Genomic DNA, 72,089 nt, shown 5'->3' with positions numbered 1-72,089 from the left:
AATTTTCATTTGAAAATCATGCTGCTCCCTCATGATTTACTGGGATCTCCACAAATCATCACCAAACGGTGCCTGTTCTGCTGGCAGATGTTGCTCCGGAGGACGGTTTGATCCCGCTTTATTTATTCGTGGCAGTGTTGTTCATGGGCAGAATTGTTAGAAAGCTCACTCCCCTCCATGAGAGACAACCACTCATAAATTGTATTAGAATGCGTCACTGCTAGAGCGACGCAAGACCAGTGATTTATCTCTCAACGTTTCTCAAAATGAAAGAAATATTCTCCAGAGAAAATAACGTTTCACCAGTCCGTCTGCCGTCCTGCAGAACTTCGGTTTGTCCGTGAGGTTCCCCTTCTTGTCCTGGAGTCTTAACCCTGCCTTCTTCACTTGTACATTAATTTTAACGAATGGTCTACACATTTCTGTAGACCTGCTCAGTCTGCTAATTAATTCAAAATCTCAAAAGTGTGGCATGTGTCTGAATTTAGCCCGATTGTGTGAACTCTGTGTAAAACTGGGGTTTTTTGCGTTACACTTGAAGATCTTCTAAGGTACGTCTCTACCGCATCTAATAACCGAAACATCAGATTAGATGGAGAATGTCTGGAAACAGTTTTTTTTATTTGTTTTTTTTTTATTCTTGCCACAAATTCTCAGATCAGGACTTTACTGGACTTTACCAAAACATTAACATGCTTTGATTGAAAACATTGTCACGCTTCTTTGAGCTTTACATGATGTCATAAAGTTATTCCCTCATCAAAAAACATATGTGGAGTGTTGCCTGGATTCTTTCATGCGTATTTGAGAAATCGTTTAATCTCCCGTGGCAACCATTCAGCCGTGTGAAACACCTGGGGGGGTGGGGGGGGACCAAGTGCAGCCATTGAGACAAAGCTCCTCCTTGGAGCTGCACCTCCTCCATGACTCCTCCATTCAGCTCCTTCAGACTAGCCAGCAGCAATTAGTGGAACTGCACTTAGTGGAAACACTTAGTGGAACTGCACATCCGCTGAGCTCACTATTCAAGCTACTTATCAGTGAAACGCTGGTAAAAATATTCTTAAAGGGTTAATATCAGAGCGATATTGTGATTTCTTTTAATTCGCATTTGATATGTACAGGACTTTTATAACAACTGAAGGTAACAAAGTTACTTGATTGTGCTACAAAATAGCACTAGGGGGTTGGAAAACACATAATACTGCCTGTTTAAACCATTGATTTAATTGTTGATTTTGTCTAGGTAACATGCTGCATTTTGTGAGCAAGCAGGCAGAAATAATTTTGTTGTGGGCAACTAAAGCAGTAAAGTATTCCTCTATTCTTCACAGCTAATTTAATGATCCTCTGTCCATATAGTGGCAGCCTTCAACAGCTATTGAGGGCCTGCTTTCAATATGGTTTAGAGTTTGACTTTCTTTATGAAGCAAAAAAAAAGAAAAAAGAAGAAACATTTTGATTGCCAGAAATAGTGGAAGACTGGAATTTAGTACTTCCTGACTTCTCTCTGTCTGGTACAGCTCTTAAACTTTATACCGTGGTTAAATACTTACAACGTTATATGTTTGATGACCAGTCTGATGACATGGACATTTAAAGACAATGCTGCGCAACAAGTTAATATGCCAAGATTTAAAGTTGGCGTGTGCTCTGTTCCAGTAAAGATTAGACTCTTTAAAGCTCCTGGTGCTCTTATGTATGCTGCTCATTTGTGGAGGACCTGCAGACAAGCCAGCATGTGGAAACTCACCATAACCTTTAATGATAGGATGAGGTTGCTGCTTCAGATGCCAGGACGGCAGTGCAAGCCAAATGTTCATTAGTGCTGATGTCCCCACTTGTTATGCTATGTTGCAGAATCTCATGATTGTGTGAGCAAGTTAATGGGCAATTAGTACAGGCTACCTTTAGTACAGCTGACAGTATGTAATTACCCAACAAGATAAAATTGAATACTCTGTAGTATTTCTGAAAAGGAAATAAGTAACAGCTTGTTGTCTTTAAAGGGGCAATATTGTGTTTTTTAGGCACATAGTGCCATTTTATAGCACAATCAAGTAACTATGTTACCTTCAGTTGTTATAAAAATGCTATATATATATATATATATATATATATATATATATATATATATATATATGACTTAAAAGGAATTTTACTTTTTAATTTAGTGCGTTGAAATTGGGCCTCTGTGTTTTTAAAAACTCCTGCTCTTTCTGAAACTCTGTCTTCAGGACGTCTTCACGACATGACTCCTCTATCAGTCCGTTAACGGCGTTTTTACCAGCTTTTCAATGAGAAGTAGCTCATATAATGAGCTCAGCTGATGTGCTGTTCCAATAAGTGTTTGCTAATTGCTGCTGGCTAGTCTGAAGGAGCTGAGCGGATGAGTCGCTGGGGAGGCATTCTCAGTGAGGCAGAAGTTTGGTAGCTTGGGAAATGCAACTCCGAGGAGGAGCTTCATCTTGAAGGCTGGGCTTGGTCCACCCAGGTGTTTTGTACAGCTGAATGGTTGCCATAGGAGATTAAAGGCTTTCTCAAGCATGCATGAAAGAATCAAAGAAACACTCCAGGTATGCTTTTGACGAGGGAATAACATTAACATGATGTAAAATAAAAAGCTAAAAAAAAATTATTCTATAAAATGCTGCCTCTTTTCATATTAAATTTTGTATCACTTCACAATGACACAAAATCTGGGATTCCTATCATTTCAGTTTTCAAAAGGAACCATTTATTGTGCTCTAAAAATGGGTACAAGCAAAACTGTTAAAAATATTTTTTTGTAACTGAATTAACTTGTTAAAACCACCAAATAGTTAAAAAAGAAAAACATACAGGACTTAGGATGAAGTCTTTGACTATTACTCAAACATTAGTTGAATTTGGGAGCTTGGCCGCCTCCATCAGCCTCTAGAACTACTCCACTTTGCACTTAGCAGAAACCTGTCCGCTTGAGGACATTTTTTTCACAGTTATTAATTTCTAATCCCTGATGTACAGACCTTGGTTCAGATGGTTAGCACTGATAACCTGATCCCAAACATAAAATTCAATGTGATTTCATCAAGTCTTTAACTGTCCTGAAGTTCTTAAACTTATTCTTAGATTTTCTGAGGGGAACAGGAATCAATTTATGAAACAAAAACCAAATTATGAAGTCTAAATCGGACATGCATTGAACACTAATGTCTATTAGTAGTTGTGTCAGTTTGTCTCAACCACATCAACAGCATACCTTAATTATACCTGAAAGCTGTCATCACTCAATAATACCTGTTGCTACATATGTGGTCCTCTGCTTTGACTGGGCATAAATGAACAGGGGAAAAAAATTAGTCACTGTCCACAATTAAAATTTGTACATCAAAAATGAGGAGTGTTGTTTTATGGCGCTCCTTTTTGTTTTATACTGTGACGCTGCATTTAAGTGCAGTATAATTCACCAGCAGGGGAACAGCTCTGCACACACAACACTGGAATTTCCTCTTTTTCTAGTAATATATATTATAATTGACCTTTGCTTTATTGCCAGAGACAGTTTCCTGGAAGTCTTCAGAAACACATCAACCTTGTGGAGAAGTGGGTTCAGTTGTCAAGATGAGATAAACCTCTTCCTACGTCATTGCCATCAACAATGAGCCAAATGATGGGAGTAGTTACACAGAAAGACAGTAAATTTAGTCTAATGAGTGTTCCATAGCAATCCTTATTCCTCAAGCCGGTTATGACTATGCTAAATTCTGATATGTAGTTATTTTTTATGGGACTCCAAGTGTATAACCTTACCATTTCCAAAAAAGAAAGAAACAAAAAAAAAAAAACATCTTGGAGAGCACCGATGTCTGGAAGACTTCTTTGCTTCTTATGTAAAAGGGAGATCCAAGTTGTGTGTCTGACTTTATTAAATCAAGAGTGTATCTGGTATTAAAATATACAGGTCACATCAAGGAAATAAGTACTTCTATTTGAATCATACTCATCCATTTGGATGGTGTGTGAAGTGGCTGTATGTGAGAATTTGTCACCTGGAGGTTGAAACTTTACAACACTCGGTACCTTAGAGTAGCACCTGGGAGGCTTTCTTGTCCCATGAAGGCCTCTGTAGTCTCAGGTTCAGGATTTAGTGAGCTTAATAATGAATGGTTAGTATAATAATAATAATAATTATTATACCTCTCACCGCAATGCATGGCTCTGGTTCTGGAACCAGTCTCCTTGAGAGGGGCTGGCTGTACTTCCACTCTCTAGTTGCCCACGGTGAGAGGTGCTGAGCCAGAGTGGGCATACTTGTTGCCCCCCGTCTCGGTGCCTGTACGTTGGGGTTTACTTGGTGAATGAGAGGGTAGCCTCCCTCCACTTATGGGTGGGGAGACGGGTTCTGACTGTTGTTTGTGCTTATGCGCCAAACAGCAGTTTGGATTACGCACCTTTCTTGGAGTCCTTAGAGGGGGTACTGGAGAGTGCCCCTCCTGGGGACTCCCTTGTTCTACTGGGGGGCTTCAACGCTCACGTGGGCAATGACAGTGATATCTAGAGGGGCGTGGTAGGGAGGAACTGCCCCCTCGATCTGAACTCGAGCAGTGTTCTGTTGTTGGACTTCTGTGCTCGTCACGGATTGTCCATCACGAACACCATGTTCAGGCATAAGGGTGTCCATATGTGGACACCGTAGGCCGCAGTTCGATGATCGACTTAGTCATTGTTTTGTCGAATTTGTGGCCATGTGCCTTGGACACTCGGGTGAAGAGAGGTGCGGAGCTGTCCACTGACAGCTCCGCATGGCTCTGGTTCTGAGTTGACTCCGGTGGCTGTTAGTAATTGTTGTATAACCTCTGCTGCCTCTTGGCCGGGACTCAATGGGACTTTCCTGGTTAAATACAGCTAATTTTACTATATTGGTGTATGTATTCTATTAATTAATTTTAGCCAGCCATGTTTACTGTTAGGTGATGTTTTCCCCACCGTTCGTTACATACTGCAGCTTTAATTTCACTTATGAGGGGACAGGCCAGGAAGGACGTAGGAATAGATGTCTGTAGTTTAAATGCGAGCGGGGAGAATCGACTTTTTGGGGGCGCAAAATGAGACACCTGTAGCTGAACATAGACAACATCAGTAGCCTACAGGCTACTTGTTAAGCTTAAGGTGATGTATTGATATTAGCTAGTCATCTTTGAGCTAACATCACCTGCATCCTTCAACTTTACTCAACTCAGTCGGTTAGTTTGGGGGAAAAACTGTGAAAAGTTCTTTGTGTTTTGCTGGTTTGCTGCCATGATTCTAACACACACCTGTGAAGTTTCGCACAGCAGCAGCAGCAGCAGCAGGTCTCCTTCACGGCGCACAGGTGTAAACCCAGCGCGAGCGTTGTAGCGCTCAGGTTGCGTTTAAAGGCGGCTCGAAAAAACAGGTTACCACATGTTAACAACGGATTAAAAAGTTTTAACTGCTGATAAAAGAGATAGAGGAGACAGATAGGGGAAGTGTGGAAACCCCTACTGTATCAAATTGACATAGGAATAACAAAGAGTTGGCCATTCTAAGGTAAAAACCCAGCGCATACAGTGTTCAGGTGTTTTTTTTTTTCATCCAGACGGTCCTCCTCCCCCCCCCGCCCCCCCCCCTGCAATGGCACGGCGCCCCCCTAGGGGGCGCGCCCCACAGTTTGGGAACCTCTGGTCTAAACCATTGTTTACTCACTATGAGCTAAATTTCATCATTCCACCATCTACATGAAGCAGATATTTTAGTAAATGCAAATAAATACATTTACAGTTTTACATTCATATTATATAACTCATATTTTAACCTCACATCTTAGCATCATAATAAAAACACCAGAAATTCATCATCCTTTCTTAACCCATGTCTTCTCCTGAAACTCCTAAATAAATGGATTTCAGCCACTTGTCAATTAAAGAATGAGTCTCCTGAACAGCGTAGATCCTAAAATCAGTTAAAAAAACAAAAAGAGAACGATGGTCCCGACCCAATTTAAAGCTCAGACATAAAACCTCATGGGTTTTCCCATCTTCAGAGCTGTCTGCTGGACCAGAATGAAACCAAGACTCCAAAACTTGCCCTTTTGTGCCAAAGACGTTGATTACATAAAGTGAGCTCTATTGGACAAGGCGATGTTTCACTCTGGTGGAGAGTCGTTGTGCTGCCACAAGAGCTCAAAGGTTTTCTTTTTCTCTCTCTCATGTGCCATGTTCCAACTCTCCTCGGATCTCTGTCACGATGTATTTACTGCTGGGTTCTGGTGACAATGCTTGTGTCTTTTTATTCCTGTACTGGAATCAATGATTTACAGTTTTGCTGTGTAAAGGCGTCTGATTTTGTTTTGAATGCACCGAAGCTTTTCATCTGACAGTAACTCGATGATGTACAAATGTGTTGACTGCTTAGTTTCTGTCTTTTGTATCAATATTTCTGATTTTCAGCGTGGAATGATTAGCTGTTTTTGCAAAGTCAGACTACACTTATTTGTGTCCAAGTGTCACTAGCTACAAAACTTAAATATTCTGCTAATGTCGAAATAACATAATTTCGCACTTGCGGTGTTTCCGTTAAATAGCAAATGGAATTAAAATCACGAAATGAAAACTTTTGTTGATGTGATGTCATCAAAAAACACGCTCTGCCATCATATTCCTGCCAATTCCTGTCGTCTTGATCACAAGACTTGTGTGATGCAAAAAAACGTGCTTCCATTGCAGCTTTGCGGAATACGGTCATTTTGATACGCCCGAAAAACCACCTCCTGCTAGCGATATGGCTGAAGCATGTGTTAAATATCTGAAATACCGCCAAACTGATATTACGACCTTTCCTCTTTAACCCATGTTTTCGTTTTCTCCGTTCACTCCACACTGTTTTCTTTCTTAAAATTATTTTGAAGCAGTTATGAGACAAAACAGTAAAACCTGAAACTGCTGCTGCGCAGGTTGCTCAACAAGTTGTTGCCAGATAACCAAAGAGCAAGTGAGTTAGTTGATGCCACCAACCATGCTTAGCTGGCCATGAGAGGCTGAGTCTTTCATCTGCCTACATCCCCCAGAATGCTGTGCAGTTCTGATCTAAGTTCAGTGAAATTACTGAATATTTCATCAGTCGTATTATCTTCTGATATTGATCACGTCTCTATCACGATATATATTATTGATTTATTGTCCTGCCCTATGTGAATATCAATATTTTGACTGTATTTAGTAGAAGTGCAGTTTGAACTCTGCCAGTGTGGATAAAGTTTGCACTAAACCTAAAGCTCCAGCTCCGGCCTAAAGAACAGCTTTGCTCTGCGTTTCTCTCCTGCCGGGCCGACCCTGAAACCACCGTGACAAGCTACGCTTGGAGCAGCACCTCAAACTCATGCTGGGCCTTACTGTTTACTCAGCGAAGACACACGAAGCTGGCTCACTGCAGAGGGTATGCTAGGAACCCCCCCAAACCCACCAAAAAAAATAAGCAAACTGAGATTCAAGAATATTTGAGCTTCTCTGGAAGTTTTAACACAGTACAGAATTTTTCGTTCAAGCTTAATTCTTAACTACACTTTGGAAAAATTTCTTTAAAACTTTTTTTGTTGCCAGTGACAGTCCAGCACTTTATTATGCAGAGTGTCGAGGCGTAAACGGGTCCTTTGAGCGCTCCACGGGCATTCTTCTGTCTGCCTGGCCGTGTTAGTGGTGACACATACGTGGCAAGGCGAGCTTTATTGAGCTTCAAAGGACCTGACCTGCGCCGCCCCCCGCCATCCCCACACACACACACACACAACAAGATTAACACCGCTGGAGGACGACCTTTCAGGAACTCCAATTTCCTCCACGCATTAGCTCGGAGGTCAGTTCCCGCTGCTGTTTCTTGTTAAGACCCCCTGGGGGGTGGAGAGGAGGAGTGAGTGATTGCGTTCTGGTTGGGAGGCTGCGCTCACATGTTCACTGAGCTAGACCCTCTGGTATTCTGGATGTTGCTCCTTCCTCATTCAGCCTGTTATGTACTCTATCCAAAGATAAGCGTAGGTGTCGGTCAGAAGTAATGAGGTGTGATGACTCCTAGGAGGATTTAGTTGCAAAATAACGAAAGCTGAAATTGAGAGAGCATTTTCGCTAATTGACTGAAACTATGTCATGCGTTTATAGAACTAGCTAAAACATACATGTGAAATTTATATTTTTTTCCCCACACAAGCTGTTTACATCAGCTGCCGGCTAATCACGATACTCCATATTCCTCCTTTCGGCGCTCACGCTAGTCCGCAAAATGGCGACTGCAAAAGTTTATGAGCGGGTCAACAATAGTTGAATCAATTTTTTGAAACTGGTATCTTCTGTTGAGTATTCATTATCCAATCGATGCATACATAATCACAATACAACCCTTTGACCTTTTTGAATTCTGCATCCAAAAATTCATCAAAGGACAAAAAACTAAAACTGCTAAAACTAATGCAAACTAAAGTAATACTCACAAATAATAACTAATAAAAACTAGCAGACACACTCTAAAAACTAATTAGCTGAATTAGACAAATAAAAACTCCCAACGAAAAAAAGCTAAACTATAGTAAAATCCCCCAAACTATTACAAACCTGTTACATCATTTTTTTCAGTTTTTTTCACACATTAAAATGTGCTCCTTAATTTATTTTATTTTATTTAATATTTATTAAACCAGGTAAGTTGATTGAGAGCAAATTCTCGTTTTTGACCATGACCTGTTCAGAAAACATTAAAGCATCGTACAAATATTAATGAGTAAGTGAAGGGATGGAGGGGTTTTTGCCACTGATATAGTCTTATAGTTGAATTTGTAATTTATTAATTTGTTAGTGATTTTGTCTTTTATTGCAATAAAAAGCTACATTTTCCACATTTTTCTTTCAGTTTGCCGAGGTGTTCACTGAAACAGTCTAAAATACGAGCTTGTAGTTTCCACCACGTGTACAGGTTTTTATTTTGAGAAAAAATTAAAGTGTGGCCATTAAAGTGGATTTAAAAAAACACTGATTGACAGATTTGTTAATTCATGTAATGAATTTGCTGTTTTTCCTTTGCAGCACCTCTGCGGTTACAACAGCACGGCTCTCTAAAACTAAACAAGTTGAGAATGTGATGCATTTAAAAAGACGACACACGGTTAATAGTGACCCGTACTTTTGTCAAGAATTGTGATTCTTTAAGTTTTGCTCAGTTACTTTGGTGCATTTTAGTTTATTATATTCACAGTTCACTCTTTTTTGTAGTTCTTTTAGGTTTAGTGTTTGTCTTTAGATTTTGTTGCACTGACAGTCATTCTACTGATTGTTCTCATCTGTTTCTCACTGATCACCTCCAATAGACTCAAAAGACAGCTTCTAGATTCTTTATGTCTTTGTCTGATCCTTCCACTCAACAACAGTCACTGCTCCCAACAGTAAGTGTTTACATCCCTGCTGGTATCTCTCCAATTTTAGTGCTGTACAATTTTTTTTATTGTCACTAATTGTAAATAGTCTGTATTTTAATGCTCAGTGAGACTGTTCTATTTTAATTTAACCAACCCAGCGCAACATTTCTCTGGACTTTTGTATTTTTTTTTATAATTACACTTTATTTATTTTTTAAATCTTCCCCGTGTTTTATTCTTTATTCTGCTTTTATTTACATTTTCTATTCTGTCTTTGTGTAAATTTATTCGCTGGTATCACCTGCCACTTTGCTGCTGCACTGACATTTTCCAACTGTGGGACATTAAAGGTCATTTCTTGTTAAAAGTAATCAAATTAAGTCAATATATTAAGTTTAAGTTGTCATGTTGAACATAAATAAATTAAGTTTGTCAAATTTGATCACTTAAAAAAATTAACTCACCTTTTTATTCTTTTTTTTAAGTTGGAGCTCCGTTCTCTAGCCAGAGTAGAGAAGAGTAGTTTAAATTGTGCAAAGTCAAAGTCCAGTCAAAGTCCAGATCTAAATAATAATAATTAAAAAAAATCTATGGTAAGATTTGAAAAGAAGAATAAGCAAAGCCTCTAGAGAAACTTGAAAAGGCAAAAAGGCAGGTGTCAAACGTTTCACGTTTTTATTTGTAAAAACCTTGAAACCATTTATAATTTCTCTTCTACTTCACATTTGTTCGGTGCATTGTTTTGGTTATTCACATAAAATCCCAGTAAAATAAATATATGATTAGCTATATAGTTAAAATTTTAAAATTCAAGCATTCATATAAATATTTTAGACAGCACTTTATAAAGTGTGGTCATGCTAAAAAGGTCATGCTAACTGACTTTAATTATCAACTAAACCCAGGTAATGGCAGCCGGCACAGCAGAGCCTTTTTCCTCTTTCACACTGCAGTTATCTATTTCTCGCTGTCATGTTGCTGCGGTTTTCCCCGTGTCCCTGATGATACCGAGTCCACACTGATGTTTCTTGACCGACTAGACTGCTGCCGGGTGGAGGAGGTGGAGGAGACATCTGGCTCTGATTAGAGGATCTTTTAACCTCCTCCTGTCAGCATGCCCAGAATCAGTAGACTGATTGAATTTGCAGAGGGCCTTAGCTGGTACAAAATATTTTGAATGCTGTCTAGCAATTATTTCTGCGCCTCTTGCAAAGTCTGGCAGGCGAGTGTGTGCGTGAGTTTGCATGCGTGTGTGTGTGTGAGCAGCTTGTTTATACCCAGACCCTTCTCAGAGTCCATAATCACTTTGGCTGACAGACACCTTTTCCCTCCAGCTGGTGGCACCGTTACAAAAAGCCTTAACTTATTAACTTTAATGGAGAAAAATAGGCTTAGTTGTGGGCCTGAAGGGAACCATGAAACTACCGCGGAGATGAGGGGGTGGGAACGATGCTTTGGCTCAAGGAAAGGCGTTCAGCCTCTTTACAATAATCTCTGACACAACGACGTGACTCGCAAAAGTATTCGCACCTTTTGTGACAATCGGCGGGTTAGGATTGGGGTTTTTGACGTTATGGAAGAGAAAGCAGCGTACGATTCTCGAAAGAAACCGATGCGCATAGTTTTCGCAGGTTTTTGCAAATAAAAGCCTGAAGGTGCGAAATGTGTTTGTGCTCAAGACCTTTGAGTGGAAACGTTGCAGAGCTACATTTATCTGTGGCTACAGCTGCAAGTGTTTTGGGGGTTTTGTCTCTACCAGTTCACAGTTTTGCCTGTCCTTTGTGAGCGCAGTCAGGTCGAACACAGAGCATCGTGATTTTGAACCCTTCCCTCAGATTCTCTATTTTTGATTCCGCTCTGGACTTTAACTAGGCCAATCTGGCACATGAATATGCCTTTGATCTAAACCATTCATCATAGCTCTTTTCAAATTGTATTAGTAAAAACAAATTTTAAACAATTTGATATTTTCCTTTTGCTTCGCAGTGATATTGTGTTGGTCTACATCCCATAGATTCTAAAGCTGCGGCACTCGTGTTGGCAGCATGTTGGAGTGACTCAGTTAGTTAGTTTGCTTTGATTTGCTCTTTTTGTAGACTTTTTTTTCAGCATTATTATTTTTATGCTTCAAGTATTGCATGTTTGGACGCTTTTACTTTTTGACTTTCAGCCAGTTATTACGACACATAACAAAGGCAGTAAGGTTTTGTTTGTTTCGTTTTTTCACAACTGAAAGCATGATTAGTGTCTCAAAGGCTCCAATAATATCTGAACCACAAACTAAACGCAGAGGGTGAAAGATGGTCAAACCAGCTCTTCCGTTCATCAAAATGAGCAGGAATCTCATCCTCAACTCCAAAATCTTTCTAACCTTACAGCCAGACAGAGATTTATAGGGGAGCGGCAAAAGCAAATAAGGTGGATTAGAAGCGTTTGGCAACAGCTGACGGTGTCACCTGGAACGTTAATGTGGTATTTCATGTCTGCAGCCCAGATATCATGAGACTGAGATAGCTCAACAGTCTTCAGTCAGAGGCCTCTTCAGATTCGTTGCAAGGCTGACTGCTACTGGAGATCCGTTATTCCCGCAGCATCACCAACCACAATGAATCGTCGAAGTTACTTGGATGATATGAGTTATGACAACATTTAATTTTCCTTTTGGGATAAATAAAATATTTTGAAGTGAATTAAAATACCAATCAAACAGATGAAAGTTTGTGGCTGGGACGCGACAAAATGCAGGAAGCCTCAAGTGGCGCGGATGCCTCTGCAAGGCACCGCAGCGACATAACCGACATCCGATACTGTTGACGTTTTACGTCCCTGTCGTCCGTATAACTGATGCCTAAAACTTCCACCGGCTTTGAAAAGGGCCAACTTCTGGACACAACCGCAACACATTTTTACAAAGCTCTCCAAACCATCTCCAGATGTTTACTAATCTCTAGAATCGTTAGTCACGAACACAGAAGGTCTCTGCTCTGCCACTGACGAGGAGACAATTTCCATGTGTGCAAGCATGCTCCAGGACACGGCGAAGAGAGACAAAAGAGACATTCTGGAGGCCGTTAGAGAAAAGAGGATTTATAGTAACAATCATCTATTTTTTCAAAGCACTTTTCAGGACACTTGAAAACCTCATTTTCCTTTTTCATCAAATACAAATTGTTAAATTATTATGGCTTCATCTGCATTCGATGAGTACTTCTAAAAATGTTATTGAAATAATATGGCATCATACAAATAAAAAGTTTGAAAATTTGATTTGAGTGAAAACATAATATTTAAGCACACGACTGGCAACAGGAAGTTCTATTTCTTTAACTGTAAAAGGCCATGGAAATATCTATAGTGGGCATAATTTGGCTCGCGGGCCTTGACTTTGACACATATGCGCAGTACAATAATAAAGATGAAAAACCACAACAACAGGAGTGGCGACAAGCAATCGGATAAATATTACATTTAACACAAAAATAAAAATCTTAAAGGGACAACGAACGTGTTAAAATAACCAAGCAGGGAACAAAGATCACCCTGCAACTGATGAGCAACAAGTGGGTGTCAGTGGCCCCAGCCCGCCCCTCACGGTGCCATTAGACGCTCCAGTCACGCTGCGAGCTGCGACTTCCCAGCTCCATCACATCCACTTTTTTTTTCCTTTTCCTCCACACACTCGGTCCTTTCTTTTTAAAAGAAGCGCTGCGGCTTATCCACACATCCCCGAAGGAACAAACACTCTCGTAGGATCGGTTACTATCGGGCACTTTCTCTCTCTCTCTCTCTCTCTTTTTTAAAAATTTTTATTGTTTTTTTTTTTTTTTTATTTTGTGAAACACTCCTCTGTAACCCTCCTGTGGCTGATATTCGAGTTCCCCCAATGGCTCTGCGTGTGGCGCTGCTCTGCTCTCTGTTCGGGCTTCTCCTCGGACAAGGTAAAGTCACCTTTGTGGAGGAGGCTGTGCGCGTGCGAGGACTTTTAATTAGATCGGGGATAAAAATGCACGAGATTATTATTAGCGCTGGTGTGTAAAAATATATGTATTAGAGCGCTGCACGGGAAGAGTTAGAAGGTATTTAGAGACAGAAGCAGATGAAACAGAGTGGGGACTTGAGGAAGTGATGGTTGTGTCTAGGGGCTAGTCGGGGCTTGTGATGAAAAGCTGGGCGCTTCAAAGTAAAGTAGATCTCCATGGAAAACCCCTGTTTTACTACCTTGATGTAACCATGGTACAGAAAACTCTCCTGGCAGCTAACCAGCGTTAGCACCTTTGGTTTAAATCATAGCCTACCTGATTTATAAAAGGTGTGAATTGCAGTTCCTTCTGCCATGCAAGTCAAAGGCAATGTGTGTGTTTGATGTTACATGTGAATGCTAAGTTAGTATCTTACTAGAACAGGGGTGTTGATAGGATTTAAACACCAGGGGCGGAGCTGAGGTGAGCCCCCCAAAAAGTTAATCAAACCTTAAAATAGCAGCTTGGATTTGTTAAACATCTGTTTATCACAATTGTCTTGTATAAAACTGATGACACAGARTGACACTTTTCTGAGTTGTTTTACATTGAAATTAAATTTCAGAATAGAATGGAAATGTCTTTTACTGTCCCACAATGGGGAAGATGCTAAATGCATCAGTAATGTTTTCTTAGCTAATTCCTCTGTGTCCCTCCACCTACACTGGGACCAAGTTTGCCTTCCTGATTAGCTTATCTAGCTGCTTCCTCTCAGCAGTAGATAAGCCGATGCTCCAACAAACTACACCACAGATGATAGCCAGCGCTATCACAGACTCTACCTGCTAAGATTATCCTTGGCAGATGCTCTTTACTGAGCCTTCCTGTAAAGAAGGCTCAGACTCTTTAAGGAAAAATTCAAAAGTATATCTAACTACCTGCTGGCTTCAGCCTCTCTAGCTCATGGTTACATGACACCTTTTCACTGCAGTTACTATTATCATTAATGACTGAATATATATTCTGAACTAACCTTTTAAGAGAATTTATTATAAAGATTCATCGATCAGAAATGTGCGGCCCACTTCTGATTTCCAGTTATTGTAAATCTGTTTTGGCCTCTTTGAGAATGAACAGAGGTTGAAAGCTCAAAATGATAAACCAAGACAACCACTCTGGAATATGTTCAGCCTTCCTGTTATCTGCTTCAAGTCCTGCTCTCTCTCACTTTCTGGCAACTTTAGCGAACCACCGACATGTCTTCTCATGTTGAAAGTACAGCTTAGTTTTAAAATATGTTCGTGCATCTCTGATCGTCCTCTGACTTCACTACACTGATATTGAAAATAACAGAGCCGTCCTCCGTACTGCAGAGTGTCGTCTCTGTTGTATTTTTTAGTTTCTGATTAGTTTTATTATTTGCGGATAATTATTTTTCAGGATGTGTTTTTTAACACAGTGGCCCCCACCTTTGACCTCTGCTCTGCTTGCTGTAGATGTTTCCTTGCTTGAACAATATGGCTGAAAAACGTGTCACGATACCAGTTGATATCGATAATTATTGATTTGTTTTTTATTTATTGTAAATATTTGAGACACTGACACTGGTGGCAGGACCTTTCATGTTTTACCCACAGTTTTCACTTTACACTGTTGTTTTTATTTATTTTTATTTTTAAGCAGCTAAGAAACACAGCGGGGAAATCTTAAACTGCTGCTGTGCAAGTTACTCAACAGGTTGTTGCTAGGCAACCAAAGAGTGAGCGAGTCAGTTGATGCCACCATCTTTACTTATCCGGCTGTGACAGGTTGAGCTGCTAAAGCTTTTCCTCTGCCTACATCTCCCAGAATGCCTTGTTGCTCTGGATCAGAGTTAATTGAAGTTACTGAATGTTCTATCAGGCGTTTTATCTATCGATATCGACCACATATATATCACGATATATATTGTTATTGATCTATTGCTGAGCCCTACTTGAACATACCTGATTTAAATAAACTGATAATGAACAAGTTTGGACAAAATATAAATATAATACTTATTATACTGTTACGGTTGTCTGGGGGGTGATTCTAAACATCTTAAGGAAGATTCAGCTCCTTTGTGACTGGACCAGTGATGCTGTAAGTTGGGGTCCCACTGAGGAGCATAGGATGATCTCAAGAAATTGAATCATGTTTAAAGTTTATTATGAGAATCTTAATTATTAACACAAATAACATACAGTTGTATGAAATGTATAAACGTACTGTAATTAGGTTTTGGGGTTGTTTATGCTGCTTTTCTATGTCTCAGTTAACTTAACCAGTGATAGTTTAACAAGTAATTGTTGGTTATTTTGTGGAGAAGAGGAAACTTAAAAGTTTCAAATCACAACCGCAGTCTGGTGACGGGCGTGATTATCCCCTGACACACACAACAGGAGCAGCAAATGGGTTGATTTCTAAGCTTTTACTCAAAAAGACGTCAATAGCTTGACATTACTTTGGACAGTCACTCTTACGCTATTATTTTGGAAGTGAGCTATTGAGCGCGTGAGTGCTGACCATCAATCTTCTCTCTGTGCAAGACTTTTATGATCATCCAGGCAAAACAGAAAGCTCCCATTAAAAGCCCTTTGAGTGCGGCTTGGAAAGCGATCCGGTCCTCTGTTGCAATCCGGTTCCAGACAAGCTACTCTGCCTGGGCGGAGCTCCACCAGTGGGCTCGCTGGACTGTGTTTACATGAGGCGTCTAGACTCAGGCAAGCCACGTGCTGCTCCGCATGGACAGAATGGCCCTCGCTACCAGCAGCTTCGTCCAAAATGGAAACGAGCCCCTCTCCTGACAGACCATGAGAAACAGAGAAACCAGTCGCAGGACATCTGAGTCAGTTGGAGTAGAGATGGGTTACCTATGATGCCAGGCGGCTGTGTTTGCATGTGATGTTTCAGTTTAGCTTGGGTGTGATGGAATAGCTTAGCAAAAATCTGTTAAAGGAAGAAAACTCGTGAAATATTTCTTTAATATGTAAATGTACTCTAGTCTCTAATTTCACCACAACTCAGATCCACTACATTATCTTCAATAGCATTTTAAAAGGCCAACATTTCCATTAACCTGCTTTACTTTAAGTATTACCCTGCTAGCTTAATCGTCTGAAATGTGACCGCAAATCTCAAAGACCTTAAAAAAGCACTGCGAAGATGACATTTCACCAATGAATACAGAGTATATTTATAATTTATTTATCTGCATAAATCCAAAACAATGTGATTCTGTTTCTGTACGTCCAAAGATACGTCCTCAGTTCTAGTAGCTTGTTAATTAGCCTCCTTTGCCTCTTTAAGTTCAAAAGTCACCGATTGAACATTGAACCTCCTGTATGGAGAAGCGAAACCAGTGTTTTTGTGGAACGGTCCGGTTGGATGAAATCGAGTTTGTTATTATTATTATTATTATTATTAATAATAATAATAATAATAATAATAATAATAATAATAATAATAATAATAATCAAGGAGTAGAGGTAATCACTTGTAATCTGAGGTTTTGCTACATGTTTCTCTGGTCATCTAAAAAATACAAACCCTCTGATATTTTGAATATCAGAGAATAACATATTACCAAACATATGTTATTCTTTGAATCAGTCAGAAAATAAGAAATAACACACATTCTGTATACATTTTCTTTCTACTCAGTGTAAATGTTACAGCAAATAGGCTCAAATATATACGTACACTCCCATAAATATACTCTAATAACTTAAGCCAAGGGTTGCAAGATTATGGCAAACATTACAAAACACGGTTATTTTTGTCAATACTGGGATAATGATTATTTAGAAAGATCCTTCAAGTGCAGGAAAATAGCCCCGTCACCACTCTGCATGACTGCTCTGTCACATCTTCATTCTTGCAGCTACAAATTTTAATTAAGCATGAATGTGTCGGTTTCGGAGCAGAATTTTTTTATTGGGTCAGCACCCTCTCAGTCATTGACATTGTAAAACTTACATTCTAAGCAAATTTATTTTATCTGAAGATAAACGTAATGGCCCTGACAGTTGAAAGATTAACATAATTTTGTATTTAAGAAAATAAAATAAAAGGACAACGCAGACACACATCAAAATGAGTTTTATGATAGACACTGTAGGCTAAAAGTAGGCTTTTGGGAAGCACTGACCTAAACTATTCCTAAAATTAGGGGATGTTGATAGTCAGGTCCAAATAAAAAATAAAACGAGCTCCAACATTTTTAGTAAAAAAGACAATAATGATTATTTAAAAACATAACTTATTCCAGGAAAACTTAGCAAGTGACTCCAAGTTAAGCCTCGCTTGGCTCCAGTAAGCATGTCATAAAAATTTTATTTAGTTGTTTTTAAAAATCTGTGGGTTTTTTTAAGAATCAATCTTCTCTCGAAAAAGATTTCAAAATCCAAAGATCCATGCCTACGATGACTGCATGTAAACATCTTACCGGCTCTGGACTACATTTGTCCATCTTCAGTCTATTTGTCGTTATAACTGCCATTACTTGTACCTCCGTAAAACTGTTTGCATTTAGTGGTTGTTGTACACTTCCTTCTGCTCTTGCGGAAGAAGACAAACAACGCTGTAAAACCAGGTGGTGCCGGTCCAGACACTTGTCCTCCCAGCTCAATCTCTCACTATCTAAACTTGCTTGCTCCTGCCAGGCCTCTTTCGGCAGCCAAGACAACCCCCAGACAAAAGCAGCCACACAGCGTATTTCCCAATCACTCCTCAAAAAACCACAGCCAAGGTTCTGTTACCAAGACTCAATAAAAACCCATCTCAGACTTAGTTGTTTTCATCCCCCTTTTTTGCCGTCTTGGGAGTCGTTTTTTTTTTAAAAAAACAGCATAGCACACTAATCCTGATTCCAGCCATAGGCAAAATTCTTCTTCTGAAGAAGAAGTCTATCTGCCAAAGTTTTTTTTAATTTTTTTTTTTTACGTTTGGCAGTTCACACAAACCACAGGCAAGTGAATGTACTTGACGTGATTGCGACGGTTGATTGTTTACAGAGCTGAGGCATTCCACATTCTCTAATCCACATGAATCAGCAGCCAGATCACCACAAAACTGGTCGCGCTCCAGTCGAAAGCCTCTTTTGTGTCTGCAACAACATATTTATCATCCCTCTGCCTCAGACAAAAAAAAAGTCCTAATGACTGTAAAAGATGTTGCAGTTCATCAATCTTACCAAGGATATTAAAGTAGAAGGATGAAGTCTTCTTTTATTTGGAGTAGACAGACAAATATGATCATCAAGACTCAATTAGGAGTAACTGCGTCACAGTGAGTTTAGGAGTGAACTGAACCATTCGGAAAAAGTATAAATTGTGACTACTTTCTGATGGTGATAGATGTCCCCATGTTGTATGTTGCCAGAGTCAGAGTTCCAGTTTTCCTGGTATAGTTTTGCCTAGTTAATATTCTATCAGTGGTAGACCACAGCCAGAGCAATTTCAATTAGAAGAACGGCAGAAGAAATTAGCACAGGGGAGTCCTGCATGTTTCAGTTCTCTCTCTGCTGGTAATAACAACCTTCTCAGCAGGTCAATGTTCTTCTTAGACCTTCTAATGAGCCATTATTTGATCCAGGTGCGTTAAACCAGGGAGAGAACTGAAACATGCAGGATGCCGGCCCTCGAGGACCCACTTTGGGGACGACTGGTTTAAACTCTTCTACAAACGTTAAGAACGGGTCAATCTCTGGTGCTCAATGGATTCCAGTGTTGTACCATGATAGGACGACTGCTGAAGCACAAAAACAAGAAGTTACCAACTTTCTTGAGTCAGTAAGTTTATGTGTCCTTTATATTATAACATTATAACATATAACATACATATAACATAATTGAGAGGAGCTTAAGGGACTACAGTAGGCTTGCATGGGTTAGGTTCACCCAAACCCTTTACATTAACACTTAATTTCAACGTATCAGTCTTGTAAAGTATGCTACTGCTAGACTCCAAACCAATGAAAATGTGTTCTTGGAGTGGCAAATGGAGTGGAATGCCTTGCTGTCTGGAAAGCCGATGGACAAGTCTTAGTTTGGTGATTGCCAACCAAACAGCGCTTTTACCCCATGGCATTGTGTGGGGCTGTTTTTTCAGGAATGGGGTTTTAGTTGTAGCAAAATAAACTCTCAGAGCCTCAGCATGCCAAGACATTTTGGACAATGATATGCTCTGTAGGAACTGTTTTGGAATGAGACTTTCACTTTCTGCTTGGCCTGGCTCCGACTTACTTAAATTCTGTCCTACAAAAACATAATACTGGCTGTTCTCTTCGCTTCAACTACATTTTCCTTTTGTTTGCTCTGAGCGTTCTGACAGAAAAGGGGAAACAAATATTCAGTGTTATGGCTCCTGCATCATCTCCAGTCTGAACTCAAGATTTCRGATCTTATTTCTGAGTTCTAACTTCAGTCCATCCAGTCCAACATCAGCGTCTGATCTTGTGAATGCCCTTCTGAAAGGATGACCAGAAGTTTCCAAAAAGAAAAAGCCAATGTCATATTAAAGTAGTGAATCCATCCCGAACCCAGCATCCCCACCCGGTAGACATAAGGTTCCTGTCTTTGTATGGAAAATTTGACAACTCTTCTGCATCAACATATGTCACGTTTTTCCTAAAATTGTTTGGTAAAGTGCAACATAGTTTCAAGAAGTTCTTAAAGCCGCCTACCACAAAGTCCTCACAAAGCACCTTTCATAATTTGCAAGGTGCTGCACAGTGTGTTAGTCATTCACACCTTGCTTCTTCGGAAAGCTTGAGCTGAACCCACTCAAGTCAAACTACTACCAAAAAGGTGGACTGATGGATTTTCACCCTTGGTACGCATATTATTTTGTTGTTGTTGTTTTCCCAGGAGAAAAGCACACCGCAGTAGATGACTGCTGTAAAAACGGCCAGAAGCATGCGAACGATAACAATGACTGTGCATCCCTCCCCCTCATTTCCTCTTCAATGACTTGCAGGTAAGGAGGCGCTCATTCTGTTCCAGTGACTCAGTTCTTGTTAATCCAGCGGGGTCGGGAAAACCTTCACCTCTTTTGCCACAGAGTTTCACTTTCCGTCAGCACTTGGATCTCGGCCTGTGCTGGGAAGTTTCTCTTGCTCCTAATTCAAAACATCTTTACCTTACTCCCGTAAATCTCCGAACACATTATTCACTTCATATGAGAGCAGGAAACACTAATAGTGATGGGATAATAACAGGTCTCCCTGTAATCCTAGAAGGTGTTCTACTGCAGGTTGAAGGTCCCCAAGGGCCAGAGACCTCTGCCCGCGAACACAAATGGTAAATGCGTTTCCCATAGCCAGTGTGACTTATCTTACATTCCTCAAAATTATAGTGCGAGTGGAAAATCGGAAACAGGGAGGCATTAGCGGCGCAGGAGTGTGTGCCTGGAGGTGGAGACGATCGGGCTTATGGTCACAGAAGGTTAAGACGAGGGCTTGTTTCAAACCAAATGAATACCTCGGAGGTGAAACATGATATTAAAGAAGAAAAGCAAAGAAATGGTATCGGAAATAAGGTTCGAAAGGATATTAGGAGAACAGCTGCAGCCCTTGATGGGTTTTGTAGAAACGGAGTATGGCTTGATGTAAATTAGAAACAATGCGGTTTCTTATTGGGGGAAAGTAGTGGCGAGCTCCCGTTTCTGTTCCTCCACTGCAGCCGCTTAAAAATCAGGAAACTCTCAGAGATATCAGGAAACACTCGGACATCCTGATATCTCAGAAACGCTCATAACTGAGGAAACTCTCAGATATGATCTTACACGCATCCGAAAAGCATGTAAGATCACACTGGGTCACCAAGTCCCCACCGACTTCACGTGCAGAAAAAGTAATACGAAACTTCTACCTGGTGCTTGTGCGTCCATCTTTTTTAGAGTTTATACTTTCCTTCTTATGAAACAGCGATGAGAAAGATCCAGCAAGATTTGTCTGTTAATTCTTCTGTGAGGCAACTCAGGTCAACATAACGAAATCTAATCTGAGTTCAAACTGTTTTTCATTGTTTGTAGAAACTCTTGAAAATATTGCTTTTGATGGTAATTACAACATCCGTATGAACTGACTGAGTTTTTGCAGTTTTCTAAGATGACGTCACTGATGTCTTAATAGTTGCCAATTCATGCGATGCTGCTGATGCAATGAAACAGCATTTCCCAGCAACCGTTAGTCACCTAAGCAGTGGCCAGACCTCCCTTTTTCTGACAGGAATCGGCAGGTTTATTATATACGAGCGGCTTTCTCTAATGATAGGATTCTTATTTGTAGTGCAGAAGTTAGTCATACGTCTTGAACTTTTTCTGCATTTTGTCTGCGTCAAAGCGTTTTATCGAGATTTTATGTGCTAGAGACGAACCGCGTAATAGTGCGCGGGAAGATTGTGTACGACGACCTCATACACACAGCCAGTCCCAGAATGTAATAAAAATTCAGATTATGGCATATTCATGTGTATGAATGGCCTAGTCAAAGTGCAGACTTAAATTCAACAGAGTAAGGCAAGACTTGAGAACTATTTTCTGAATCTAACTGGACTGAGCTTCAGCTTTCTTGAGAAAAAAATGTTCCTTCTCTAGATTAGATGCTACAAGCTTTTTATCTGTTTTATTTTATTGTTTTTTATGGTTTTTAATGTTTTACATGTTGTGCACTGGGGTACTTTTAATCATGTCATATATCCAAGTCAAGTTTTCTGTCTAACAAGTTAGCTGACTCACTAACTGGCTGATTGATTGACTGATTTTTAAATTTTTTTTTTGGAAAGTCTTGATCCATGGGGACGAACAGATTTCTTTTTTTTTTTTTTTAAATAAACCTCTACATCCTTTGTCTTCCACTCCACAATTATGCACTTTGTGTTTGTCTGTTTAGTAGAAACACATTACAGTCTGTGGTTTTGCTGTTGTAAATCTGAAAAACAAAGTGTTGAGAATATTCCAACAACAAAAAACCACTGCTGATGGCAAATTATTCACTTGAGACCAAAAGATATGTTTTAACTTTTGAAACAACCATATAAAAACTGCTTGCTCTATAAAGTTTGTTGACAGAATTGACTGTAAAAGTAAATCCCTGGGGTCCTGTGTATGCTTTTTTTGGGGGGTTTTCCTTCTGGCAGGATAGCGCAGGAGCAGTGCTGTGTGTCAGTGCTGGAGGACAACATGTGTTCCACCGGCATCAACGTGGCAAAAGACCAGGGAGTCTGCGATTCTCTGCTTGCCGGCACCTGCGAGACCAAGACAACAAAGGTGTGTTCGTATTGCATTACAAATTATACCTCATAATCCAGAGAATATTAGCACAGTGCAAATAAAACAAGAACGAGAATCTGTGGCAAGACTTGAAAACTGATGTTCACACATTCCGATTGATCTTAAGTGTAAGAATGGACAAAAAGCTCCGTAGACGTACAGAGCAGGTAGAGATATATCCCAAAATGCAGTGTGTTCTGATCCTTCATCTTCAATATTAGTTGGGGGTAGGTTTTGGTTTGCTACATGAAAGTCCAAATAAAATACATTGAGGTGTGAAAGTATAATGTGACAAAATGTGCAAAAGTTCAAGTAAACTCTGGAGTTGTGTTTTCTCTTGATGCTCCAGAGAAGCATAACTGCCCACAATGCACCTGTTTATTTCCCATTCATATTCTTGAGAAACTACTAAGGGTGCGCTTAGTTTTTCCAAGTTTCTGAATACGATTTTTTACTCACCTCACAGAGCGGCCCTCTCCGACAATTTACCAACTCAGCTCCTTCAGACTAGCCAGCAGCAATTAGCAAACATCTGGTGGAACTTAGGTGTAAACAGGTTAGCAGAGGAGCCATGTTGTGATGACTTCCTGAAGGTGGAGTGTGGGAGCGAGTAGGACTTTCTTAAAGAGTCAGAGGCTGGATTTCAAGGCTTTAAATTCCAAAGTCAAATTTCTTTTAAGACATGTTTGATTTTCACAGCATTTTTATAACGACTTACTTGATTGTGATATGAAATGTGCCAACAAAATACATAATATTGCCCCTTTAAGATTGGAATTAGTTTTCTTTCAATTCTCTGATTATGTATTTAGCTTATTTTTGTTATAAGCAGATATCAAACAAAAGACTTTACATTGAATGGTCTTTCTTTTTTTGTATCGTCTGCATGTGCAAGACGAGGCATGCTGCTCCAGGGAGGATCTGAGTTTGCTGCTGTCAGATGGATTATAAATTTAGATCTGACTCCAGATCTGTTCGCAGGCTCTCAGCCAACCACTGTTTAGCTCTTCTGCATTCGCCACCGCCACACTCAAACCCAAACTTACCCATTCTGTTGTCACAACATTTCACCCATCAACACATCTGGAGAGTAAAAGAAGAAAAAAATTCCTCTAAAGTGGGGGCGAGCAGGTTTGGACGTTTACTCCTCAGATGATTGTCAGTAGAATGACTTGTCTTTGCTTGATCGCCCGTGCGGTTCAGGCTTGCACCTAAAAAGCTCCCCAGATGTTGTGGATAACAGAGTGCGATCTGGGTAATAGGTAACGCTTTCTCCCCGCACCAATGTAATGAGATAATCTAAAGTCGGGTTTTTTACGCACAGTTTGTCACCTGCTTCACACCGAGACCAGATATAGACATTTTAGATCGACTTCAAGAATTAAGGCAATCCGAACTTGCTCACTTTTGAAGTGAGAATTGCATCGATGACACGCACACATAACACTGCCTGATGAATCTGTATTTCACCAACAGGCAATTGGCCAACAGTACAAAGTAATAAAAATTTGGTTGATTACATCTGTGTGGTAACAATGCCACACGGCTATAAATTTTGTGCGACTGGAAAGCCCTTTTAGTTCTTCTTGACTTGAAACAAGCTTGTGAAAAAAATGCGTTTGATAACTTAAGGGAACATTCATTGTCTAGACCCGGTTGTTGTTCTAGGGTCACTGGTGCTTATACCCAGAGGTCATTGGGTGAGACATCAGGACAGGTTGCTAGTCCGTCACAAGGCTTTACCTAAGGGAATACTCACGATTAAGGCAAATTTAAAGTAAACTGTTAACTTCTGGGGGTTTTTCTGGTTGCACTCTCTTCAGAAACTCTGGTCTGAACAGATTGAGCGATCACTCTTCTTCCTGACAGACTGTCACAGTGATAGACTGAGAACTCATCAACCAGAGGGGGATGATGTCATCTCATCATTGTCTTCTTGTTTTTCTTACCGACTTCCTGTCCAGGATGTTTGTCTTTCCGAAGCATGTCAGCTGGTGTATCTGTCCGTTTTGAGCTCTTCTATCTGGCCATCCGAAAGAGTTTAAACAAATTTAATCAAAGTCTAAACAGGCTGTTCCCGGGTCACACTTCAACAACCTCCAGTCTATCCCTTTCCTGTTTTCATTCCACTGCTTTCTTCTGATAATCTGTTTTTTTTTTCTTTTTTTTTTGGTAGAATTACGGGATAGACTTGTGAATAATTCTCTCTCTTTTTCTCTCTTTATTTTTGTGTTCCGTTTTGCACAGACCTGCTGCGACTGTTGTCTTCTGGGGAAAGAAGCTCAGGAGCTGAACATACCCTGCGACCACAACCTGTCCGTGGGCTACCAGTGCAGCCTGGTGTCCCGGGCCTGCTGCATGGACGGAGCCTCAGACAACCAGACAGCAGCACTGGGACAATCTGAATGTAGGTGCAAACTCTCGAATCATGCGATTGAAGGGTGAAAACAAACTAGGAGAAGGAAAACAAAAGAAAAAAAGAAGAATCTATACAAAATAGTCTGAGTGGTGACATTGTGCCACCTGGTGGACAAATATTCTCATTCTTTTGCAAGTGCAACAAAAGGGGAAAACATGTTAAGACTTTAGATTGTTTGTACTTTTTGTGACTTCAACATATGTAGATTTATTTTGCAGGTACTATACAATAGTGTTTTTGGGTTGCTTTTCCTTGAAGTTAACCCTTGCTAATATTAGAAGACAACAATTTTAAGGACAGAAATGAATACAAAAATTATTCTCTATACAAAGTGAACACTTTAAGATGACAAATCAAGCTTTTTGGGGGTTGTAACAATAATGTAAATTGTCACAAAAAAGGAATGACTGGCAAACCTTAGGTTATGAGTGTACATGCTTTCTGAAAGAATAATTTCATGCTTATCTCACTGGTAAATTAAAAGGATTATAAAAGCACAGATTGAAATTCTTATCCTGCATAGTAGCATGCTAGGAAATAAATAAAAATGGAATTAAGTTAAACTTATCTCACTGTGTTTCCTAAACATATTCCTTACAGCTGATTTAGAAAACAGTGCTGCTGATATTAGCATAGCAACATATTAAATTGTTGCATAAATGCAGATAAATTGATTTTCTTGTACCCACTGCAGGATTCAAAGACATGCATTAAAGTATCACTTACATAACGGAAGCAATGTGCAGAGAAATGTGGCTAGACGAGACCGAAACCGAATTTTCAGGCTTTCATTCCATATATTATACATGGTGGCAAACTAATACTGCATATTTAAAATATATTTGAAGTATATTAAATATATATTTTTAATATAATTCTGACAGAATTATTACACTCAAAATATAATAATTATATCAAAATATAATAATAAAGCTCTGAAATATGATATTTAAAAAGTATACTTTAAGTACACTTGAAGTTGTTCCAAAAAAGTACGTATAGTATACTAAAATATTCTATTAGTTGTAATTTAATACTCTTTAAATACTACGAAAGTATAATAAGCACAAAATTAGTTGTTCCAAAACAGTACAGTTTAAGTACATCGATAAAAGTATACTAAAGTATGTTAAAATTTAGTATACTAAGTCTACTTTTTTTTCACCTGGGCTCTGTGTGTCGTGCAGTACCCAACCAGGACGGCAGCGCTGGCGTAGCAGTGGGAGTTGATCCATGCAAAGGTAAAGGGTGTGAAAACCAAACGGATATGATTCCCTGTCTAGAGGCGATCAGGCTTCGAACCAATCCTTCCTGGTCTGCGTTGCTTCTCAGGAAAATGTGACCACGTCTGTGTCGGGATTGACTCCTGCGCCTGCATGAAGGGCTACAAACTCAAACCGGACGGGAGGAGCTGCGAGGGTAAATGACCCCGTCAATTAATGTTGAAAATGAAAACAGGAGGCGATCGGGGAGCACGGTCCTGTCAGGAAGCGACCTCATAAAGAGTTGCGTGTCCTCCTGGTTCCTCAGACATCAACGAGTGCCTACTTGGATCCAGCAACTGCCGGGGGGGAGAGCGTTGCATCAACACCGAGGGTTCGTTCCGCTGCATGAGAGAGGTCAGCTGCGGGACCGGCTACGAGCTCACCGAAAACAACGACTGCAAAGGTCGGCTGCATGCGTCCTCTTTCTTTGTTTGTTTTATCTTTTCTTTTTTTAGCTGGTGCTCATATGCGATGTGTAAGTTAGCGTTTCTGTTTTGACTGCGTCCAGACATAGATGAGTGTGAGACGGGGATCCACAACTGCGGTGAACAGTTCACGTGTCAAAACACCCAGGGGTCGTTCCGCTGCACCCCGAAGAACACCTGCGGCTCGGGCTTCATCCAGGACGCGCTCGGAAGCTGCATCGGTGAGATTGTTGTTTCGTGAAGGACTTTTTGTTTCTGCAGAGCTTTTGGATAGTACGACGGCGTATCGGGGCCAGAAAACAGAGAAAGTTTTAGATTAATCTGAGAAATTTTCTAGAAAAAACCCAGGACATTTCTGAGCACCAAAATTCAAATATTTGCGAGACAATCAGAGAAATTTTGAGATCGATCTCAGAAATTTCTAAAAGTTGAAATGTCCAATTTTTTCTATTTCTTTGGTGGAAATTTACTCCCTTTTTTGATATTTACAACGGCTCTGATACGCCGTCAGAGATAGAGGCCAAATGTTTCAAGGAAAGAAGAAAAAAAACAAACATGTTTATCATCAGAAAGGAGTTTATCATCTGAATAGATGATTGACCTGCTTCAGGTGTTTCAGCTGTTTAGGGACAATGTTAAAAATGCACCAAATAGAATTTTGGTGCCGATTTCTGATCTTTGTTTTTTTGGTCAAACTTTGGCCAGCCGATATAAACTGAAGCTGATTTTCTTTCAAATAACTGAGTACTAAATGTTTTCTATTCTTCTCTGACCAGGTTTTCATAATTTTTTATTGAGAGCAGAGGCGACGTCATGCCACTGCGTGTGAGATCAGTCACACAGACACTGATAAAAGCTCCTCTGTAATCTTCAGTAACAGCATCTACACTGAAGAGTGTTATTTTCCTGTGTGACCTGCTACAGCTTAATGTCAAACGTTCAATGTTTGGTAAAAGATTAGAGTTTTGAATAATACTAATTCACCAGCAGTAAAGCACTAGATTTCAGAAGTGTCAGAAATGATCTAGATTTACGTACAAAAATCTGTTAACCTTGTTAATGTTGCCGGCCACCATTTAAGACTTCTACAATATTTATTTAGGAGAAGTAAACGACAGCCTAATTTAGCTATGTGTTCATGTTTCCAGATATCAACGAATGTGTCTCCCAGTCGAGTCCGTGCCACCGAGGGCAGATCTGTGTGAACACGGTCGGCTCCTACATCTGCCAGAGGAACTCTGTGAACTGCGGTCGTGGATACCACCTCAACGAAGAGGGCACGCGCTGCGTCGGTATGACAGCGACACCGCGCCTCGCTTAGGCGGCAACCGAGCATGGCTTTTGTTCCGCTGAGTTTGTGTGCACATCCCCGCAGATATCGACGAGTGCAAGGGAGCCGAGCAGGTCTGCTCAGGCCACGCTTGCATCAACCAGCTGGGATCGTACCGCTGCGAATGTGAAACCGGGTACAACTTTAACAGCATCAACCGGCTCTGTGAAGGTAAGCTCTTACTAGATCTGTAAAGAATACTTCATTTGTCTTCTTTCTTACACTTTCTATTATAATCTGTTTTCTTTTTTCCTTTTTTCTTTTAGATATTAATGAGTGCAGGCACTACCCTGGACGACTATGCGGTCACAAATGTGACAACACCCCTGGGTCCTACAAGTGTAGCTGCACCACAGGCTTCCAACTGGCCAGGGATGGCCGGAACTGCGATGGTGAGAGAATATTTATCATATTAAGGTTTTGTTTAATTGTCAATTATTAAATCTAAAAGTGACTTGATACAATTTACACCTTAAGTCACAACATTGTGAAACTACAAATGCCAAAATAAGGCTCTCTGACAATATGGTGGACAGTAAACACGGTGTCATCTCCCTGACACCATGTTTTAGAAAGGGCACAAGGTGCTTTACCACACATTCATCCTTCGCTACATGACAGTGTGTGTTACTGATGGAAAACTCAATTTCACACTCAACCAACCAAAGCACGCTGTTCCACATTGGTACTTTTAGAGGTAAAGTACAGGTGGAGTTTAGCCAAGTCCACACAGAAAATACTTTCCCCTGGAATTTTGCTCTCATTCGAAATGTTGGCACAAACTGTAGGTTGCATCTAGTGGTTACTATGGAGACAGGGTGACCGTCTCCATTATAACGGAGACTGTTACTATGGAGTGGTTTGGAGAGATGGGACTGTTTGTCATGTCAAATTTATAACATTAGGAAAACAGGAAGTAAATAATAATTAAAAGTTCTCAGATCTACAGTTACATTTGTGGTTTAGGGATAAAGGGTTTCGTTTAGAACCATGTTTCCTCCTTTGTAGACGTGAATGAGTGTGAGAGCAACCCGTGCAGCCAGGAATGTGCCAACGTGTACGGCTCCTACCAGTGTTACTGTCGCCGTGGCTACCAGCTCAATGACATAGACGCCATGTCTTGTGAAGGTAAATGAAAGACCTTGCTCTTGCCTTCTGAATATGTTTTGACAAAATGAATAAATATTTATATTTACATAAATGTTTACCCTGTTTTGACTTATTTCGATGGGTGTTTGTTCATCCACGCAGATATTGATGAATGCGCCCTTCCCACTGGCGGCCATATTTGTTCCTATCGCTGCCACAACACACCGGGAAGCTTCCACTGCTCCTGCCCTGCCAACGGCTACACATTAGCAGTGAACGGGCGCAGCTGCCAGGGTAAGCAGCGCCGTCGTTTCTGTTTGTTGCTGAATTTTGTTTGTTGCAGATTGTATTTGCGAATGTGTTTTTTTTTTTTTAAGCACTTTTTCCATCTTTCCCCAATCCAGATGTCGACGAATGTGTAACGGGAAGACACACTTGCACGGAAAATGAGAGCTGCTTCAACATCCAGGGCGGGTACAGGTGCTTGTCCTTCGACTGTCCCAACAACTACAGGCGTGTTGGACAGACGTGAGTATCTGAACGATTACTTTTGTAATTGTTTATTCTTCTAATAATCTCTGACGATTAATCGGATTTTTAAAAATCGACATTTTCTGCAGATTTTCATTTCAGCACATAAGCCTTTTTTTTCCTTAAATGCAAAAGATTATATTTTTGTACAGTTTTGGGTTAATTGCTGCTCTTAATATGTCGGTCTTTCAGTAAATATCCTTTTTTGAGTCTGTCCTCCAGTTAGCGGTTAATTGATTACTTATTTAGTTGACGTTTATTTGAATTCACGATTAATCTATTAATTGTTTTAGCCCTCATCTTATCACATAGTTAACATTTGAAGGCCTCATGTGGATCACACAGGGCTCAAATTAGGCCTAAAAATTTGGTCCATATTCATAAGTGTAAATCATTGTCCTGCATGCTCAGTCTGCTTCATGTTGGAATGATTGTAGTATCCATTTGACTGTAGCATGTTCTCCCTTGTTGAGATAGATGATGAAATGCATTCATATTTTTCTACCTTCCATTTTTGTCACTTTTCTGACTAAGTAGCATTGTGTAAAAACAACAGTTTGAAGAACCTCTAGCATGTTCTCTCAGACGACACCATAACCGACATTACCCTGTGAAAATTCATGTTTTCATTTACTGCATGCAACGCATGGTTATTAAAAATGAAACCCCTTCTCCCCTCCCTCTCCTCTCATCTTGCAGTCGATGCGAACGCTTGCTTTGCAACGACTCTGTCGTTTGCCCGATCTTGCCCCTGAGAATAACCTACTACTACCTCACGTTCCCCACCAACATTCCCGTCTTCACCAATATCTTCCGCATGGGCCCCTCCCACACGATGCCTGGCGATGACATCCAGGTGGCGCTCACCGCCGGCAACGAGGGGGGGTTCTTCAAGGCCGAGCGCACGCCCACCGGCGGCGTTATGTCGGTGGGAAGGCTCATCGACAAGCCGCAGGACTTCAAGCTGGACTTGGAGATGAGGCTGCGTCGCTACAGCACGGTCTCCATTTACCTGGCTAAGATTCTGGTGTTTGTCACCCAGGAGGAGCCCAAAGTACCATACAACCCCTTCCAGGAGTAAACACAGGACTTGTTGAGGATTAAACACATTAGTTTACTATTAGAAAAAGAATGTTTCACACAATATTGATGATAAAATGTAGATGTATATTCTTCAAAATACAGGGAAACTCTACAATTATTGGCACCCCCAGCAACAAGGTGTAAAAAGTCTTAAATAAATTCATATTAAACTATATCTCACGGAATATTTTGTTATTACTTGTTCATACTTGGAGCTCGGTCTGACACAATAATAAATTTTTCATGAATGATAAATTTTCCCAGAAGCTATATTGTGATAAACAATAATTGTTGTTTTGAGGCCATTTTCAAGTGTTATAACAGTAATGGCATAGAAACCCAAGAACACATTCTCAAAGATCAATAAACTTTATTAAACATTTAACACTGGAACTGGAAGACACTTTAAATTTCCAAAATAAATTAATAGAACACCAGAAACAAAAAATAAAATAACTTAATTGATTTATTGCTAATTGTGACAGACCTACCTACCTGTCAAGTCTCCAGTTTTGGTCGAGAAACTACCATATTTAACCTCTCTTTCCCAGGGTGCTTCCATAATAGTATTTTCTCGTAAATTTACCATTTTATATCATATGTAGTCTCCGCCCCTGCACCACCGCTCCGGACGGCGAAACATTTTCCACATTTTCAAATCCAAACCTTCGCAGGAATGAGGCCTACCTGGAGCAGAAGTGATGTCCGACTGTGTGCGTGAGTGTCACTAATGTAAGAAATTGATTAGAATCGTGAAAGGAGGACAAATTTGACGTTTTAAATTGTCTTTAGCATCAAATGTTAGCTTCTAGCATGACAGTTAGCGTTACTGAACGTTAACGTCAGTTACTGCACGTAAACTCTTTATTCTGGGATTCCCAGTGTAAAGACGAAATCCTAGAGAATGTTTTGGAACATACAACGTAGGATTAAATCTTTAATGAATATTAGGTGGTTGCTACACTTGCTAACTTCCTGTAAGCCATTGGTTAGTGTAAACCTTGGAAATAAGCTTTTCCTGTTTTGTGCCGTCATCGCATCTATCTTATTGATACAATTCAGAAGAAGTCTGTCTTTCTTGAATGGCATGCCATCTCTCATAGTTCAAATAATCATTTTGAGTGGAGTTGTTAGTGGTGCCAATAATTGCAGTGTTTTATTACTTATTAAAACAATTATTGTTTTAATGACTAAATGTACTCAATGTAAATTTTGAACATTTCTGATTATGCTACTGCAGTAGAAGACTTTTTAGGCATTTTTATAAGAATAACCCAATAAAACTTTGATGACATCTTACATATTAAACACTTTAAATCCCAAGTTTTAAAAAAATCACTTAGCTAACAGTGACTGTCGCTTGAAATTATTTAAGTTTACGAAGAAATTATGTGTCTGGAAAGAATCCTATCTTAAGAATTAAAGTTAGAAAACAAAGTTTTCTCTTTCAGTATTTTACATGATCAATTGCTTAACCCCTTAAGCTAAAACGTCATCTTTCTGGAGTGTTTTTGCTTTTCCCATTTTAGTGGCTGCATTGTCACAGCCACAACTGTAGGTGGCGTCCTCGGTCCGTCCGGGTAAATGTCCAAACGGTAACAACCCTCAGCAAGCCCTGTGAGTGCAGTGTAACTTGACAACAGTTGCATGATAAAGTCTGACATTCTGCAGCGTTTTATGGTTGCGGTGCTGGATGAACACTTTTCTATTAAAACTGAGATAGAAATAACACATGTTCAAGTCAAGTTCTGTTCCTGATAATGGGGCATTGTGGGGCTCTAATCAAATGCAGCGATGGGAGCCGTGAGGGTGGGAGGCCAAGTCGCAGTTGTAGGCATGGAGAGCTCCTTCGCATAGTTTCACATTTCTTGTATTCCAGTGGTTTCAGCAAAGAGGAAATGCAGCTGTGCATGCAAATTCTCCAGTATTACATTCTGGTATATTGTTAAAAAAGAAAAAAAAGATTATTTTTAAAGTCACCAGCATCTGTGTAATTTATGAACGGAAATCCCACAACTTAAGTTGCTTTAGAAACAGCAACAATTGAATTAGCTTTAATAGGTTTAACATTGTTGCTATGTGCAGCTTAATCAACGCAAACACCTTCATATTTACCACTTATAAGACCAAAGTGACCAGATTACGTTCGTAAACCAGATCGAACCTAATGCATTGCTACTCCCACACCCCTTACTGTCAGGCACCACATGTGTGTCTCTCTGCAGCGGTTGTTTTCATGCACATCTTTTTGGCTTCCATCGCATTTAATGTGAAATGCAAAGGTTTCCACTGCGGCTGCAGACCCCAAAGCAGACAGATAATCCAGAAGCAGGCAAAGTAAGTGACATGAGATGGGATGCAGCGGCAAAAGAAGGAGCCAGGTGGAAGGGGGGAGTCATGAGTATAAATTCTCTGACATGGTGCGAGGCTGCGGCCCAAAGCCTGCGGCTTTTATTAACTGTAAATTCAGACGTCCCTGGGTTCCTTCTGTCCAGAGCCGTCGGGCCTGCGAGGATGCACTTGGTTCCTAGCAGGGATATGCTTAAAATGAGAGCCCAGCGGTGCACAGGTCCCCCCCTTTTCACCTCCTCCCCACCAGACCCCCCTCCCCTCTGACATTGAGTTATGGAGCTCTGGGCTCTGGCCGGTGGTCTGAACAATTTGTGGTGCGGCAACATCACCGCACACAAAATGAATGATGCCCTGCAGTGTTTGTGTTGGGACGTTATCAATGTGCCGACTATAAATAATAATTACCAAAAAAACATGGGGCCCTAAGCTTGACCAGAGCACTTTTATGCAAAAAGTCTGCTTTTCTTTCTGGTCTGTAGGTATTGGTTTTTTGTTGGGGTTTTTTTTCACCCCTCGGCTGAGCCACGTGAGGCGGGGGAGTGCCAACAAAGACGTGCATGTGTTCATGTGGCTGAAAGCATATTTGCATGGATGAGTGTAAAAGTGATCGGCCAATACAGACATTTCTTTTCTATGTTTGCCTTGAATCACTTCCACCCGCTTTTAAAGTGCCCACCTGCATGTTCGGTGCATTGCAAAAGCATTCAGAATTTTGAACGTTTCTGAATTTTATCACATTCCCGCCACAAACTTCAATGTATTTTATTGGAAATTTATGATGTGGGTCATGCAGAAGTAAAATGATAGATTATATTTGTTGTTTTAAAGGGGCAGTATTATTTAAAAAACATTTTTTTTAGCTTTACATTATGTTACAATTTTACTCCTTCATCAAAAAACATGCCTGAAGTGTTGTTTTGGTTCTTTCATGAATGTTTCAGAAATACTTTAATCTCCCGTGGCAGCCAAAAATGCCTGGTTGGACCTAGCACCGCCTTTAAAGCACAGCTCCTCCTTGGAGTTACAGTCTAGTTTCCAAGCTTCTGCCTCACACAGCAACCCTATCCTCTGACTCCTCAACTCCGCTCCTTCAGACTAGCCAGCAGCAATTAGCAAACTGCACATCTCCTGTGCTCGTTATATGAGCTACTTATCATTGCAAAGCTGGAAAAACATTGTTCAAGTAGCGATGTGGTGACTTCCTGGAGGCGGAGTTTCAGAAAGAGCACGAGTTTCTTAGAGACAGAAGCCCAATTTCAAGGCGTTAAATTACTAAGTCAAATTTCTTATATCATATTTGATGTATGCACCATTTTTATAACTGGTTACTTGCTTGTACTATAAAATGATTCTACGTGCCTGCCTCTTTAAAGATAAAAATAACAAAGCTGCTTTTGTGTTAGCTATCTTTCCTCCAAAAAAATCAAGTGCAACCAATTGCCTTCACAATCCAGCCACTTTGTATGTGAATCTCTGTATAGATCCAGCTGTTCTGTGAAAGAGTTCAAGGCTCGCTGGAGACTATTGGTGAACAAATGGCATTGTGAAGAGCAAGGAACACAGCCGACAGGTCCAGGTTGAGGTTGTGGTGAAGTTTCAGGCAGAGTAAGGCGATAAAACGGTAATCCAAGCTTGGTTCACTCCAACATCTGAAAATAGAAACCATATGGTACAGCTGGAAACCAAGGCAGAGCATCGATGAGAGAAGCAGGCAAGAGGGTTGAAGTTAGCTCACTAAAAAAAAAACCTTAAGATTAACATAAAAAAAATAATTGAAAGGATTCAAAGCAGTGGAGGAGTTTAAGTATCTGGGGATCTTGTTCACGAATGAGGGAAGAAGGGAACGGGAGATCGACAGGCGGATTGGGGCAGCGTCTGCCGTGAAGCGGGCGCTGTACCGGTCCGTCGTGGTGAAGAGAGAGCTGAGTCAAAAAGCGAAGCTCTCGATTTACCGGTCGATCTACGTTCCCTCCCTCATCTATGGTCATGACCTTTGGGTCATGACCGAAAGAACGAGATCATGGATACAAGCGGCCGAAATGGGTTTCCTCTGCAGGGTGGCTGGGCTCTCCCTTAGAGATAGGGTGAGAAGCTCKGTCATCTGGGAGGGACTCAGAGTAGAGCCGCTGCTCCTCCACGTCGAGAAGAGCCAGTTGAGGTGGCTCGGGCATCTGGTCAGGATGCCTCCTGGACGCCTCCCTTGTGAGGTGTTTCGGGCACCACCCACCAGGAGGAGGCTTCGGGGAAGACCCAGGACACGCTGGAGGGACTATGTCTCTCGGCTGGCCTCGGAACGCCTTGGGATTCCTCCGGAGGAGCTGGAAGAAGTGGCTGGGGAGAGGGAAGTCTGGGCCTCCTTTCTGAAGCTGCTGCCCCCGCAACCCGACCCCGGATAAGCGGMAGAAAATGGATGGATGGATGGATTCAAAGCACTTGTGTCGGTTCAACTTAATTTAAGTTTTACTATTCACTATAGCCCAATTTAATATAAATGAGCCAATCCAATTAATATACTTTAGTTGATTAGGATGAACACAAATTTAGTTTAACTTGTTTAACAGTGGTGCAATTGCACTACTTAAACAAGTCGATCCAATTAATGGAAATTAAGTTAGCCATTCAAATATGTTTTATGCTGAAAGATAAGGAGCTGCAGAGACACCCAGCTTCTAAACAGGACAGCTTTAGAGCGCCAGATATTTTAGATCCAAGCATATTAGTGTGGCGGAATGGTCCAGTCAAAGTCCGGACTGAATCTGTGGCTAAACCTGAAAAATGGCTCTTCACAGACAATCTCCATCCTGTCGAGTTTGATTTTGGCCCAGTATATACAAAGTTGGCAGAGAAAAACTTCATAATACTTATAGATGTGATTGGTTCTGAAGTTTAATTTGTGAAGCATTTTGAAAGTTGTACATTGCTTTCCTTCCACTTCACATTTGGCCAGTATTTTTTTGTCTTTTTGTTGCACTATCATACAAATTCCTAATGAAATACGCAAATTTTGGTGTGAAGGATAAAAAAAAAAAAAGAAGAATAAAAAGAAAAACTACCCTGAATATTTTTGCATGGCGCTGCAAGGAGTGCCTCTCACAGTGGGGGTCCGTTCACTCTTTGCCGTCTTCTCATAAATCCACTCCCTACCTCAGCAGCTTTCACCTCGTCCTCCAGAGCCCCGCTCAGGCGGCGGTGTTATAAACTAGTAGAACATTTTGTGGGTTTGGCCTGGACCAAAGCAAAACTTGGACCCGCCCGCTAATTGCTAATTACAAGCCCCTACAGTGCCGGCTTGACTTTCTGTCGGAGGGGCTCCTCTCCGCGCCGCAGCTCCAACTGGGCCCGGCCGTTGGAGCTGCGGCGGGATGGGTCCCCCGAGGAGCACCGGAGATCCACAGCCCCGTGACTCACATGTGGCTGTGTGACCGCCCGTGCGCATTAAATTGACCCGTACATGGCAACTCTCATGTTTTTGTAACCCAATATAACCACAGACTGACATCTCTCCTCTGTGAGGGCCAACCGTGAGCGGCCTAATTTAACATCAAGGCGTCTATTTTTTTTTTTTTTCCCCTTTAAAACTTCCTTGCTGTTTCACAGACAAAGTGTTGATTTATGAGGGCGTTAATGTGTTCAGAGCATCTCATGAACTCCTCTTGCAGCAGACAGGAAGTGAAAAGCGATGTTCCAGGTGGCGTTGGCGTTGGGAGCCTCCACTGTCTCCGACCTGTCACTGATTAGTCTGTGGAATAAACAAAGTCCTAAATAATAGGATGAGAGCGGCCCCAGGGGGAGAGGACGGGGAGTTGTCGAGTCATGTTGCTCACAATTTAGGAGTCTTTTAGAACATTCCCTTGCTACATAAATCCTCCTCAGGAGATTATCTGATGTGAAGCTGGGGATGCTTTGCAAATCCAAATATTTTTCCTGAGCAGGTTGTGGATCATTCTTTGTGAGCGCAGTAATTCATTTCCCACACAGCGTGACACGGGGCATCAGAAGAGCATCGACGGCGGCGCAAGTCTCCACAAGCTATAAAGTCTGGCTGTAGCACGAGCTGTTGGCCATTCCTGGTTTATTATTCTTCCTAACCGCACGGATTTTGATTATTCCTAACGCTGAGGGCTAAATCCAGCACCCTTGCCGTCTTGAACAGACAGTGTTTGTGTAGCAGCCATGGAGGGAATCCCACTGAGTTCTTGATTATGTAGTGGGCAGAACTCTTCGAGTAGCTTGTAATTGTGAGCTTTAGAGAGCAAAGGTATTTTGACTCTGAAAACTAGAAATAGAAAGCACCTAAAAGTCAGAGGGCCTTCGGTGTTTGTGATTTTTGTCGGAGTGTGTGATTTATTCTCTTCTTTAGAACTCCGACGCTCGAACGATCTGACACAGTCCGCTGTATAAAATCCTGTCAGCCCAACGACATCGCCTGCATTCTGGACCCCACGCTCTCCGTGGCCCACACCTTCTTCTCCTTGCCCACCCTCAGAGAGTTCACAAGGCCAGAGGGTAGGTTCACGTTCATCTCTATCTTTCCTCCTGCTTTCTCTCTCTTTTTTTTTTTTTTTTTTTTTTTTGCAGGGTCCGACAAGTAAAACAAACACCAGAGAAGTGCAAAAACTTGAGAAAAGGTTCTGTATGCTCAACTGAGATTAGCAGTTAGCATGGATTCCCGTGCGGCATGCATCCGATGTCGTGTTTTTTTATGTGACCAATCCTTGATAAAATTCATCTCAGGTCCCTATAAAGAAAATTCAAACAGGCCCAATTCAATGCAAATCTGTTCTGTCCTATTCATTCTAATATAATCTACTTTAGTTAGATTACAACTCCATAGAGAGTCTAGATTAACACAACTCACTCCAATTATAGATTGTCCAGCTCAATGTAATCAAAAGCATTTGCACACATACAGATTTTCATACTTTTGATTTTGCCACCTTTAAACGTCACAAGATAAGGCAACCTGATGATAGCATTTAAGATAGCTTTAGCCTTTTAGCTCATTTTTTGACAAAAAATGAGCTAAAATAGGAGATACGGTGGAAAGTGGCCTCAAAAGAATTTGAAATTTGCCAATTCACAGTCCAGAAATAGTCTACAAGTTGAAGATTTCAACTGCTAATATGTCAAGAACTGACTCCAACTAATTTCACCATTAGTTGGAAATTAATGGTGAAATTAGTTTCACCATTGAAATTAATTTCAATGGTGCAAGACAGCATCTTGCAAGACAGCATCTTGCAGTCTTGCAGACTGCAAGATGCTAAAAAAAAATCTCCAATATCAATGACATGCCATCACACATCCTGCAGCAGGTTTTTATTTCTCCTGATTTCAACATTCATGGCCCTTCAGTCACAAAGACACTGCATTTGTTTAACCATCAATCAAGGAAGAGGAAACCGTTGAAGGACAGATTTTGTTGGCCAGAGAAGGTAGAGGTCAGCAGCCTTTACAATCTAAAGACCCATTTTTGCCCCGAGTCCAGCTGAATAAACCTAATTTGGAACCACAAATGCTCCATGCCCTTTTGAATTATAGCTTGTAAGTTGCAATAAATATCTATTCATATTTTTGATTTAAAAAACCACTATTTTATTTTAATTTTTAGGTTTAAAAATAAAACAAAAACATCATGTAACCTTTGCAAAAAGATACTGGATGCATTCTTCTGTTAGATGTTGATGTGGAAAATTATGTAAAAAAAAAGACATTTTTCCTAACATAATAATCAGAAAGATGGAAATGTTATTGGTACTTTTAGTATCATGCTCTTGTAAAAAAAAAAAACAAATGTAAATTTCCAGCATAGAGCTGTAGCAAGAACAAAAAAATAAACAACAAAAATTGTTCTACTGTTCTAAATACTATTGAGGCCCTACCCTAAACAAAAAACATGTTCAATTTAGGTTCCTGGTCTTTTTCAGTTCATGACTCCATCTTCTCCAATAAAAAAAACACTGGCAACCCCTTAGCTGAGAGTTAGTGTCATGCTGCCTGAATAGAAGTAACCACTGTAATCATTTGCAGACGGTGACAGCTGACAAGCATCTATTGGCCCGCATGCAGTGCCTGTCTAAGACATGCCCAGTGTCTCAGAGAGTTAAGCTCTTGTCATCTTTCATAAGCTCCACGTTGGGGTGTAAAGGACTGAAAGCACTTTAGTTGAGCAGCGGTACTGAAAAGCTTCAAACTCTGTGTGACCCTCTCAGTATACAACAAAACACAGACCGCAGCATCTTTCAGTATATCATGTGGTACAAGTCTGGCAGAAGAACCCTCATGAGGATTTAGGTCCTAAAAGTGATTTTATTTTTTTTGTCCTTGATTATCTTCTAACAGAAATCGTTTTCTTGAGAACGACAGTTCCGGCTTACGGATCGTACCACTTAGGTACTTATGACGTCAAGTTTGAAATCCTAGAGGGCAACATAGAGAACGCCTTTGACATCATCAAGCGAGTGGAGAATGGAGTGTATGTGGGTGAGTAGATTCACACAAAAGCAGTTTTGTTATGTAACATTTACCGCCCTCTGGCATCTGTGATCAGACGCAGCATTCTGGTTTTCTCAAAGGAAGTAGTTTTTCTTATTAAAAGTAAAGTTATACTGCCTTGCGCAAGCATTCACAATGACTACTTGAACTTTTCAGCATACTGTCATGACAGACTTCAAGAATCTTGTAAATTTAGATTCGGTCCCCTTATTTAAAAGGGGTGTGTTCAAACTAGAGAAGGATCACACAGTGAAAGCTCCCTGGTAAGGTTTGATAGGGAGGTCTGGAGTTGAGGGTCTGCTGGACAGTCAAACATCAGGTTCAGGGGAAACAGAGTGGCTTTCGTTCTGGTCGTGGAGCACTGAACCAGATCAACTGGGAGAGTCTTAAAGTAGAGCCACTGCTTATCCACGCTGAAAGGAGTCAGTTGAGGAGGCTCTGGCATCTGGTCCGCGTGCCAGCAGGAAGTCCAACTCGTTTCCGGTGAGAGTTGGCCTTTGCTAGAGGTTCCTTTTGTCACCAATTCTGTTCCTAACTTTAATGGACAGAGTTTAGTTGCAGCCAAGGTGGATCGCATCTTGGCTCTTTGCAGATGATGTGGTGCTACTGACTTTATCAGGCCGGGATCTACAGCTTTCGCTTGAGCAGTTCACAGCAGAGAGTGAAGTGGCCTGGATGAGGATCAGTGTCTCCAAAGCTAAGAGTGCCTTCTCTGGGTTGGGGAAGAGGTCCTGCCTCAAGTGGAGAAGTTTAAGTATCTTGGAGTCTTGTTCACGAATGAGGGAAAGCGCCTCTGCGTCACTGCAGATGCAGAACCAATCCGCCTATCGATGTCCCTATGTTCCAACGTTCATCTATGGTCACGAGCTTTGGGTAGTGACCAAAAGTGGCCAAAAAGAGTTTCCTCCTCAAGGTGTCTGGCCTCTTCCATAGAGATAGGGTGAGAAGCTTGGTCATCCGGTCTCCCTTGTGGAGGTGTTCCAGGCCCGTCTCACCAAAAGGAGACCCATATGATGACCCAGGACACGATGAAGGTATGACTATCAGCCGGCCTGGGAATTCCTTGGGATTTCCCCAAAGGAACTGACCCAAGTGGCTGGAGAGAGGAAAGTCTGGGTCTCCCTGCTTAGGCTTCTGCTCCCGCGACCCCGAATAATTGGAAGACAACTGATGGATGGATTTAGTTTTCTTTTTTACAGTCTATTGTTTCTCTGTTGAGATGCAGGGAGGAGTTGGTTGTGCGAAGAAAGTTCTTGTCTCTGCAACGGATGAAGAGATTGGCTGTCAGTTAGCACATCTGCCTTTACGGAGCGGGAGAGGAGACGAGGAGGAGTGGGGTTATATGAGGAGAAAAAATGTGGCTGTCACCGGGTGAATGCTGGATTATGAATGCACGCAATTCTTCCACACTTGTGAACTTAGAGAAACAGATGTGCGCTGATCAAACACGCCCAAATTTATAGAAAGAGGTGGGAGAAAAATAGCAGTTGGGGGTAATAATTCATACAGATCTCTGCAGATTTTATAATTGTACGCACTTATTTCAAATGGCATGCTTTGTTGGAATTCACAATGGTGTAATTCGGCGTCAGTAATCGGTCTATCCATTTGGGTGTGTGTGTACATAGAAGATCTTGCTTAATTCCCTGTTTATATTAGTGCTCAATTTCATAGACAATGAGTGTGTGTGTGTGCGTGTGTGTGTGTGTGTGTACAGTGGAAGGAATGCAAATAAAACGGCAGGGAGAGAAAGAGACACAAAATGAGACAGTAAGACAATGAGAAAATAAGGAGAAAAAATCTGTGCAGAAGTAATCCTGCGACTCTTTGCTTCATGTGGTTGAATGCATTGTTCCATTTCTTCACGATAGGCCTCAGTGTCTCGCCGAGCATTAGAGCACTTAAACTGACAACCACATGAAAGGCCTGTTTTTTAGGAGCCGTTTTTCTCCCGAACCCATCGTTTTGCTTATTGGATGCAGCTTGGTCCGTGTTAGCAGCAGTTCGCTCATCACACCTCTAAAACCCAAAGGCATCCCGGCTCACTGGAACCTGAGGTCACTGACTAACTTACTGAAATGTGTAGTGGTCATGGTGTGATGATGGCGCCTCTTTCTGTCTTTCTCTTTTTTTTTTATTTTATTTTTTTATTTGCGCCGCTGGTACTTTGGCCTGCAGACGCTAGTGTTGCGTAACCATTGTATGAGGCTCGCTGATGTGTCACACAAGGAAGCTTAGTTTCCAGCGTCTACAGTGACTCCATCGGTTGTATAACGGTTTGGTGGGACGTGAACAGCAGCAGACATTCAGGCTCCAGTGATGAACGTGTGTCGGCTCAAACTACCGTCGCCCATTCATTTTGTCCCTCTTTTGAGATATTAAAAGTGTCAAACGAACCAATTAAGAATCCAAAATATGTGCTGCTGGCTTTTAAGAAAAGTTCTCATTAGATAATTTGATTAGAAGATGCAACTTTTTCATATTTTTGTTACACTGCAAATGATCTGAGAATTTTATTAGGATTCTGTGTGACAGAAGAGCACAAAGTAGTGCATGAGAGTGAAGTAGAAAGAAAACGAGGGTGCATTCACACCAGTCCCGTTTAGTTTGCTTTAAAAATTGAGTTTATGATTTTTTTTTTTACATATTTGTTAAAATTGTAACTAATTTGTGACAATATGATATGAGGTAGATAATCTGTGAAAAAACTGAAGCTCCTCTACATCCTCCAAGCTTTTATTGCCGTCTGCATAAATGCACCGCTCCTGGTAAAAAGACAACCAATCAGAGCCATGAGGAGGGTGTTAGCGCTGTCAATCAAGCTCCTGTATTCGCCATTAAAAGTGCTAATGGCAAAGAAACAACTTACCCATACTGGAAAACTATTTATCTGCTGTCGTCGGTGGCCATGCCAATTAGCTTGAGCATTCATGACAGCCACTATATTAGGGTGATTGACAACACTAACACCCTCCTCTTGCCGCTGATTTGTTCTTTCTGATGGAGCTGTGTATTTCTGTAGTTAGCATGGGGAGACGGCAGAAAAGCTCAATTTTATTCAGAGATAATTTGTCTCATACTGTCACAGCATAGTGACTGTTTTAGCAATTATGTTAAATGAAGTACAATCCTGGTGGAAAACCTTTAGCAGCTTAAGCATACAGTCAGAGCTACTGTAAAATAGTTTAAAAGTAAATTAATTTGACAAAATGTCACAAAAATGGAGTGTGTTTTCTTATTTATTAAGTGATTTCTAAAGTCAACTGGTTGCTCAGATTTTTCTAGAGGCACCAGAGTAAAGGGGGCTGAATACAAATGCGTGCCACTTTTTCAGATGTTTACTTATAATTATATATTTACTTATAAATTGCTGAAAGCCATGCATTTTTTAAATTCCACTTAACAAATATAAGCTACCTCATGTCGGTCACATCCTGATTACATACGCTGAAGTTTGCGGTTGTGAAGTAAAAAAAAAAACAAAACAAAAAAAACCAAGGGATAAGCACACTTTAGCAAGGCACTGTACTCAAATCACCACACACAAGTGCAGCTCTGGCTGAACGCACAGCCCAGCGGGAGAGCCACACTGTTATTTCTCAGTCCAGGCCCATCCGTCTCTGGTTCATCTGGATGACGAGCCCCAGGGCCTCGCGCATCTGAGCAAACACCACGGTCTCTCAGGGCTTGGCAGACACCATCGTAATCTGATCAAACACCTACTATTTCCCCCGACAGCCGCAGTGGTGTGGTAGCGACGCCACAGGATGCCTTCAGGTAGAGAGCCAACGACACACACAAGGTCTGCCACAGTTAGACTTTACAAGAGAATAAACAGAGGTGGTTCGAGCACCCAAACATTTAATTCAAGTCATTTCTCGGATGGCTACTTTTGAGTTTTACTTGAGTAAAAATATGTTGTAATAGTGCTATTCTTACTTAAGTAAGAGTAAAAAGTGCATTTGGTAAAAAGGCGACTCGTGTCACTGGTCAAAAAATACAATAATTTAATATGTCAAAATTACATAATCGGACAGACCAAAATACAAAGTAATGTAGACATTTTGCTGTTTTAATGACCAAAATGGAAATAATTAATATAAATAATTACAAAACAACAAAATCAGACAAAAATAAATTATTTTCAAAATCAGTTTCTTTCGATATGAAACTGCTGGTCATGTCTGTCTCTGGTGAAGTTTTGGTTAAGACCAGTTTGTTCTTCGCTTAGTGAAGTTACTTGCAATGTGTAGAGCATCCAGACTGTTTACTCAAGTAAAAGTACGAAGCACAGATAGTAAAAAGTATGCTTTCTCTGAAATGTTACTCAGGTAAAATGCAACTAGTTACTACCCACCTCTGAAAATATGTGACGAAGGGAACCCATAGAAACTCAGTAAATGATGAAATGCATTGCTCATGCTGAAGCACTTTTAATTGGGGGAAGGTTGTCTGAGCGGAGCTGATACAGGGGATGATTAACTGCAGCAGTCAGATGCCGGATTAATACGCCGGCTCCCTGATAGCCTGATAGAATAAATCCTCATATCTCTCTGTTTTTACTGCCTTCCATTGAATTACACACATCTTCCCTGTCTTTAAACGTTAGAGTCGGCTCGATGAATACGCCAAGCATCACCGGGGCTTTGGATTTATTCTATTTTTTTCCTTTTTCTGCTTTGATGGGAAATTGTTAATATCTTTTTTCATTTTAACTTTACAAAGCGCACATACGAACACAGCTTCATAACTGGTTTCAGCGTGTGTAAATCCACTTTATAGACAATCAAGAGACAACTGTGAAATCACACAGACAGCATGCTTAGTCATCCATTGGATTTCTCTGAGTAACTCCTCTTCATGAGCGATTGTCACGGGAGGACTTTACTGTGCAGTTAATCTTTGCTGTGTGGGAAAATAACTGTTTTTATTATGCTGTCCTTTTTTTGTATCTTACTGGAAACTGCACATACTACAAAGCCCCCGCTCTTTTTGTTGTTTTTTTTCATGCGACACACATCATGTGGAAGAACTGAACGTTTAAGACGGCATCGCTAAATTCTGATCATTTTTCATACGCCGGTGCAGATGCGCCTCTGCGGCTGATTTGACGGAGCGCTGATGAAAGCGAGCTCGATAAACAAAGAGAAGAAGGAGCTCGGTCCAGGTAGTCATCGTCCAGCGGCGCGGCCGACAGCAGCGGGTGGAATGTGAGCTCTCAGTGTGAGACGTGACTACTTTCTGACCTACTGGAGCTTTTGGCTCCGAGACGGTCAACTTCTCTGGTCTAGGCGGCGGATGAATCCCAACAAGGCTGCGAGGGGCCCACCAGAGAGCGCCAAGCCCATGAGGAATACTTGTTGAGCAGATTTATGGGGCTAATCAGAACCAGGGTCTTCTCCACCCAGCGATTCCAGTCGCACACGCTGTGCTCCTCCTAACCTCCTGCGGCCCTCAGGGTGGTCCGCCACAGTCAGACTTACCGATGAACAGATAACCATGCAGAGACGTTGTCGTCGTCATAGGGACATACCACGTACGCAACATGAACACGAAGTACATGTTACTTGCAATAAAACTGTCTCCGTAAGTGATCCTGAACTATTCGTCTGCCCGAGCTTTGTGGGATCTGTTTCATTTAAATTCATTGTTAAGTTTTTGCTTGCAAACAATGAGTTCTTAGAAAAATCCCGTCTTGTTTGGCTAACTATTAAATATAATTTTTTTGCCCCCTTTTCTGCATATTTCTCATGTGACGTGACAAACTCAAAAGGAAAGTTCCTTGACAGCTCATCAACTCGTTGCTTTAGTCCATTTAGTTGAGAGTCCAGTAGAGTTTACTGAAGAGTCCTGATTCAAAATGTGGAGAATCAGTTTTTTGTCTTTTCTCTATATTCAGGCTATTTTATACTCCCAATTTGTGACCTACATGCGCTCACTCTCAACACACCATACCCAAAGTGAAACATGGCGGTCCAGTGGTGGACGGTGACTTTCATCTCCACTATATTTCTAGGAAGCTTGTCATTACGCGTTCCTTTTTTCTCAGCGTGGCCTTGTTGTCCGCCGTTGATGGTTTTCTTTACTCAAATGCAATTGGCCATACGCTATGCTCCTCACCAGAATGGGAGCTAATCACAGTCGCCGCTCACACCTGGGATTTGTAATTACGGCATCCTCGAGCTCCCGCTTTCATTCACACAAAACTCGACAATGGGGCCGGTTGGAGAAACTCAAGCAGAGAAACCAGTGGCCATGTCGTAGCTCGATGTTTGACGTTATTAAGTTTCTGTCTTAAATACGGTATTGTAGTTGCCGTTAATTATAGTTGTGAGGAGAAAAAAGGCTTGTTCTTTTTTGTCTTCTTTTGGGCCGTGGGATGTGTTAAGTAATAATACAATAAAGAAAATAGTGTCAAGTTTTTACAGGTGGCGTAGATGTCTTGTATCAAAGTGGTTCTACATGTCAGTATATCACTAGGTGGTTTCAGTAAGTTACAAGGTTCTGTAAAAGGACTCAGAAACAACAATACAGTGATGGAATAATGTTAGAAAACATAATTTGTACTTCTGAATACTGAAGTATTTTGAAAGGGTAAGTACTTAAGCACTTAAACTGGAGTAAACTTTTGAGCGAGCAACTTTTACTTGTAATCCAGAAAGATTTGGCCACGAGTATCAATATTTTCACTCAAATACTAGAGTTAAGAACTTTTTCCATCACTGGGAGTGACAGCATTATGCAGTGAAGACGTTCTCTTCTTATTAACAATAAAACTATTCACATAACTCGCCATCATACATTCCTTATAATTTTCCCGGTCCTCTCAGTAAAGCGGGGGATGGTTTTCTTATTATTATCTGCAACAAAATTGTGCACATAGCTCACAGTGACGCATTTATCTTCCAAATATGAACTTTAATGAATCAAATGAAAACATTAGTCAAATGCTTTCAAACAGCATGTTCTCGAGTTTTGTTTAGACAGCCATTAAAGCTACAAATTTATTGGAGCTTACTTGCATGCCTCGTGTGTGACACACCAAAACTCAAAAAGACTGTGCCTCCGCAGCTCATCAGCAAGTTCATGCTTTGCTCCATTTGCAACATTTTAGAAGACTTTATTAAAGACGCTCGATTCAGAGTGCAGACAAAGCAAGTTTTTCTTTGGCTGCCATTTTTCATTCAGGCTATTTTATGCCTCCGAGCTATGGCTTTGAAAGGTTGCTTGTGTTGCTGCGGAAAGGTTGTGGTAAAGATAATGGTGCGTGTTATGTCATCTCAGCTGCTCTGGCCCACAGCTGCTAAAAACTGAATACCCAAGAAAAGAACATGTCTGTGGCCTTTAGGCTACTGTTCACCAGTGATGTCACCAGTCACTGTCCAGCAGCAACCCACGAGCCACTGAAGAGATCAGTGACGATGACTCTCTGTTAATTGACCTTAAAATATCAAGCCACATGTGTTGGCCTTACCAAGCTGGACTGCACATGCATCCCACTTGCTCTCCACAGTGGTCAGCGCTGTGTTTGGATAGCCTGACCTAACCGTCCGTCTGTGTAGCAGTGAAAAGGTTGTAAACACAAGATCTTACCCCAGAGAGGCATGAGGCCTGAACGTAGCTGGTCAGGTTGCTTTGCCTGGAAGTTTACAAAGATTGTTGAGCCAACCTCAGTGAACGATTATCAAAACTGAAATGTGATGGTTTTCTAATGGGGAAAGCTTTATTTTTAAGACTAAAAATAAAACTTAATGGAGGCGGTAGAGGCAAGCACTAGTTGGTTGTCAGTGAGACTGAACACAAAGTGATGAAAATTATAACAAATCTTTCCGAATGATAAATTGTCCCAGGAGTTATTGCGATAAATGATAATGTTGCTTTGAGACAATTTTCAAGCAATATAATGGTAAAGGCATAATAATGCAAGAACACATTGTCAAAGATGAATAAACTTTAAATTTGAATGAACATTTAATACTGCAACTGGAAGACATTTTAAATATCCAAAATAAACAACAGAGGAAAACAAATAAATGATTTATGAGTCATATTTTTTCATGTCCTTCAAATAAAGGGCTAGTTAGGTCCAAAACACCAGATTGAAGACTGTTGATGTAGATGGGATGTAGACAGAGCAAAGGCTTGAGCAGCTCAACCTCTCATGGCCAGCTAAGAAGGTTGGTGCCGACAACTAACTCAACCATTAGTTACCTAGCAATAACAAAAAGTTAAGGTCACATCAATAGTTTGGCAGAATTTCAAATATTTAAGACAACAATCAATAATTGTCGATATACACCGATATGAAACGCTTATATTGTGATTATCGCTCAGCCCTGTTAGACCACATGCCTCTTTATTGGGGATGTACCTTTCCAGTACAGGTCGAACCTTTTTTGCCTTCAGAACTGCCTTAATTAAAGGTGCTAAGCTTAACATTCAGCAAGTCGTCTTCGCTGACTTTACAAATAAATTAACTGAGTTGCTGTCGTGTGATTGGCCGACCTGCCGTTTGTGTGAATGATGAATTGAACTGTGGCACCTAATAAAGCAGCAGACGTCAGTGAAAGACGCTGAACGCATATCACTGCAGTGATGTTAAAGTAAACCATTCAAGCACTTCTCCACCAACTTGGCCGCCGTGGACACACCGTCGCGCCGTAGCCAATGTGTCATTAAACAATACTGCGGCGAAGTCAGTGCATGCTTTTCATTTGTTTCTGGTGCGAAACCCATTCATTTTAGATTTTCCCATCCACTTTCTCGCCGAGTTGTAGAAACCAAGAAACCCTGAAATTGAACTGTTTACATGTAAGCCTTCAATACTGCAGACCTTGTGGCTATAAAGGATGACAAATGCCTACTGGCATTTGTGAGGTTGTCTCAGCTACTCACAAGCATTTATTTGATTTTTTTCTTTTTTCTTCAAAGCGAACAGATGGATTGTACAGCTGTTTGGTGGTGGCTGTTAGGACCAGCGGAGTCACCTTTTAGCCCGGTGGTTGATATCTCAGTGAACGGGAGGCGGAGCGCAAACTTTTTCAGGACTTCAACTGTAAACGTCTCCTCAGACGGACCAGGCCTGAGATTAACTTTTAGAGTTTTCATGGTCTCCACGGGTTTATTGGCTTAAATAAGGCCCCTGTTGTGTGCTAGCTAATCAAAGTGAACCTGTTGTGCGTGGCCTTTTGACTTTTCATCTGGTTGAAATGCTCAGGATGGGAGTGCGGTTGTGGTTTCGCCTCAGGTTCGCTTTGAGCACAATGAGGCCCAGCTGTTAGCTGATTCTTTCCTCTCATTGAAGACGCCGTTCTGCTTTTGATGGGGAAACCGTACAGAAACACAGAGTCATCAAGTCAGGATTCGACGAAAGGCTTCCAAAAGTTCACGCGCAACGACTTCAGCGTCAAAATCTTTCACGTTGAACGTTGCGAACGACCAAACACTTTTCACCATCAAAGCGAAAATGTTCAATGCACAAACCTCTGTATTGTTCTAATGCCACTCGACATTGCAATAACTGTGATTGGCATTTATGCATCATGCTACGCCCTATAGCAAACAAAATTCAAACAGTTTTGGGGTTTAAGTCTTTTAATTTCCCCCCACAGCTTCAGAGGAAATCTGGAGCAGTTAAGGGGCATTATAACAGACTTTTTGTTCATCGGAGAACACTTATTACGCTAATTAGACCACAAAACAAATTTACAAAACACTAATAGGCCTCAGACACATTCCACATATTGCTGTGTTTAGAAATCCTTAAGAAACATTAGTGTGGATATAATGTGTGCCTGTATTTTGCAAAGTGTTTTCTTATGTGGTTAGATTGTTTAGGATGTTTTCATAGAAACACTCAGCAGGAGTTTTGGAGGAAAACCTTGTTGACCCTGATTAACAAGTGCTCTGCCCTCATTAAGCATCAACCAAATTTACCCTCCGCATAATTTAAAACATTTGAATCGATTCAACAAATAAATACTGAACTTTGGAACTTCGCTAATAATTTGCTTCTGTCGACTCACGGTCGCACGGCATCTCCACTGGCTTCAGTCGGAAAACAACCTCTGGACTTAAAATCCTACCTTCCCCTGACGGTCGCTTTCAGCTGGTGCTTACACAGACCTGAGACCTTTTGGATCACGTCGAAGATTTGGAAACAATAAAACCTCGGGCACGTGCCTCTACTGTCAATTGTTGCCATGCAACCGCGTTCCAAAACACCAAAACAAGGGAGGTAACGCTGGTACGAGGGGGCCCCAGCTCCCGCTCTTCCCTACGCCTATCGCCACAATCAGCTGAATTTTCTTGCTTGCCCTCAGATCAAACTCGGAGAAGCGAAATAAAATGAAGGAGCGAGAGCGAGAGAGAGGAGAAGAAAACAGTTCCAGTTCCGCAAGTTTATCCTTCCTTGAGTTTAAGAAGGATTCCTGGAGGAATGCCTTCATGGCTGTATTGCGTGACTGCGACTGCTCCTTTCCATCAAACACATGGGATTCATTTACCCTTGTGGGCCACAGTGATGGTGCCACAAACACCAGGCCCCCGCAGGAAGGGAAGAGAGGGAAGGCGAGGGAAAAAAGGCAGAATGAGTGGGTGGGGGATCCATCGTTTTACAATGCCAGTGTCCCAAAGGACGTCGTGGCTGGCGCGTTACGGATCATCGTTCCCCTTGTTGTGGATGACAACCAAATGTGTTTCGCTTCTAGTTTCAAAGTGTCACAGAGAGAAGCCTCGTAATTCTGATGAATGGAGGCAAGCGATTGCTCGTCATTTTTTATCCACGCCAAGTTCAACTATGGAATCATGCATCTTACAGTCTGAGTGATTTTACTGACTCTGAATAAATGAAACAGAAATGACAGGAGGAAGAAGAAATAGGGTGTTGTAAGGTGCAGTAGAAGAACATGTGAGTGGTTGTGTTCAAACAGGCTAGAGCTGAAATGTCACCAACCCTGTGCAGGAAAAGGCCTGCTGACAGCCTGCATAAACACTGACACCCCTCACCCCCCAGCCCCCACCCTGTCCCGTAAACGCATGTTCACTTAAAAACAGCACCCAGTGAATTCCTAGGGAATTCAGTAATGCTCTGTAGAACTGTGTTTATTCTATCATCTATTTTACTTTTGACTTTAATGCGTCTCTGATTTGTGAGGTTTTGTCATAAACATTTCTTAAAGATCATTAGGGACTCACTTTAGTTCTTAGCTCATCTACAAGAAGCAGAATTCACAATAGACTTAAAATTAATGTGATAAGTTAAAAAAAATAAAATTATTTTTTTTGGCCTTTAAATCTTATAAATCACCAGATTCCAAGTGAACTGGCTAACAATTTACGGTCCTACATCTACTTAGTTTTAAAAGGGGTATTATTCAAAAGCTTCAGAGCTACTACTCTGAGCTACTTCAGGAATTCCTCCAACATCTCAGTACACACAACCCATCCATTAAAGTCAAGTCCACTACCAGCGTTAAAGCGGTTGACTTCCTGGACACCACCACCTACAAATCAGAACATTTTGACACAACACACAAATTAGATAAAAAAGTTTTTTTCAAACCTACAGATACACATGCTCTCTTATTCAAAACAAGCCACCACCCAAAACACACCTATGCTGGCCTCATTAAATCTCAACTTTTGAGATTTCACAGAATCTGCACAAAGAAGACAGATTTTGAGGAGGCCACCAGAACTCTTTTTTCGGCTCTCACTAAAAGAGGTTATTCCAGAACCTTCCTGAGAGCATGCAGGAAGAGCTTCTTAGAGTCCAGACCCCCAGATTTGTCACCGATGATCCCACTGAATACAACATTCTCCTCCTCAGCCGGAAAATTCATTCACAACATCAAACAGAATTTTACAAAATTCCAATCCGAAGCTTCTTTGCTTCCAAATTATAAAATAATTGCGACTTATAAAAGAAATAAGAACCTTAAGGATTTCCTTGTCCGCGCTGAGGTGAGACCTCTGAAAACACCCAAGGTCAAAGGTCGGAGTGGGTTCTTCAAACAGCTTCACTGGGTGCAGAACAAATTTAATAACACAATTTTCAAATTAGATCAATCAGGAAACCCCAAATCCAAAAATTGTGTTTACTTAATAACCTGCCTAATTTGTAAGATTAACTATGTGGGTGAGACGGGTAACAGCATCCTTACCCGTTTCACCCAACACAGACACAACATTCAAAAACAAAAAAAGACATCTGGTAAGGATGCCTCCTGGACACCTCCCTGGTGAGGTGTTTCGGGCACGTCCCACCGGGAGGAGGCCTCGGGGAAGACCCAGGACACGCTGGAGGGACTATGTCTCTCGGCTGRCCTGAGAACGCCTTGGGGTTCCCCTGGAGGAGCTGGAAGAAGTGGCTGGGGAGAGGGAAGTCTGAAACTCCCGTCTGAAGCTGCTGCCCCTGCGACCTGACCCCGGATAAGCGGCAGAAAATGAATGGATGGATGGATTATTCAAAAGCAGCTCTTAGGCCCCATCTCAAAATTTAATATATCTGCGAATTTTTTTGTCATTTATTCTATGTGTCCACACAGATCCAGCATTTTGGGAAACCAGAAACAAGAACTTTATTTATTTATTTTTTTGTTTGTTTGTTTTATGCACAAATCAAATATACAGAAAACAAGTCCCAGAGTGGAAACATTTCAAAATACCAGTTTTGTTTTTCAGTGTGTAAATGCGCCCTGTTTTTTTCCGTTAATAAAACAAAAACAAAGCACTCCCATATTATACATTATTCCTACAAAATCAGATCAACTAGCTGGCAGCACTTTCATCCCGCTATCTTAACCCTTGTGCGTGCGAGGACTGAGGCAAACATGGAGGACTGTGGCAAATGATACAAGTTTTACGTGTGTGGGGTCTGTTGGACCCATTTGTAAACACAAGGGTTAAGAGATGGGGTCATTAGGACCCCACAAGCTTTTTACCATGCGCAGTCTGGCGGGGTCGTACTGACCCTGTGTGCGCTATTATGAAGTTTTTTTTTTTATGAGCGGTTTCGGGAACTGACAATCTGACAGGACAAACACCCACCTCCCCACTGTCTGACCGTGACATCTGCTGCACACCACCTAATGCTAATGACAATGGGTGGGTTATACAATTTTTTTGTATGACATATACAACAAGAAAGTCCTACTAGGCCAGCAAAAACAAGAAATACACTCTGTGTTCTGGCTTCCTATGTATGTGCTGGTCTCTCTGTTGGAATAATGCTGTTGGCTGGAGTGAAGAGCACTCGCCTCCAAATTGAGCATACAGGCTTGATCCTGGTAGAATGAAATTGATTGTATCCTTTATATTGTGTTGTTCAAATACAAAAGGTATCTATGATTCTGCCAAAGAGAACTTTATTCAGGATCCTATACATTCTGAATAAAGTTTTTATATTGTTATCTTTTCTACAGAAAGTCTGAAACTGATGGTTGAGGTACAGAAACTTTCAATGATTGCAGAATGATTATCCGTATCGAAACATTTGTGTGCCAATATGATACAAACAGCAGTTGACGCAGTAACTGGAGGATGTCCCTACATACATTAGATAGTTTCAGGCTGATTTATTTCTAACAACCAGATTAAATGGACAGTTTCTCTAAGCTAGTGCAATAACTGTGAGATCATTTTGGCAAACAGAGAACACATTGACTCAATGCAGTTGCAAAACAAGTGTTTCAAGACACTTTTTTTTCGGGGGTGGGGGGGAGGGTGTTAGGAGGGGTTTGTACACAATCAACAGCCTTTATGTAATTTTTTTTCATTTATAAGTTAACCAACTAAACAGATTGTTATGGCAGATTGTTCCAACAACACAAAGGTTTCTGGTGACTGTTCTCCAGGAACCTTTTCCTGACCTCTTGTTTTACCTTCCCTTATCACGATTTAACACAGCAATAAATCCATACATTGGCCTTTTCCCTCTCTCTTTCATACAAATGATTTGGTCCCACACATGAACCGAAGCATACGCGGTTTCACATATGCAACAAAATAAAATAAATTACCTGGTTAATGGTCAGGACATTAAAATACCTATTTGGGTTAGGGAAAAATGCACGACTCTGTATTAAATACCATCGTAGTCGCCAGGAAATAAGGCATGTCGGCACGCGTTCAGAAACCAGTTTGATGATCCCGAGTAGAACATACGTGTTGCACATATTTCTGGTTTCCAGAAATGTAAAACGGAGACCTATTTCTCAGGAGACTGGGCCATGTAATCCACCTTTTAGTTGACGGTGCTGACCTGGAACCAACCTTGCTCACTTGTTGGTGAAGGAGCCCAAACTATTTGTCAAAACCATGTTGCCTAAAGGCACCGGTCTCTGCTTGACATAACGTCTGTGTCATGAGGCGGTGGTTTACGGTGAGTGGATGACGCTGAGACCCAGGTTATGATGAAAAACGATGAATTTAATGACAATGAACTACAACAAGGAACAGCGGGGAAACAACACGAGGAAAACTGGCAGCACGGAGACAGGTGACATCAATTGACAAGGACCCGACGAAGAACACAGACAACAGGGGAGACTAAATACACACGGGGCAATCAAGGGAACGAGACACACCTGGGAGACAATCAACGCGGAAAGACGCAGAGACAGGACTAACAGGGAACAGGATCACACAGAAACTCAAAAATAAACGCATAGAAACACGGATCATGACAGTCTGTGCTGCAAGAAAACATGCCAATCAAAACTGCAAATAACTCTAAATTAGGGATTGGATTTGGACATCTGATGTCGTGGTAGTTTGCTGGTAAATATATCTTGCACTTATAGAATTCGACCTACCATAAAACTGAAGAATCTATTGGTATGGATGACAGGGATTGACACTTGAAGATACGTTTAGGGTATATTCTGAAAAAAAATCAAAAAAAATCTTGTAATGCACCAAGTGGTTTCTAGGACTGTTAAATAAGTCAACTTTTTCTACAGCATTTTCAAAAAGTGGTTAAATATTTGTCTTCCCCCCAAAAAGAACCTGTCTAAAGTCCTTAACACATCTTGGAGTAAGATTTCATCTTTGATTTGACCTAATTAGTTACAAAGTGGCTTAAGTACAACATAGCAAAAGGAATACACTGTGGAAAAGTACATCAGTGTCCAACTTTAAAGTTTAAGGGATTCTCAAAAAACATATATCTTTTGTTATTAAAACAATAAAACAAACACTTAAAAGTTGCAGCGACTCAGATTTACAGTCACTTTTAACTTCAATTAATGACCCAATGCCTGTTTCATAACAGCTTAAGATTGCATGACTGTGTTAAAAAATTAGAAACAACACACTGTTGCCATTAGCATGATAAATGTTTTTGTTCCCATAGGTGTTGTTCGCCTTCTAAAACCTCTTACTGGTCCAAGGGAAACTGTACTGAAACTGTCCATGCGCAACCTGACAACCCAGGGCGAATCTGGCCAGAGCATCATCAACGTTCACATCTTTGTATCAGAGTTCTGGTTCTGAGACCAACACAGAAGATTTTACAACACATATAACAACATCCACTCTTAATACTGTACATGTTGTTGTTGTAAGTTGAAGGCATAACTCAGTGTCAAGGGGTTTAATTGTATGTTTTGACAATGTCAATACTTCTGACTGTCGTTGAGATTAAAGGCCACTGCTTGCTTCTGATGAAAGCTCTGTATTTTGTGGATGACAAATTCGGAATAAAGTGCAGCAGCGTTGGAAAACCTTACACTATGCTGTCGGTATAAACACGTGTCAGAGATACAGATATGCCGTTTGTTTGAAGTGCATGCATGTGAAGAACTAATCTAATAATAATCATTTTCTTACACTAAAACACTTTTTCTTTTTTTTTTCTTTGTCTTGCTAAATGTATTTTTGTATTTAAGCATTTTCTACAGAATAAACACTATTTTATTTACAGTACTTTTGAATTGAATTTCATTATCACTTAAATACATTTGTCATGTATTTTTTTTCTGACAAATTTGAGTCTTTCAGTTTTTCTGGTTTTTAATAAAACACTGTTGGCCTGTCTCCAAACAGAGAATGAACTTTAAGTCCAACCTTACACAAACAGTCTTTCTAATCATAGTTTTCCACAGGTTATATTTTCCCACTTCAACTTAAGTTCAGTTCTGCTTCATTATCTCGTTTGATAATGTTTATAGATCTTAGGCAGCTACTTTCTTTAAAATTTAAACAAAGAATTTTCAACATTTTGAGCAGTAGACATCTGCAAATAATTATTATGGAAAGGTGCAAAATTATCTCTTTCAAGACAAAAATCCATAACTCCTCATAATGGATGCTGTCATAGAAGGCATAAAGACGCCTAAACTGTGGCGCTACCATTCTTTCTTCTCAAAATCCACCACTTTATAAGCTACAGTGTTAGCATAAAGTGTTCCAGATAAAGAGGATAGTAGAGCCTTCTGAAAATAGCTGAAATATTTTCAGCTATAGAAAATATAGCTTTGAATGCTAGAGAAGTTAGCATTCAAAGTCGTGCTACGCAGTTAGCTGCAAAGATGCTACAGTTTTACAAATAAACGTGGCTACTACAAATGCCAGTTGAATATGGCTGCCATCTTGTTTCTCAGTTTTGTTAGTTTTCTGTACTGAATTTAATAAGTTTGACCAAACGGCTTCATCTAGAGAGCTGGCTGCTAATTTTGTTTCTTGATGACTTAGCACTGCTAACTTATGTTCATGTCTAGCTCCAATTCCATTCCATAGACAAACCCCTCTCAGCTATCTCTTTCATACTGCCAATGTAATTTTATAGATTCATAAAAACGCAAGCTACTTTAAAGTTACTTTTCTCAGAGGTTGGGTTTTTATTTAGCTATTAGCCCACAAAAATGTTTTGTCTCAGTCTACACATTTTTAAAGAGCATGTTGTCAGCCAAAATAATTTCTGGATTTTGAGTCAACATTCGGTAGGATAGTGCATTGTCTTCACCAGGTGCATTGCCATGAGAGCCAAAATTGGTAAGTTGAAAGTACTCACATGCCACAATTGATTTTTTTTATTACAAATGTTCAACAATAAACTAAGCATGCAAATTGTTAATAAATTAAAGTATTTTTAAAGGATTGTAAATCACAAACAAGGGGCTCAAACGTTTTCTCCATTACACATAAGTTTTGGCTTAAGTTTTTGGGTTGAATGTCAAGGTGTCCCCCAGAAAACTAGTTAAGCCCAGTGTTAGTGCTTTTATCCAGTGGCCCGCAATGTTTTTGAGTTAAAAAAATGTTTAATGTTGACAGGAAATTTTGAATATATCACTAGGTAATTATGTGTTATTGGAAGACAACATTAACAATACCTATTAACACCAACTATATAGTCTTAAAAAAGGTACACAAAAAAACCCCCCTAAAAAACTATTTTTAGCCTGACGGGGGTCCAGGTAAAGCCTGGTGGCCTGCCAGGCTTATAATATACTGGGGAAAAGCCTGAATGCTTTCTGTTTTATTGGTCTGTATTTTTTTTATATGTTTTGTCTAGTTTGAGCAAGAAGAACCAGATATGTTTCAATCTTTCTATAGAATCATATATTTTTCCATGTTTAATGAGTGCATGCACACAAATCCATTTTTGAGTAAAAGGTTAAAGAATATGCAAACAAATGTGCCTTGTGAAAATGTTACAGGTAACATTATTGGTATGCGATAGTAGAGCAGGAGCAGGAATAACCACTGTTTTTCTGTCATTAGCAGCAATACGATCAAGGTATCAATTGTTTAGGTCTTTTGTGTTTTACTGTTAAATTATGTTTTTTTTTTTTTTTACAAAGTTTAATACAGCATCAGAATCCTGTCGTTTAGAACAGAAAAAACACGTGCATGCACATGGAGACCATGCAAACTCCAGAAAGGTCGTGGCCTTGGATTTGAAGACCTTCTTGCTGCAATGGCAACAGACCTAAAAACTGCATGTGGCGGACCACGATCACAAAACCATAATTCCTTTTTCCAATAGCCCTGACCACACTCATGACAGCCAACCTAATTTTGAAAGTTCAGACATGTCAATATTAGCGAACAAACAGAGATATATGAATCAGGCTAACTTGACCGTTTGGCTTTTGTTCGTGGTGCTCAGTGGAATTTCCGTTTCCATGGCGACATCTAGAAAATGCTGCGTTTGTGTTTGCGCCCAACGATACCTGTCAAGAGACGGATAAGATATTATGTTAGTCCTCTGAATGCCCTCAAGCGATTTGGTGAGCGGGGACATATCTGTTAGACTTTCAAACAAAAAAAGAAGAACTCCAGGTTTAGATAAGTATTTAAAGGAGCGGCAGTAAAAATGAAAGACCTCAGGCATGGCTGGTGAACAAGATCGTTTCTTTCCATAAGTCATGGGGGGAGATGAGACAGTAAATGAGCTGGGAACATGTTAGTAATGGCCTGACTACTGCAATCATCGCTGTGGACGGGCATGGTCAAACCTCCAGATGCTTCAAAGACAAATAAGGGGAGAACTAATACATCATAATCTCAATACACGCACTGTGATGGATTATAAACCCTCACAGTAAGGGGGATAACCTCTTTTCAGTGAAAACACAGGGCAGCAGTTCAAACCAGTGGCTGGCATGAAAAGACAAAAAGAAAAGTTGTGTTCTTCGGTGTTTGCATATTTGTTTTAACTCCTGCACCCAAGAACCTTAACTTCAATTTAGCTATGCATCATAAGAGCAAGAAGAAAGAAAACAATAATTGTGGTGAGCTTAATAACACAAAGGAGTAAATTAAGTGCATAGTTGTATAATCATGACAGACTTGTGACATTTTCTGTACACAAACCTAAAGAAAAATAATTAAACACTAAAGCAGTAGCTCAATTTTAACCACTACGTCATTCACATTTAAAGAAATTCTTTCAGTTTGAGGTTTAAAATAAGGCTGGATCTTTTTCTTATTCTTTTTCTTTTTTTTGCTTGAATGTACAGTTAAAGCAACTCCACAGGAACCCAGAGTAGGAACATAAAGAGCTAAATATGAACAATAAAAAAAAGTCACACAGTCAGACTGTGTGGGAGGACATTACCCAGTAAAAAAAAAGAAAAAAGAAAAGGTCCTTCTGGCTCCAGAGTCAGAAAGACTGGGGCAGCGGTCCCCGAGCAGCGTTAGCAAACCATGTACATGTGTGGGGACAAATGAGCAAATGTCTTCTGCCAGATTCTCCGTCCAATAAGCCAAGACGGAGACGCGCGCGCGCGCGCGCTGCGAGCCTCGGCTATGACTAAACCGAGTGGGCTTCCTGAGTCGACGTGACGGCGAGGGAAGCTGACCCGTGAGGCTCAGCTTGTTTGTTTGCTCTCTCGGCTGCGGCGTGACAGCGGTCAGGCCTCTCGGTACGAGCGGTCGCGGCGGTGTCTGGGTCACAGCGGACGGGGTCCTGGGGGGCTGACAGCAGGCTAGCCCCGGGGCTTTTGGAGCGGCTGAGCCCAGACAGAGCCCCGAGGACCTCCGGGAGGCACGTGCTCGGCCGACTCCTGCACTCACCCACTCCTTCTTTTTTCCTGGCGTTCATCGCTGGCTCCCACCGCAACACATGTTATAGGATATAAGTGAGTTCTTATAATACATTTGGGAATATTTATTTTTTTTCCTCCATTTCACAAACCGCTGCTCCTCATTGCCATATGCAATTTCTGTCCAATGGGCACCGGCAGCTCACTCTGGTTTTGCTCTTCTCTCTTCGTGATTAAGAGCATTTTATGCTCATTAGGACAAAAGGGATTATTTTAACCTGAGAATAAGAGCTGAATTACAAACTGTTTACGAATCGCAAATGAACCAAAAGGCATAAACTTTCTTTATTGATATGTTGTGACACATAGAAACGTCCAGTGATGTTTTAAAAAGTCCAATAGATGGCAGACACATACAGCACAAAACCACAGTCCTAGAGGAGCTTCAACAATAGCCTCTGAATAATACCCAGCCTGTGTTACAAGGGCAGTCACAAGTCAATATTTTTACCTCACAGGGGAAAAACATCCCTTTACTACTGCAGCAGTTATGTTTTGCAATAACATCTAAGCTTCCTGAAACAAATGCAAGTCATTTTTACGTAAATTCTCCATGGAGCTGATTCCTGACTTCAGCCTTGTTAAGTGCTGGATTGCACTCAAAGTAAGAAGCTGATGTGAGCGCCGCAGACAAGTCAGCTGGGACCCTTCACCCGAAATAGCTTCATGAATGAATGGCTCCACTACTGTGTATTTCATTGTCCGCCTTGTAATATAAAACTGATATTATTGGCTTCTTATATCAATTAGGTCTGCTGAAGTTTAGTGAGATGGACAGCCCGCCAATTAGAAAAGCACTTCAACCGTGACCTAGAGGAAAACACAACGAGCACAAGTGTGCCCTTCCATAACTTACGGATTTCGAATGCAACGACTTAACAACCGCTACTGAACTCAGACATCGGCCAAGGTATACAGAGGATCAATCACAACGGGGAATATAGTCTAAGGCTCCTCTCATGAAAATTCATTGTGGAGTTTCTCTCTGTTGTTCCAAGCAGCCCTGAAACACACTGTGACGTTCGCGCCGCTTACGTGGATGACTATCACGGCCATGGAAAGGAAAGAAGTCTGACCACATCTAACCACGGTGCGACGGCCGCCTGAAATAGTCTCAACCTCACGGACATCTTTCCTCATAGAACCGATGACAACGTTGTGACCTCTGCGGTTCATCTGTAAGGTTGTGTTTTTCAGACGATCACATCAAATCAAGTACAAGACGATAAGTAATCCAGTGTAATTGCATCACCACATGCATCCAGTCATCAAAATAAGGCTGCTCTCGTGGGATTTCTCCTCGAAAGAGCAGCTAGAAGAGAACCTCATCCTCTTTCAGCTATGAATTGACAAGAAAGAAAAAGAAATAACACTGTATTTACTGTCAAAGAAAGTAACCGCTTCCATTGATCGTGTAACTGCACAAAGTGGCATTCCAAAAATAGATTTGTCATGATAAAGGAAACACTGCGATTTTGAAAAAACTTTCACTTTTCAATAAAATATGTGTGTATTTTGTAAAATGCAATTTAAACACTTCACGTCACACAAGTCACATGATCAACAACGGGATGCTACTACTGGCAGAAAAGACGACTGGAAGTTGTAGGAGGATGATGGCACAGCATGTTTTTTAACGACTTGTAGTGTGAACAAACTTGCATCTGATTTTAAATGTTTCTTATTTAACGGAAACACCGCAATAGCCGGATTATGTATATTTTTTATTAGCTGAATATCGACAATGTTTTGCACACATTTTTAAAGGAAACTCAGCTAATGAGGCTTCGTCGTAACTTTATTGCAACCAAAGCAATAAAGTTACTAGCTACTAACAGCAGATATTGTCTCATCTGCTGTTAGATGAGACAATATGTCTCATCTAACAGCAGAGTTAGATGAGACATATTGTAGAGACTTAATTCTTCTGTTGATGCACACCTATTTCTTTTTTGTTTCTAGAGATGGGCTCCCACATTAAAAAGTAAGCAGGGAAGAAATACGAAAATTTCACACAAAAAACCCTGAAACAAAACAAAGCCATGTAGTGGGTACAACCAACCTGGACACAGCTGCTCTGGTCAGATTCACTGATTCACTACACATACTACTAACACACTGTCCCACAATGAACCATTTGATGGAACTTGTAAGAGTCAATGGGATGGAGCTAAACACTTCCCTGGAAGAAAACCTGTTGGAGCCTGCAGAAAACCCGAGGCTGGTGCAGAGGTTTGCCATCCGGTAGGACAAAGATGATAAACATGCAACAGTCGGAGCTGCAACGTGAATGGTTTTGAGAAGATACCAGCCAAAGTCCAGACCTAAATCCAATGGAGAATGTGTTGGTTGAAAACACACCCGAATGAGCCAGAGTAATTTTCAAAGAAGAATGGGGCAACAATTTAAAACATGGAAAGTAGCTAGTTTTTATTTCTTAAAATAGGTATTGAAATTGTGCTAATGGTACTTCATCAACAATACACTTTGTGCACAACTACTACCGGTACTTATTTTTGAGGATTATTTTTTACTAATTGCCAACTAAGGTTCTCTTAGTTAATCCAAAATGTAAAAAAAAAACTAAAATATAAATGTTTAAGAAAGTCAACGCGAGGTTTTGTCTTAGCATAATAACTATTTATGCGTTATTACTGAGCAAGTGTTGTAGTGCAAAATTATTACACAGCCAATTAAAAAAAACACCTTTTTCCCCATCTCACTTTTTTGTTCTCATCTGTTTAAGTGGGAATTATCAAGTAGAACTCGGGGTAGTCATGTGACGATGCTACAGACCTGGGAAGTTTGAATCCCATCGTCCGTTCCTTTCCCTTACGTCTTTCCCCTACTCTACCCCCTTCTTGTCAGACAATTTTCAAATAAAGGCCACTATTGCCGAAGAAATTCTTCAAAAAAAGACAGCTATAACATATAACTTTTCAATAAACAGGTGAGAAAGTTAGGCATGTCATAAGTTTTTCACCTTTAGGTCTTTACTGGCTGGTCAGGTGCCAGAGGAATGCTTCAATGCATGTGAAGTGGGATTTCCAAAAATCATTCTTTTGGAAAGTGTCTTCTAAAAACTGGCAGTAAGTTTGAGCCCATCTTTAACAATGCCAGCCCACACTGATAGCTCACCTGACTCAAAGTGGATCTCTGGCCGTTCCTGACCCACCCATGGGCCCATCCACCCGGTGGTCAAGAGTCATTCTTGTTTCATCCATAAAACCTTTGAAAAATCTGTCTTTAGATTGTTCTTGGCCCAGTGTAGACGCTTCAGTTATCATCCTTTCTATCTTGACCAAGTCTATAGAGTTCTGAACATCTTGTACCTTTAGGTGTGTCACACTTATGTTATGATAGAACTGGTGGCTTCACGCTTAATTCTCCTCAAATCCTTGACAATTAATGTGTAAGTTTGTGCAACAAAATGTTTGATGGCTCTGTGATCACGCCCTGGTAACTTAACAATTTCAAGAGTGCTGCATCCATCTGACAAACTCTTGGTGATTTTTGACTTTTCAGAGTTAAAGTTTGTCCAGCTTGGAGTTAGAAAACATACCTAACAATTATATTATGGTCAAAATACTCACCTGTCTAATAATTGTTGATATCCTCTGGATGTTATTTCCCTAGTCAGTCATGTCGCGTTTCTTCATGTCTTTTCTTTTTACTCCTATTCCGACAAGAACTAAACAGATAAACTTGTCTCGATTCTTACATATATTGGTGCAGCACTTAAAAAGCCACATCGGTTCTGAGACAGCATATCCTATTAGTATGATGATGCTTTACATCTATCACCCGGCCACGACTTGTTGTGCGGTGAGGCTAAAGCAGATGTTTCAGGGTACAGACGAGCTTAGAGCAAAAACTAAGCCAGAAGGGAGAAGACTCTGGAAGCCACTGAGTCATTGGTCTCAAGACCCTCCGGTTCATTTCTGAGCCTGGGTTTGTTCTCTCTCCCCTCACCCTCCTTCCGTTTTTTGGTCCTTTGTTGTGGTCACTGGGACAATCGGTTACAGCCCGACGGAATGAAAACCATTCATTCAGAGCCCTGCAACAGCAAACTATTAAACACAGGATCCAGTTTCTTAGTCTGGGAGGGAAGTTGTCTTTAAAGCAAAAGATTCTTCTGAGTAACACCCCCCCACTGAAGACAAACAAAATAAAAAAACATAATCGAACATTTTATTCACCAGGTGGACCCACTCAAGCTACAGACGGGCGAACGATTTGTCTTTAATATGCGATGTGTGATGTGGATAGGTTCAATATATTTTTGCGTTGCAGATTTTGGGCCAGGCTGGATGTGGTTTTATTTCCACATCTATCACAGACAAACACAACAGTGATGGTGACGTGGATAAACAACATTCCCCCTGCAGAAACCTAATACAACTCATTCCTATGAATTAGCCTGTCTGTGTGTCTTGCTGAGGCAACAATGGTGATTTCTGTTTGAGTTTTGTGGCTTCCAAGCCCAGAACCAGTCTCCCAGTCGGAGCGACAGAAATGGAGGGTCGTGGTCACCGCGGATGCTTTGTTTTCCACAGCGCTGGCTCGTTGCTGTCCAGCCCGCAGAAGGACCATCTGCCTTTTCAATTAATAGCCCTGTTTGTGCTTCACATTTGTTTGCGCTCATAGATGATTTTTTATAATAAAACTCAGACTTTCTGGTATTTCGCGAAATCCAGGGTGATGACATCGTTTCTTGGGGGGTTTTTTTCGGAGGGGGAGTTTGCAGCTTGTGGCTGTTTCCCGGAGAAAAGGCAGCTTGCAGAAACTGCTGCAGCTGTTTTCTGGTGTGTCTGTGTGATGAAATGATTCTTGCCGATGTTCGGCCTTTACCACAATTAAGAGCAGACCCGCTCAGCGCCAGGGGAATACACAAGATGAGGGAGCAATTTTTGCCATCTCCTTTGAGACACGACAATGGGAACAAAGTATTTCAGCCCAGAAAATGTCATGGTAATACCAGGCTCTATTGTTCTATGGTTAAAGCAACTTATTCAATAATGGGAACAATGCAAAAGCAATTTCTTTGTCTGTTTTATTTGAATAGGACTCTTTAGTCCAAACTCTCAAATGTTATCCAAAATATTGACTGCTTATTTCAGATAAGTGGGAGAAATAGAGCAAGGAATGTTCCAGCACATACACAGCAAGCTAAATATGCTTGCTGTGTACTATGGAGTTTGCTTTTTTTCTTTATTTTTCTCCAGGAACAATATTTTAAAAAGTGCCTTAAAAGTGTTTTCATTTGTTTTTAAACGGCGCTATTATCTGCTTGGTGTCCATGTTTGTATATGTTGTGATAGATGATCACTCCCACTGTGGTCGCTGATTTTTACAAAATGTATAAACTTTAAGGACATTTGTTTAATGCAAAACCTTAACCCACAACCATAGACATTGGTCCCCAGCTTCAACCACATCATTATTTGCTTCATACAGAGTGGAGGTGCAACACGGAACGGTCTGGTGTAGAACCAGCTATTTATCTGTTAAGTGTTGATAAAAGATGTGATTTCAGGAGGGAATGTTTTGCTCCCTCTCCACTGACCATCAACTCCTTGGTGGAGATTGACCTGTCACATTACGGATAACCTTTCACGCACACACGCACACACACACACACACACACACACGCTTCTCTCTCTCTTACCTCCAGGAAAAAGATTTCGGTCCATTCAGGCGTCCACTACAAGGAAGCAGAGTCAGCAACAATAATTGTGTCACATTTATAACCCATAAGTCACAGACCGATCCGACAATAACTGATCCACCAACACATGCTGTTTACCTCCTTGACCAATAGTTGACAGGTGTACATTTTACTGTTGCCATAACCTTAGTTATGCATTGTAAACTTAGCTTGGTTTCAGTTTTAGCTTCAGCCTCGGCTTAGTTCAGTTTTTTGAACTGAAGATCGAAGGGTCTGAAGATATGCAACTCCAGTCTGTCTAATTAAACTGGTCAAAATACACCAAGGCTTTAAAAGTAAACATTTCAGAACTGCAATGAAATTTTAAATCATACTATTTCAACTGTTTTGGTCAGAGCTATCTAAAATAACATTGGATAAATATTATAGATGACGTTTTTGTATCTGTAGTTTTCAGTGATTCAAAATGTTTGAAAAGCATTCAGAATACATTAAAAGCTCCCAGATCACATAAAACTCCAAACATAACTCGGTGGCAAAGGTATATCTTCAGGGTTTTCCCAAGCGAGATGCTAAGTGTGAAATCAAGAGTCAATAATGAAAGTGTTAGACAATTTATTGAAAGTAGCATTGAATTTGGGATTGACGGATTAAATGGACAAAACTAACTGACATCTATAAAGGACCCTGAAATGCAAGACATGTAAAGGTGCAACCACCGAGGCGAGATGGGCTGATTCTGTGTATTTGCAGGCGTATAGGAATGAGACTAAATGTGAACATTTATTTCTGTTGTATCCAATATTAATACAGTTTTTTTATATTTATATATTTATTTATATCTGAAAAATAAATACAATGTGTTTTGCTAAATAAAATATTTCCAGATGCAACATTTAATTTTTAACCGACTATTTATGTGGCGATGGTCGACTTTTTACGAAGACAATAAACTTCAGTTTGAACGCAGTGTGGATTGTGAAAAGTTGTGTTATGGCTAAGCAGCAATGGCAGCTACCACGGCTAAATCTCATGTGTACAATTGGGCTGCAAGGTGATGAAGTAACAACATTTCACACAAGGATTTGTCACTAAACCTTTCACCAATACCAGTCATCAAGTGGTAGCACGGCTGGACAGATCGCCCTTTAGGGGATTTCTTCATCTTCAGCGTTGCATTAAAACCTGCGGCTTTTCGCTGGGCTCTCTCACGAGCGTCATGGTTGTGAGGTCTTCCTTTTACACATGGACGCTTTGAGTCTCCTTTCCACCATTCGAATGAAGCATGGCACCATTTGGAGTGACGAAATAAAACCATAATGTGATTACGCTCCATTCTTGCTGGACCATCCGACCTCATTTTGCACGTACCCCTAGAATTCAAAACAGTCTGGTCTGTCTTGGGAACGTCCAAAGCTGTCGTCGATCAGCAATCACTGAACGACTGGAGCATTCAGAATAGTTGGCAGTTCCTTCTCTCCACAATCGGAATATTTAGAGACTGTTGCATTGTGCTGACACGAACTCTGAGGTTTGATGAAATCCTCCCTGGACAGTCCAACTTTGTTTTTCTTCTGGCGAAACATAAACAGCCATTTTAGCAAGAGGTCAGACCTTAAACCAGTCTTGTCCCTTAAAAATAATTTTATGTCGCTTCTCTACTTTATTTATTATGACTTAATTGAAGACAATGTAATATTTTTATTTGCAAACTACGCAAACATCCGTTGCCCGCGCACCTTTAGACAAATCGTATTTCTACTTAACTACACTGGTGTGGACGGTACAATGAGGATGTGAGCCATAAACACCAGAAGCTCTGCTGCGCCATTGACAGAAATTCCACTTTCTGCTGCTGCTGTGAAACATGGTGCACCTAATTGTACAGTGGTCACCCACTAGGTCTAAATAGAGTTTAGGACCACACAGTACGATGAAGGCCCACAGGAGGAAACTCTCACACAGGCTGTGAGAGTTTTACTGTAGGTGAATCCATCTGCATAACATTTCAAAAATACACCACTGCTTGGTTTTTAAATCTGTACTGAACAAGCTGTCAAATGAATGTGCTGGCGTTCACTGAGAGGTTTGCATGAATAGAGCAAAGATGCCCTATTTGTTGTTGTTTTGGGGTTGTTGTTTTTTTGTTTTTTTAGAAATGCATTAAAAGTGTACTTTTTTAACATAAAATGTTCCAAATATATAGTTTTGGATACATATAACCTTTGATTAATTGTTTCTTTATCTTTTCAAAAGGACATTACACAAATTCACTACTCTTCACTTTGGCAGTAGAGTATGATGAAATCATGCACAAGAACAAGGAATGCAAACGACACATATTTTTGTACCACAGTAATCTTAACATTCTCGGAAAGGAGTAGGAAGAAGCAAGAAACTTATGAACTCCTACCCCGTAAACTCATATCATATTTTCAGATGGACCCTCATTAATAAATAAAAATAAAGAGGTTAATTAATTTTCCATTTTATCTGGGTTTACATATGTCTAAGTATATACATCCATACCCACACACTCATAAGCGTCAGACTCAATTTACAAATACACATTAGTGCTAACTCATCCATATTTCTATATCTTGTGAAAATGACCTCCTTATATTTCCTTTTAAATTGTATTAAATTTTGACTTTGTTTTAACTCCTGATTTAACTTGTTCCATAACTTCACCCCATAAATTGAAATACAAAAGCTCTTTCTTGATTGATTTCGTTAAAGGTAAAGCTGAGGTAAACTTGTTCCCTCGCTGATGAGCGGGTGCAGAAGGAGCTGGACGGGACAACAAGGAACAAAATCCGATCCGGCGGGTCTCTTGAGGAGCTTCAGCAGGAATTTATTTTTGATATGGCGATCCCTGTCCAGTTTTGAGGTGAGTACAGTCGGGCCGGGCTACTGGTGGCTGGACTTTCTCGGGCCAAGTCCTGCAGTGGAAAAAGCCTTTTGTTACCATGTAGGCTTTGGATGTCTAGAGGACCTGCTAACCAAGGAATCACTGATTTCTGAGGCAAAACCGCCTTCTTCATGGTTGTCATAATATAAATCAAGTGCATTTATTTCCTCCAGAGAACTTCCTGGGTGCTACTAGCAGAGGCCACAGTAGAATGGTTTAATTTGTTCGCTAATTGTACCTTGCAAAGTGTATTTTTTAAGTAATGTTTGCAATTTAACTCATTATTGTCTGTTCAAATGCTAATTTAGACACAAACATCTTCTGAAACTGCAATATCTGTTGTGTTCTTCACGGTTGCACCTGTAGATGGATGAAACAGGTCAAGAGATGATGTGTTTGCACTGAAATGTTCTTTACAAATGAACTTGATTGATTGATTGAACACATCACGAGTTATGGAATAAGGCGGATATAACATATATTTATGAAATAACCTTTGATTTTTGGTTCTCTTTAGACATCTTCATACAAAGACATAGGAAAAGCGGTGGTGCGTCAGGCAGACTGTGGACTTTCACTCCATAGCTGCAAGTTTAGATCAACCCCTCCTCCTAGTGACAAATTCAAATTAGCAGTGGTTAGGTTTTTTCCTCCAAATACACAGCTAGATTCAAACAAATTCTTCTCCCCACCTCACCTCTCTCTGGTCTGGCCTACGAAAACCACATGCCGGGGTCACTGCGCGCTCCTCAAGCCAAACCAGACCCATAATTTTGCTTTTGTTTCAGTTGTAGCCTCAAACCCTGAAATATAAAGACCAGGGAAGGTCAGCGTGCAGAGGGAAAAGTGCGAGAGAGAGGATGAGGGAGGCTTAAAGAAAAGCAAGGAGCGAAAGAAAGAATTAGATGAGAGACGGGATAAGGAGCAACCCAAGACTGTTGTTGAGAGTGGAGTGGTTTTCCAATCTGTTGAGGAAGTTTTTATTATACACCATGTGTGTGGACAGGAAGAGCTGCGTAACAAGGCGCAGATCTCTCCAAACCACCGGCCATTACTGACCACTGCTGACCATTACACCCAAAGAGCTCTCACTATTTTTGGATTCAGGCTTTCCCCAGGTTAACTGAACACATTTACACCTCAGTATTTTGTCTACATATGACATCAGAGCATCTATTTTCTAACACACAGCCCATTTTATTTTCTGACCTCTGCTGCTTAAAGCAAACCTCACCCCCAAATCAAATCTTTGTTTTTGCTGTTTAGGGTTCCAGCTTTATGTTTGTGAGTAAATTTGAACATTTTTGTGAATGCCTGCTCTACCACTGTGTCATGTGACGTTTTAGAATCTTAAAACAGATGGCGAGCGGCTCAGTTTCAATAAAACAGAAACTCTAGATAAAATATAAAAAAATCAGAACAACTCCATCCTGTTATCTCCTCAAAGTCTTGTCTTTTTTGCCATCTTTCAGCCTGAATGAACTGCAGACACGTTCAGTTCTATTTCCCTTTAAACTCCCTCACCCAGGGATAATAAACATGATGTTTCCTCTATGTTGCCAGTGACATCTCTTCCATTTTTACCAAATCTTTCATTTGCATGCACAAGTAATCAGTTAACCAAACAGTCATGTTTTTGGACTGTGAGAGGCAGTTGGAGTACCCAGAGAGAATCTATAGAGATCATGCAAACTTCTTGCAGAAGGCTCATTTGCCAGGATTCAAACCCAGGAAGTAGAGCTAACCTATGTCTTTTTAGATCGTTTTTTCATTAAAACTGTGAGATTAGCCCTATTTTTCTTTAGCTGCTATTTATTCCGTAACTTTCTGGCTACATCAATGTAAAGGTTAGTTGAAGAAAATTGTGCATAACGGTAAAGTCAAAGTCTGACCATGCAGTAAATGTAATCCCCAAATCCACGGAATCAGCATTGTACGTGTTCAGAAACTTGAAGTTCTTTCAAACATTTGGTCTGCAGTTAACAAAGAAAAATATTTTAATTCATTTGGTCACAAAGTTGTTTGCACAGCATTAAATGCTACTCAGAATGTATTTATTTTAAGATGTAGGAATACGGCTAAGATTAACACCATTATATTCTCATTCAACTAACCCGAGCCAGAGCTCCAATCTCAGGAAAACAGGTTGTTGTAAAATCTCTAAAAGGTCAAAACCTGTCAGCCATAAAGCTTCCATTGTGCAAACGGAGAGTCTTTGAGGTGGTTTGGTACGAGGGTGATCGACTGAAACCCAAAAACCTCAACCGTTTTTTCTTTTTTTTTAAGAAAAACAAACCAGTTTTATTTGAGAGAGCCAGTACAGTACACTTCACTCCTCTGACCTCAGGAAGCTTTGTGTTTGGGTCCAGTTCTTGGCCCACTGCTCAGTCATCAGGACACTGGGCAGATCTGTGACACATGCAAAGGCCAAAATGAAATGTGGCCCAAGCCACAAATCTCGCAAAATTTGGCCGATGAGTCCACGCTTCATGGGAAGTTGACGGTCTGACAGCAGACGGACAACAGCAATAGGTTTACCCTGGCAACGGTCGGTATTTTGTAGATAATGTGATATATGGCTTGGCTCAGCATCGCCCATTGTACAAACACCTTGTGGTGAGATTTTGAATAATGACAGCAAGGGAACGACACAAAAAAAGAGGAAAGTGACATTTACACGAGCACTTCATGGCAATAAAAACATCACAACCAAGCATCTTTGCTGTAATTCTACTCCATTGCTGGTTCTGGCAACCCACAGTATCCCTTAATACTAAAGGAGGAGGATTTTATAATACTTGCCATAACATTGTAGTGAGGAAAGAAGCTCCGGCTGATTTTGACATTTATAAAAGTGTAAAATCTTAGAAGAATGTAGTTTTGAGTTTATTATATGAGCCCTGCTCACTTCCTAAGTTTGCTCACTAACAAAAAAAAATAGAATTTTAAATTTCCATTGTGGATAAACCACACACACATTTTTTTTATTGATTTTGCACAGTATGAGTGAACTTTTTGAGCCCCTACAATTAGGCAAGATTTGTTTTTTCTAACTCAATCAACACCTAATCTTAGATCACTGTGTGTACCCGTCTGCAGAATACCTATTTGTACTTGCCTTAAATGCAACATGTCACACAGCTCCCCTACTGTGTAATTGGTGAAGGCGGTGTGGCCGATCCGTGTGACATAATGTGTGTTTGCATGTCAGAAAAGGTTATGGTTCGGTTGAGTCAGTTTCCAGATCTAACTTCTACAAAAAGTTTAAACCAAAGAAATGTGTAGTGGATTTTATTTAGCATGATGATGGATATTTGTTTTTCTTTCTTTTTTTTAAGAAAGAATTGTGCAGCTAGATGCATACTGTCTGAAAAAGACAAACAACAAACAAAATACTTTTTTTTTTAAGTCTGCAGTTGTAAGGTGACAAAATGTTAAAACAAAAGAAATCCTTGAATAAGGTAGTTTTTTTTTTTTCAACTTTAGGTCCTGGTTGTTGTTTTTAAGTTGCTTCCTTGCAGATTTTTATGCAATTTTTATGTTTTTGCACTTCTGTGCCAAATATTAATGGTCGTTAATCCACTTTCCTCCAGGTGTGAAAGCTGCCGAGAGAAGACTAAAAAGAAATGTTCAATCTTCCAACTGATTAACCCTCCTGTAAATAAGATGCATGGTGATAGGCAGGGCTTACTTTGCTCATCTTGCAAAAGGCTCTCTGCTGACTCATTAGGCAGCTGATGGGTTGTTTCACCAACACACTGACATTTGAAAATGTGCAACAGATTGCTTGTGAAATTGTCTTTTTTTTCCTACTCAGTATCCAGCCAACAGGTATGGTACCACAAAAAAAAAAGGTTTTCTTGCAGATTTCCTCAGTGTTTGATTTTTTGTCACAACTAATTGTTTTAGACCATCCAGCAGATTTTACTATCAGAACATTACAGCTGAAGTAGATACACAATATGACTTGATTTATTATGGTAATGAAGCTGTTTAAGTTCTATGAAATCAGTTCTTAGTTTTTATAATATTCTGTTTTCTACACCAAAAAAAAAACATTTCTATGTAAAATTACTTCCCAAATGTTTTTTTTTTTATAAGCTATCTTAATTCCAATGCGCCTCTGATGAATGGAAAATCAAAGACATTATGGACTCTTCTTTTCCAAAATGTCCGATTGAATCATTTGGGTTTATTTTGGCGATTCAATGCATCATGAGTCAAACAGAACAGTTATTTTTTTCCTCTTCAATAAATGCATCAAACCAAATTTAAATCTTTTACCATTTGATTTCAGATCCCATACAGTTCGTGTAAAAAG

General features: G+C 40.6%; 1 protein-coding gene and 1 long non-coding RNA gene across 4 annotated transcripts; both read left to right on the top strand.

Moving 5' to 3' along the window:
- The first annotated feature begins 13,011 nt into the window (after positions 1–13,011).
- fbln1 (fibulin 1) lies at positions 13,012–55,566 on the top strand. Of its 2 annotated transcripts, XM_008411135.2 has the most exons (17): positions 13,013–13,335; positions 20,247–20,355; positions 22,518–22,647; positions 24,898–25,057; positions 26,257–26,310; positions 26,402–26,488; positions 26,600–26,737; positions 26,843–26,980; positions 27,908–28,051; positions 28,135–28,260; positions 28,356–28,481; positions 29,098–29,217; positions 29,341–29,472; positions 29,583–29,706; positions 37,505–37,650; positions 39,487–39,627; positions 54,995–55,566. In XM_008411135.2, exons 1-17 carry the CDS (start codon positions 13,281–13,283, stop codon positions 55,132–55,134), a joined length of 2,070 nt encoding a protein of 689 aa, XP_008409357.1. In that variant the 5' UTR covers positions 13,013–13,280; the 3' UTR covers positions 55,135–55,566. The 2 variants fall into 2 exon arrangements, with proteins under 2 accessions (XP_008409358.1, XP_008409357.1); XM_008411136.2 differs by lacking the exons at positions 37,505–37,650; positions 39,487–39,627; positions 54,995–55,566 and adding an exon at positions 30,409–32,465 and having other exon boundaries at positions 13,012–13,335.
- Positions 55,567–58,941: 3,375 nt separating this feature from the next.
- Positions 58,942–67,791, top strand: LOC103465915 (uncharacterized). Of its 2 annotated transcripts, XR_533876.2 has the most exons (4): positions 58,942–59,225; positions 59,940–60,099; positions 60,191–60,372; positions 67,597–67,791. It is a non-coding gene; the product is annotated as an uncharacterized LOC103465915 (long non-coding RNA). The 2 variants fall into 2 exon arrangements; XR_533875.2 differs by lacking the exon at positions 67,597–67,791 and having other exon boundaries at positions 60,191–60,650.
- Positions 67,792–72,089: the final 4,298 nt, after the last annotated feature.

This window comes from Poecilia reticulata, linkage group LG6 (assembly GCF_000633615.1).
Source record: "Poecilia reticulata strain Guanapo linkage group LG6, Guppy_female_1.0+MT, whole genome shotgun sequence".
In the NCBI taxonomy this organism is placed as follows: Eukaryota; Metazoa; Chordata; class Actinopteri; order Cyprinodontiformes; family Poeciliidae; genus Poecilia; species Poecilia reticulata.
Note: the sequence above shows the minus strand (reverse complement) of the source record. Positions and strands in the feature narration are given on the sequence as shown.

Excerpts from the sequence above, each read along its gene's own strand:
- fbln1 (XM_008411135.2), top strand. The coding sequence starts at position 13,281 with ATGGCTCTGCGTGTGGCGCTGCTCTGCTCTCTGTTCGGGCTTCTCCTC. Across the intron at positions 25,058-26,256 it reads AGCACTGGGACAATCTGAAT|TACCCAACCAGGACGGCAGC; the intron begins GTAGGTGCAAAC and ends TGTGTCGTGCAG. Across the intron at positions 26,738-26,842 it reads CGAAAACAACGACTGCAAAG|ACATAGATGAGTGTGAGACG; the intron begins GTCGGCTGCATG and ends GACTGCGTCCAG.